The sequence below is a fragment of the Oryx dammah genome, unplaced genomic scaffold (assembly GCF_014754425.2).
Source record: "Oryx dammah isolate SB20612 unplaced genomic scaffold, SCBI_Odam_1.1 HiC_scaffold_28, whole genome shotgun sequence".
NCBI classification, from domain to species: Eukaryota; Metazoa; Chordata; class Mammalia; order Artiodactyla; family Bovidae; genus Oryx; species Oryx dammah.
In genome coordinates this window covers 107,709,556-107,777,569 of record NW_024070212.1, presented here as the reverse complement: position 1 = coordinate 107,777,569, position 68,014 = coordinate 107,709,556, and the positions used below count along the sequence as shown (strand labels likewise).

At 41.1% G+C, this 68,014-nt stretch overlaps 1 protein-coding gene and 1 non-coding gene across 2 annotated transcripts; one reads left to right on the top strand and one right to left on the bottom strand.

Annotated features, from left to right (window-relative positions):
• The first annotated feature begins 7,374 nt into the window (after window positions 1–7,374).
• On the top strand, window positions 7,375–44,359 carry LOC120856424 (protein argonaute-4). Its single transcript, XM_040231705.1, has 18 exons — window positions 7,375–7,604; window positions 13,632–13,797; window positions 19,475–19,595; window positions 21,987–22,168; window positions 22,343–22,479; window positions 22,570–22,704; window positions 23,692–23,779; window positions 26,342–26,489; window positions 26,735–26,854; window positions 26,979–27,107; window positions 27,299–27,432; window positions 28,550–28,734; window positions 29,965–30,124; window positions 31,351–31,666; window positions 31,959–32,093; window positions 37,899–38,000; window positions 38,236–38,435; window positions 40,519–44,359. Exons 1-18 carry the CDS (start codon window positions 7,586–7,588, stop codon window positions 40,625–40,627), a joined length of 2,586 nt encoding a protein of 861 aa, XP_040087639.1. The 5' UTR covers window positions 7,375–7,585; the 3' UTR covers window positions 40,628–44,359.
• On the bottom strand, window positions 13,470–13,542 carry TRNAD-GUC. Its single transcript has one exon. It is a non-coding gene; the product is annotated as a tRNA-Asp (tRNA).
• Window positions 44,360–68,014: the final 23,655 nt, after the last annotated feature.

Sequence of the window (68,014 nt, the reverse complement as noted above, 5' to 3'; positions counted from 1 at the left end):
TTCCAGACTGTGGACTCCATAAGGACAGGAATCCTGCTTCTCTGGCTCACCCCTGTATTCCCATGACCCAGAACAGGGTCTGACACATGGCAAGTATTCAATAAATAGTTACTGAGAAAATGAAATAACATCGGTTGATAAATATTTTCACAAAACTGAATAAACTCTTATCTTTTCATCATCTCAAACATGCTTGAACAAAGTGTGAACACGCTTGAACAAACACACTCCCCCAAAGCCTGGAGCTCACTATTTCATGAGAACCCTTCCTTCTTTTGGAGAAGACAATGGCACCCCACTCCAGTACTCTTGCCTGGAAAATCCCATAGATGGAGGAACCTGGTAGGCTGCAGTCCATGGAGTCGCTAAGAGTTGGACACGACTGAGCGACTTCACTTTCACTTTTCACTTTCATGCATTGGAGAAGGAAATGGCAACCCACTCCAGTGTTCTTGCCTGGAGAATCCCAGGGATGGGGGAGCCTGCTGGGCTGCCATCTATGGGGTCGCACAGGGTCGGACATGACTGAAGCGACTTAGCAGCAGCAGCAGCAGCTTCCTTCTTTGGACCACTCTGGGTATTAGAAAAAATCTGTTAAAAATTAGTTCTTTTCCCCAACCTATAGATGAAGGAGGCTTGTTCAGAAATCAAAGGGAATGGGCATTTTTTGAGCTAAGTGTCAGCAATATGCGAAGTGCTTTCCGCTCATTATCTTCTGTAATTCTCTCAATAACCCATAAAGCATCCACTTTACAGATGAGGAAAGCTGAAGTGCAGAGAGGTGAGGTGACTTACCAATGTCACATGGTCTACAGAACTGAATTTTGAGGATTACAATATAGAACTGGACTTTGAGTCCAAGTTTTTGAATTAGGGAATGCCCTAATTCATCCTCTTAACTTTGTCTGAAAGAGAAATAAAAATCAATCATCCTTGTTAAAAAGTATAGTAGAAATAAAGGCGGACAGAAAAACAGATGTGTTTGTCAAAGCCTCATGCATTACCTTCCTTGCTAACTAAGGCATCTCATTGACAGAGATGGGGAAATCAAATATAGTTGCCAACTCTCTCTATTCCTTGCCCTTAAACCATGAACAAATAGAAAGTTGTCTGTAAAACAGAACAAAAGGGTCATTTCTATTCGATATTGTACTGGAGGTTCTACTCAGGGCAATTAGGCAAGAATATAAAAAAAAAAAGCATGGGGACTTCCCTGGTGGTCCGGTTTTTAAGAATCCACCTTCCAATGCAGGGGGCATGGGTTCCATCCCTGATTGGGGAAATAAGTGTCACGTGCCACGGAGGCAACTAAGTCTTGAGTGCCACGACTACTAAAACCACATGCTCTGGGGCTCTTGTGCAGCAACAATAAAAAAAAGAAAAGAAAAAGCCTGCATATCGGAAAAGAAGTAAAACCAATCTCTATCTGCAGATAGCATGATTTATATGTAGAAAACAGTAAAACACACACACACACACAAGACTATTAGAAGTAATGAGCAAATTCAGTAAAGTTGTGGACACGATTAATATACAAAATCTTTTGTATTTCTATACATGAGCAATGAAAAACTGAAAAATGAAATTAAGAAAACAATTCCATTTACAATAGCACCCCCCCAAAATAAAATACTTAGCAACAAATTTAACCAAAGCAATGTAAGGTTTGTACCCTGAAAATTACAAAACATTGTTGAAAGAAATTAAAGACCTAAATAAACGGGAAGATAGCCTGTGTTCGTGGATTGAAATATTCAATACTGTTAAGACGGCACTACTCCTCAGATTGATTTACAGATTAAATGTAATCCCTATGAAAAGTCAACTGCCTTTTTTTTGTGCATGTGTGCAAATGGACAAGTTGATCCTAAAATTCATATGGAAATGCAAGAGGCTCAGAATAGCCAAAACAATCTTAAAAAAGAAAAACAAAGTTGAAGGACTTAGATGGGGTGCCAGTCTGAAGCAGTGGTTTCAAGAAGACTCAGAGACTTCCACTTGCTCTCTTGGAACTCTGTTTGGAAAAGGCTCCTTGAAAACACTGCCAGGCTAGGCTGCTGTATAATAAGAGGCCACACAGAGCAGAGACAAGTCAGCTGACTTCTCCCCACCAGGCCCCAGACGGTGAGAGAGATCACCAACATTAGCAAAACCACCCTGCTGGACTATAGTTGACCAGACCTGTAAGTGAGCTCCACTAAGCCCAGCCCAGATCTGCAGAGCCTGTAAGTCAATTCATAGACTCATGAGCAAAAAAAAAAGTTTATCTTAGAAAAAAAATAGGAAGGCTTATACTTTCTGATTTCAAAACTTATTACAAAGCTACAATCAAGAAAGTGTTACAATAGCATAACATAGACATAAGTTTTATGGAATGGAATTGACAGTCCAGAAACAAACCCTTACAGGCAATCAATTAATTTTGACAAGGATGCTAGACGACTCATTGGAAGAAAGAATAATCGTAAACAAATGGTGTTGGACAACTTGGTATCCACATACAAAGGAATGAATCTGAATCTCCACTTTGCATCCTATACATAAGTTAACTCAAAATAGATCAAAGAACTCTAAGAGCTAAAATAAAACTCTTAACAAGTTAGAAATAAGACTTCATAACCTTGAATTAGGTTTCTTAGAAGCACAAGCAATGAAAGGAAAATTGGACTTTTAAATTAAAACCTTTCGGGTTTCAAAGGACACCATAAAGAACGTGAAATGGGGAATTCCCTGGTGGTCCAGTGATTAGGCCTCCATGCTTTCACTGCCCAGGGCCTGAGTTCGATCCCTGGTAGGGTAACTAAAATCCCTCAAGTTGGATGGCATAGGCAAAAAAAAAAAAAAGTGAAATGACATCCTACAATATCGAAGAAAAGTTTTACAAGTCATATATTTGATAAGGGATGAACTTTGGAAACACTATGCTAAGTGAAAGAAACTAGCTATAAAAGACCACATATTGTATGATTCCATTTATATGAAATACTCAGAATAAGCAAATCCATAAGGGCAGAAAATAAATGAATGGTTGCCAGGGACTGAGGGGAGGGACTGCTAAAGCATTCTGTTGGGGTGATGAACATGTTCTGAAATTAGATGGTAGGGATGATGGCACAACTTTGAGAATACACTAAAAACCACTGAATTTTACACTTTAAAATGGTGAATTTTATACTATATGAACTATATCTCAATTTTTTTTAATGCAGAAGACCAAGGCTGCCAATGGAGTAGGAGCAGGTGAGCAGAAATTCTGTGGAGATACCAGGCAGTGTCTCTTGGCCAGCTAGCCTAGTTCAGTAATGTGCAACGCAGGTCTCCATCCTCAGATAGAGTGGTTATACTTCAGCTCCCTCTTAAGAATTTTGTTTGAACAAGCGGTCCCCAACTCAAGAAGAGTGAAAGCCCTTAGCCCAACTGATCGACTGCAAAGAAGTTCCTCCTCAACTTCTAAGCTCTAGACTTGTGGAAAGAGTGAATGAGGAGAGGCTAGGAAGCCAAAACACCACGGGAGACCAGCAGCCCAGACCAGGGCTGGAGCGTCACGAGCAGCACGGGTGGCTGGAGCCCTGCCATCTGGCACAGCGCGCCACCAGCAAGGCTCCCTCTGGCAGCATCCGGTCTCAGGGGGAGCACTGATACATTCGAGAAGTCCACTGCCATTCATAAACCTTGACTGAGCGAATTCTGGCTCTCACTCTCAGACAGGTTCGCCAAGTGCCTGTCCTCAGACAGCTCAGACATAGGATGTGTAAACATGCTCAGTCGCTGATGGCTCTGCTCCCCTCTCTAGGATGGAGCTGAGATCATAAGCTCACTGTCTCTCAGGGGACAGCAAGATAGCAGCCGGGGAGCAGGTTTTAGCTGTGGGAAAGGAGGGCAAGGAGGAGAATTGGTTACTATTGGGCACTCATTCTGTTCCAGACACCCAGGAACATGCACACCTATGGTTTAACTTCTTCCTCACAACATCCTTCAGCAGAAGGTGAAGGGGCTTGTCCCAGGTTCTTAGAGCTAGTATGCTGTGGAACTAGAATGTGAACCCAGATTGGAAAGTCTGCTTTCTGGAGAAGCTGGGAATTCACCCAGAGCTTTCCACCTAAGCCCCTCTGCTTAGCCCCTCTGTGGGACCATTTCTAGCTCCCACAGTTTACACATTACTTGTTCATTAATTTATTTATTCTATACATTTCCCCAAATAGGCATTTGGTGCCAAGTAACATGTTAGGTGGAGAAGGTGATGGCACCCCACTCCAGTACTCTTGCCTGGAAAATCCCATGGACAGAGGAGCCTGGTAGGCTGCAGTCCATGGGGTCAAGAAGAGTCAGACACGACTGAGGGACTTCACTTTCACTTTTCACTTTTATGCATTGGAGAAGGTAATGGCAACCCACTCCAGTGTTCTTGCCTGGAGAATCCCAGGGATGGTGGAGCCTGGTGGGCTGCCGTCTATGGAGTTGCACAGGGTCAGACACGACTGAAGCGACTTAGCAGCAGCAGCAGCATGTTAGGTGGTGTCTCAGACGGTAAAGAATCTGCCTGCAACGTGGGAGACTGGGTTCGATCTCTGGGTTGGGAAAATCCCCTAGAGAATGGAACAGCTACCCACTCCAGTATTCTGGCCTGGAGAATTTCATGGACAGAGGAGCCTAGCAGGCTACTGTCCATGGGGTCGCAAAGTCAGACACGACTGAGCAACTTTCACAACAACAACACAACAACATGTTAGGCGACAGAAACACAAACCCAAATACCCAAATAAGGCATAAGTCCTGCTCTCAAGGATTTATAATTTAATGGGAACCAGTCTTGAATTGAGACATAAAACCAAGAGCTGAGCTAATTATACTACCAAGGGACTGTAGTAGCAGTCTGTAGTAGCAGTCTGATATGATGGTAAATAGTTTTAACATGAGAATGAGAATTCAAGCTTTGGTGACATGCCGGGGGCAGGGGGTGGGGATAAGTGGGGACGTGGCAAATAGATTGTCAATTCTATACTCATCCCCCACCCTGTCCTATAAATGTGTGTGGTGTGGGAGAATGAGCAGGCACCATGAGAGAGCTGAGGGGGAAGTGGTATTCTGGGGCACAGCTTCTCAGCCACAGCAGGAAGTGGAAGGAGAGCTTGTCAAACATACTGAAGTTTAGGGGAGTTTATTGACTATAGAACTCTGGTTTTGGGGGTTCAGTCAGAAGGGTCTTCAGAAAAGGGGCAGTAGTTGCCTGAAAGGGAGTGAGTTTGGGAAGAATGTAGATCCTCACAGCAGTCAAGAATGACAGGGGTGAGAGACTGAGGGACCGAGACACTGTGGTCCAGACTATGGCCCAAGTACATGTCATACTCTGAGGTTTCTGAGGCTATTTAAAGCACAGGAAACAAGCTATGTTCTCTGCTCAGCATACGGGGAAATTTGTTAGGAAGTGAGAAGGGGAAAGTCGGTCTCAAACCAGGCTGGAAGCTACCAGCACTGTGTGAAAGGGAAGAATTTAGCCTGGAGTGGAGAAGGGAGGTGGCTATTAGATTTAACTCAAAACTTGACCTTTAGTCAGTTTTCCTTATCCTCTTAACTGTCTTACTCTGTTCATTTAGTGAGTACTTATTCCCCTTCAAACTTTCTGACCCCTATCATAGTTTTCAGTTAATACCTGGCTTAACAGAGAAGCAGCACGGTGCTATGGAAAGAACCTGGAGTATGGTTATCAACAGACTAGCGTCTAGTGACTTGATTTAAAGTCTCAGTTCTATAGCCAACCAGGGATGGAATCAGCCAGCACCAGAACTCAGGATTTAGAACTCCAATTTTTCCATGCTTCTCAGCTGTATCATGTATTGCAGAGCCTGACTTTCTTAGCTGCCCTGAGGTGCAGTTTCCCCATCCGTACAAATACTTTCCTTAATACCTACCTTACATGTGGTTGAGAAGACTAAATGACATGTGAACCCCGTAACACAGTGCCTGGCCATGGTGTGCCCTGAATATTTGTTTAAATCATTTTTATCATACAAAAATTTCTTGGCTTTGTGGCTGCACATTGTAGATGCTCAAATGACTTTCTCACTACACATGCTACTCGATGAATTGTGCCCCCAAAGAATTAGCACACCATTAAAATCCTAAGTCCCATTACTTCAGAATTCACTGTATTTGGAGAGAGGGTCTTTAGACAGGTAATTAAAGTAAAATGAAATCTGTAAGGTGTGCCTTAATCAGTGTGACTGACGTCCTTACAAGAAGAGGACATTTGGACATAGACTGTATACAGAGGAAAAACCATGAGAAAGCGCGGGGAGAAGACATCATCTATATGCAAAAGGGTGAGCTCTCAGAAGAAACCAATGGATCTTGGATGTTCAGCCTCTATAACTGTAATAAAATTGCTTTTGGTTGTTTAAAACACTCAGTCTTTGATACTTTGTAATGGCAGCTCTAGCAAAGGAGTACAAGATATACACATTGTACCTTTTTAACTGGTAGTCGGAGAGCTGCCTTATTCACAAAGAGTCGGACAGGACTGAGCGACTGAACTGAACTGGACTGAGAAACTGCTTTTGTCCTATGTTCTCTAACTCAAAGTCCAACTGAAAGTTCCAAGGATGCTGGGTCTACTGGGCTGACCATGGAGCTGGGAATTGCTCCTTTGACTCTTGGCTGCTACCGTGAAGTCATCCAAGAAAGCAAAACTTTTCTCTCTGAAGTGACTGGTGACTTGCTGAGCGGAGGGCATAGTCAACGAGAGAATGCATCCTTATCATAGTCCATTCCGGTGGTACTTTCGGCTACAAGGGTCGGGAAGGGCACCTAGGAGTACACTCTTGGACGAAGAAATGGGAGGGAAATGCTGCGTCCGCGTGACCCCGGTGTTCTCAGTCCCCGGACAGTGGAGAAAGAGGAGACAGAAGCGGTCTGAGGTGGGAGGAAGGAGGAGAGGTCCGACGTGAATCTCAAGGCACTTTCCACCGACGGAAGTGCAGAGCTGTGTCCTGATCAGCGGAGTCTGGAATGGCGACCTTTCTCCAGCCACCGGGTGTTGGGAGAGGCTGGGTGGATAGTGCGTTGGCACCCCCGGAGCCCCGCGGGAGAAGGCCGCCCCGGGGCCACCAGGCTGTGCGGGCGGGCGCGCGCGCCCCCGACAAGTCCTCGGGGCTCTGCCCTCCTCGGGCGCGCGCCCGCGCCCTCCCCACCCCGCCCCTGCCCCACGCCGGGCTGGGTGGACCCGGCGTCCCGGGCCGCGCACGCCCCCTCCGCGAGCCGGGACCCCGGGCCGCGCGCGCCCCGCGCCCCGTGCCCCCTCCCCGCCCGGCGGGCGCGCGCGCTGGCTCCCGCTCCCGCTCCCGCTGGCAGCCGCGGCTGCGGCGGGGATTGTTTTTGTTGTCGCTGAGGCCGGAAGAGCCTCGGGAGCCGGGTCCCTGTCCCCGGCCCGGGCGCCGCCGCCGCCCCTTGCCCAGTGCCCGCGTCTTCGCGGCGCACCCCGAGCGCCAATATTCCGGAGATCAAGCGTTACGCGGCGGCGGCGGCGGCGGCGGCGGGGCCCGGAGCGGGAGGCGCCGGGGACCGGGGCGAGGCGGCCCCCGCCGCCGCCATGGAAGCGCTGGGACCGGGTGAGGAGCGCGCTCGAGCCGGGACCCGGACCGGCCCCCGGGAAGCCTGGGTGGGCGGGAGGGCTGGCCGCTCCCGGTGGCCTGGATCGGCTCGTGCGTACCTGGGTTGGGCCGTCAGGCCTGGGGGAACGGGGCCGTGCCTCACTGCACGAGGCGGAGCGAGCTGACCCCGGCCTCGGGCGGCGGGCGGCGGGGGGACGGGTTCCGCGCCCCAGCCTGGAGAGACGAGCCAGTTCTCTAGGTCTAAGGAGGGCGAGGCCCGGGAAGGTGACCCACGTCCCTAGGTAGAGGGGAGAGCTGACCCAACCTCAGGGAGGTGGTTTGTGCTCCAGGGCGGAGGCGAGGCCAGTCTGGGTCACAGAAGGAACGACTGTGCCAGGTACGCAGCGGGCCCTGGCCCGGACCGGACCGAGAAGGACTCCACCACCAGGGATATTTTGGCTTGGGGCCGCACCCCTATTTTTCTTTGCCCTGGCAGACAGTCCAGAGCCGTCAGATAAGGAAGAAGAACTTCCCCTAAACACTTCTCCTTTGCCCTGAAGGCAAGGGGCAAAGTGCCCACCCTTTCTCAAAGGCCCTGAAGTCTCGAGGAATGTGTTCCTATGCCCGTGTCTACCTGTCATTCTGCGCAGCAGACCCGCAGTGGTCTGTCCTAGCGCCTCCGTGACAGGCGAGTTACCCACCGGCGACTCCAGCTCAAGTTTTAATGCCCTGAGTATCTTCTAATTGGGTTAGAAGTAGTTGTGAGGATCAAATGAAGGAGAAAGTGCTTTGGAAACTGTAATTCCTCATCGTTATGAATGGCCTCTGGTTATCTCCCCAACTTTGCCCAAACTAGAAGAACCATTCCAGGTTGTAACAAATGCCCTGCAGGGTGAAATCTGGCGCTCCCACTTGGAATCCCAAGTTTCTAATGTAGGTCAGGGTTTAGGGGGTCTGTGTTAGAATTAACTTTAATATTATGCCTTATCTACATAGTTGACTTAGTTGTAGAGCATTTCATTTTTTTAGTGCATAGAAAACTCAGTCTACCATTTGAGTTTGGAAACTTTGAAGGTGTAAAGTTTACCTAAAACTTGTTTGCATGGCTGAATGATCCAACTCCACCTTCATTTGCTACTTAGAGTATTTTTTAAAGGACTTCATAGTCAAATTTCATATGCCTCTTAAAGATAAATCGGTTTTGTCACATTAATATTATTTGATAAATCTCAATGTGAGTATTATACTGGGTTACTTCAGCTACATCCCCCAGCTAAAAGCAGGATCTGGTCTTTAGGAATGTAACAGACTTCTGTTCAAATCCAGTCTAGTAATTTAATAGTTGTATAACCTTGGGCAAATTATTTAATTCCTTTAAACTTTCATTTCCTCATCTATAAAATGAGGGTAGTAATAATTATGTCCTGCAAGATTGCTGTGAGAGTGAAATAAGGTAAAGTATGTGAGAAGTCTTGTTGTAGAGAGTAACACATTGAAAATACTCAACAAATGTTTCTTCCCTCCCTTCCCTGTTAGTAGGTCATAATTGAATCAACTGTTGGCTTTATGGGCTGATATTGAAAGAGGCTTTGTAACTGTATACAAACTAAATTTCACGGAAAAGATCAATCTGGTGGTGTTAGGAACATCCCAGGGACTTTTTTTTTTTTTTTAGCTTTTGCAGGTTTGAGGGCTTATCAGTTCACCCAGAATATGGAAAATTAATTCTCACTAACCACATTTACATGATACTGCTGAAAGAGCCAACACAGATCTTTTCTGTTGGTTGGAATGTTTTCTTGCCTGCTGTCTAGCAAACTCCATTTTTGGTGTCACAGTACCTTGGAAACCCAATAAATAACAAGAAGCTGCTTGTTGAGCATAGAATCAGAGCAAAGGGAGTTGCTAGTCTTGTGAGATATTTCATCCAGGCCAGGAACCTGGAGAAGCTTTCTTGCTTCTTTGTTGAAGTACATAGATCTATTGCACTGTTCCCTCCTCACTTGAACAATCACTGAGGCATGTTTAGTCTTGCTCTGCTCTCACCCAGTTTCAATTTCTAACAACAACTAGGAAGTTTTAGATTAGATTACCACTAATTTTGTTTATATTAATAGTAGGGCTTCCCTGGTGCCTCAGTGGTAAACAATCTGCCTGCAATGCAGGAGACCCATGTTCGATCCCTGGGTTGGGAAGATCCCCTGGAGGATGAAATGGCAACCCACTCTAGTATTCTTTCCTGGAGAATCCCATGGACAGAAGAGCCTGGCAGGCCACAGTCCATGGGGTCACAAAAGAGTTGGACATGATGAGTAACTAACATTGTCATATTAATAGCGCATGCGTGCTCAGTTGTGTCCAACTCTGCAGCACCATGGACTGTCCATGGAATTCTCTGCAGCACCATGGACTGTCCATGGAATTCTCTCGACAAAGATACTGAAATGGGTTGCCATTTCCTACTCTGGGGGATTTATCCCACCCAGGGATTGAACCCAGTGTGGAATTGAACGCACATTTCTCACGTCTCCTGCTTTGGCAGGTGGATTCTTTACCAGTGTGCTAACATTTATTTTTTACAGTGCTCTACAGTTTGGAAAGTGCTTTCTTAGCTGTTAGCTCATTTGATCCTCTGTGAGGTAGGTAAGGAAGGTATTATCCCCATTTTACAGATGAGGTTCAGAGAGCATAAATGACTATATCGCGGGCTCAAGGCTAAATGATGAGGATGAGTCTGGATCACCTGACTCCTAGTCTAATGCCCTCCTCTTCTGTTAAGCTGACTTCATCCAGTCTGTGCTGAGTCATAGTTGTTACCTTTTTGGAAGATGTAATTCTCAGACTTTGTCACTAAGTTCTTGAGATACTCCCAACATGAGGACCTTTGAGAAATAACTAATGTGCAATCATAATAGCTAACACTTATCGAGTGCTTACCATTATGAAGCACCGTGTTGAGCTTTTTTGGCTTCCCATGTGGCGCTCGGGGTAAAGAACCCATCTGCCAATGCAGGAGCCTAAAGAGATGTGGGTTCGATCCCTGGGTTGAAGATCCCCAGAGGAGGCCGTGGCAACCCACTCCAGTATTCTTGCCTGGAGAATCCCCTGCACAGAGGACCTGGCAGGCTACAGTCCGTGCAGCATGGTACATCAAGCCTTTTATATATATCACCTCATGAGATCCTCACAATAGCCTTAAGAGATAGGGGCTATTATTATCAAAACTCTTCCATTTTATAGATAAGGAAACTAATTGGCTAAGAAACTGGCCCTGGGTCATGCAGTTAGGGAGTGGTAAAACCAGGGTTGAAACCCAGGCAGTTTAGTTCCAGACTTTATTTCTTCTGAAGTTGCTTGATAAATTCAAAGAAACCAGCTTTGGGGATGGAAAAATTTAGAATATATTTTTCTAAATAAATCTTCTAAACTTATTAAAAGGAATGAGCACTCACTTTCTAACTTTTCTCTCTTGCCATGGAAAAGAAACCCACTATTTGCTTTTCTCAACTTCTTAATCCCTTTCCTTCATTTACTCTTGCCTCTGTCTCTTTAAAGAGCATCAAGTACTTCTGAGAGATATAGATGCCATAGGATTGTGAAATATACTGAAGAAGAAAAAGCCCTGAACTGAGAGTTAGGAGACCTAGATTCTAGTCATGATTTAAAATCGAAGTCATATGTCCTTGGGCAACTCATTTGATCCAGATTTTTGTTTGCAAATTTCTATTATAAAGCTGGATTTGTGATACAGTGATTGCTTAAGTGTATCTTGGAATATGCAAGGCTGACTTATCTGTATGATTTAGTTGGGTGAATTCAGTATTCCTGTCCACCTGTGATGTTATTTATTATCTACTTCTTACATTGTTTATAAATGCCTTATCACACCCAGAGTAGATTCCCTTGTTCACCAGAAATGGAACTCAACTCCAAGAAATATTTTTTAGTATAAATTATGTGCTTTTGTTTTAATAAAAAAAATCAATTCTTTAATTTTAGAAATGACTAGATTTCTGTTTAGTTTCTATCTGAAACTGCTACAGAGATTATTAGTACTGTTCCGTTCAGCATTTATTGAATTCCTACAATGTGCTCATCATTGAATTAGGTTTTAAGATAACTTTGAATTGGAAGTCTATTTCTTCTAAGAGTTTACAGTCTAGTGAAGGAAACAGTAATTTAACAAGTTGTTTCTAGATAACTTGTCTTACGTGTTCTCGATGCAAAAGATCTTGGGGACACAGAAGATGCATCCTCTAGCCTAGGAGAGTCTGGAAAAGCTTTTCAAGGAGGTTGCACTTGACCAGAGTTTTGAAGGACAAGTATAATTCAGGGGAAGAATGAACAGTGAATTTAATACACAAAAAGATTTTCAATATTTTAGGAATTAGTGTGTGGTGATCTGTCAACACAAATTTCACTGAAGTGTTTGCTTTGATTTTCCTAAGTGATATTGGACCAGAACAGCTTCTTACTTCAAAGTGTTCTCTCCTTGGTGAATTATATTTGTTCTTGGTGAAATATCATTGCAACAAGAGAACCTGTTGTAACTTTCCTTTGTAAATACAGCTCACTTTACTCAACACCTATTCAGAGCAGAAAAAATGTTTATTTTTTGGACCAGTGTCTATTTGAGAATATCATCATAAAGGAATAAGGTTTTCTGTAGACAAATATTTCCCAGACTGTTTCCTTAAACCCTAATTTACTCACTATTGATTTTAAAAACAGAGAAAGAGTTAGTGTGTGTGTGCATGTGTGTGTGTTCTGGGGAAAAATAAGTCAGGTAAATGATGAGTTAAACAAGCTTATTTATTACATGACTTGTTAGAGAATTTAATGTGATAATATATATATTGGAGTTTTAAGAAGGGAAGAGAATATGCAGGGTTTTTTTTAGCTTATGGAAACCTTTCTTTTTTATAGAATATCTTGTAAACCATCAATAGAATAATTTGAAATCACTGCTCTATCTAGACCAGGGTTTCTCAGCCTCAGTACTATTCGATACTTTGGACTGAATACTTCTATATTTGGGGGGGCTGTTGTGTGCATTGTCAGTATCACCCCCCAATTTGTGACAACCAAGAAGGTCTCCACATATTTGGCAAATGTTTACTGGAGGACAAAAGCTCCCCCAGGTTGAGAACTGCTGGTCTAGACTGTCAGTTCCTTGAAGGCAGAGGTTCTATCTTTTTCTTGAATCTAAAGTACAGCTTAGACATGGGATAAATGAATAAATGTTTGTTGAAGAAATAAACTAAATCTTATGGCCAGGAAATATCAGATTGTCCAGATTTTTAAAATATCAGGTTATAAGGAAGAAAGTCTAGCCTCATTGGTATTGTTTCACTATCTAAATTAGCAATTAAATTGATAAAGATAGCTACTATTTAATCTCTGACAGCTGTACAAAACTGTGATAATCAAGCTAATTTGTGGAGGATTAATGGATCATCTCCAGCCTGAACTGATGAGGGCCTCCAGAGTTTAGAGATGATTTTATTTTAAAATGCATACAATTTTATAAGCCTAGCTGTAGATCTACTGATACTGATAAAAGGTTTTAGACAGTAGAGTGCATCTGAGAGTTTATCATATTGTATCTACTGTTGAAGTGAAGTGAAGTCACTCAGTCGTGTCCGACTCTTTGTGACCCCATGGACTGTAGCCTACCAGGCTCCTCCCTCCTACTGTTGACATCCCCCATATTCAAAATAATAGCAGCATGGAAAAAATATTTAGAAATCTAGAGAATCTTAGGCCAAAAAGCTTTAGACATAACTTTTTATATCGGAGTATGTTCAGCAAATGATAAGATCACAATAATTGTGGCTGTTTTTGTTTTGTTTTGGCTAGGCTGCACAGCTTGTGGGAATTTAGTTCCCTGACCAGGGACTGAACCTGGGTCCTTGGCATTGACAGTGCAGAGTCCTAACCACTGGACTGCCAGGGAATTCCCAACTGTAGCTATCATCATCATCATGAAGGGAATATTATCCTTCACAAACAATAGCACATCAAATAATCTTTCAATCTCTTCAGGACCTCCAGCCAGCCTGTTTCAGCCACCTCGTCGTCCTGGCCTTGGAACTGTCGGAAAACCAATTCGACTGTTAGCCAACCATTTTCAGGTTCAGATTCCCAAAATAGATGTGTATCACTATGATGTGGATATTAAACCAGAAAAACGGCCTCGTAGAGTCAACAGGTAAGGATTAAAAAGAACAGACTTCTATATGTATTTAAATACACATAGTTTATTTATTATGAATCATCTTGTTCTCTAAACTCTTTTAACATGTAGGCTTTGTTTTTCTCTAAGATGGTGAGTTTCTTGATAGCAGATATGCTATCTCATACTTGGTTCTCCTTCAGAGATGCTAGCAGAGTACTGGCTACATCATCCTTCAGTCAGTAAATAATGAATGAAGAATGGTCCCTCTTTCACTGTCCAAAGGTAGCAGAAATTTATAAGAAATAGATGAAACCCTTGATATCTATGGAAAATAGAACTATCTGGAAATTCAAATTTTATTATTAAGTGTTGGTACTGGACATGAGAAAAACGTCAGTGTAAAGACAAGAATCATTTTGGGGTATTGAAGAAATTAAACTCAGAGAGAAGCTCTGTTTAATTCTAGCATTATCCAAGAGGGGTCTAGATAGGATGATTTAAGTATTGTGGTCTGTATAACGGAGAAGGCAATGGCACCCACTCCAGTACTCTTGCCTGGAAAATCCCATGGACGGAGGAGCCTGGTAGGCTGCAGTCCATGGGGTCGCTAAGAGTCGGGCACGACTGGAATTTACCAAGGGTGAAGATAGAGCCCTATAACAGATCTTCTTCTAGTGTGCTGAGATCACTCACTTTCCTTGTCTCTGTTTATTCACTGATATTCAGTCATTAATATTATAGTTCTTGCCTTTTCAAGAATACTTTTACTGTCAAGTGAAATTTTTTTTGTGGCTCGATTTTTTTCTCATTGTAGACCAATTTTTTGGCTTTCTGGTATAGTTCAGTCTCATGTAAGCCTTTAATTGTTTGTTGTGTAATGAAACCAACGGTAATAGAAGTGATGGTAATGGCTAATATTGATGCATTCAACATACAGTGCTCATTGTGTGTCAGGCATTGTTCTGTGTTCTGGGAATATAACATGAAAAACAGGCAAAAGTTCCTGCCCTTGAGGAACGTATGCTATAACGGGGGAAGAGCCCAAAAATAAATGAATAAACAAACAAAACATATTATTTGCTAGTTGATGATAACTTCTATGAAGGAAAATAAAACAAGGATGGAAGATACAGACTGAGGATGGGCCATTGACTTTATGTGTGTGTGTGTATGTATAGATACATACCTATGGTATATATGTATATTGTAAATATGTATCTCTTAAGACGGTAAAGAATCTGCCTGCAGTGCGGGAGACCTGGGTTCAATACCTGGGTCAGGAAGATCTCCTGGAGGCAGGCATGGCAACCTACTCCAGTATTCTTGCCTGGAGAATCCCCATGGCAGGGTACAGTCCATGGGGTCTCAAAGAGTTGGACATGACTGAGCGAGTAAGCATGTATATGTGTTGCACATATATTATGTAAGATGTGTGTATGCATGCATCTGTGTATATATGTGTGTGCATGTTATATGTACATGTAATATACACATAATATATGTGTGTGTGTGTGTGTGTGTGTGTGTGTGTTATAATAGCGTAGTTAAGGGAAGTCTCACTGGAAAGTGACATTTGAGGAGAAACCTGAAAGAGGTGAAGGATAGCTCCTTGAAGAGAATCCCAGGCAGAGGTAGCAGCTTACATGGTGTATTCAAGGAATAGCAGATAAAGCCTGTATTGCTGGAGTAAGTGAGGGGGAGAGTGATGGAGAAACTCCTGAGGGCCTTATCGAGCAGTCTTGTAGGTCGTCCTAGGACTTTAGTGCTTACTCTGATTAGATGGGTTTTGAGTAGACATTTGATATGACTAACTTAGACTTTGAATGGATCGTTCTGGCTGCTGTGTTGAAGATGAAGCCTGGCAGTTAAGGCTGAAAAGCCGAGAAATCAATTAGGAAGCTCTTGTAATGATTCAAGTGAAAAGGGATGGTGACTTGAACCTGGGTTGTAAAAGAGCTAGTGATAAGAAGTGGTCAGAGTCTACAAATATTTTAAAGGTGGTGTCAGCAAGATCTGTTGATGGATTAAAGGTGAAGTATGAAAGAAATGAATCATGGCTGATTCCAGGGTTTTTGTCCTGAGCAGAGGGAAAGATGGAGTTGCCATGTGTCGAAATGGAGAAAACTATGGGAGAGGCAACAGGGGTGGCAGGTCAGGAGAGCTGTAGTTTTTGAAATGCTATGATTGAGATGTCTGCTAGACATCCCAATGGAAACCTCAAGCAGGAAGTTGAATACATGAGGTTGGGCTCAGGGGCTAGGTTATAGGCTGGAGACAGACATTTGAGAGTCATCAGTATATTGATTGTAAAACCATGAGACTGGGTGAGATCATGTAGAAAGTGAGTGTGGTTAAAGAAAGTGAGACTCCCAGACTGAGTCTTGAGGTAACAGTGCCTGCAGATTGGGGAGATGAGGGAGAATCAGCAAGGAGACCGGTGGCATGGAGAGAGGCCACTGGGATGAAAGAAAACCAGAGCAGAGTGAGAAGGCAAGGGAAGAACCTATTTTAAGCTGAAAGAATTGATCATCTAATGTTCAAGGAGCATTGAATTTTGCAATGTGGGGCTCACTGGGGACCTTTATAAGAGTACTTTTGAAGGAGAAAAAGCCTCATGAGAGAAGATTGAAGGGAGAATGGAAAGGAGCAGTTAGAGACAACTTTGTTAAGAGATTGACACAGTGGTAAGCAGAGAAATGGACTGCTCAGATGAGGAGGAAGGGTCAAATTTCAGTGTTTTTAAGATGAGAGAAATTATAGGTATTTTTATGCTTAAGAGAATAAGTCAGTAGAGTGGAAAATTTTGATGATTCAAGAGAAATGAAGATTCCTGGAGTTATATCCTTGAGCATACCAGAGTAAATAGGCTGGTTAGCAGCCATTTAGTCTTTTTTTTTTTTTTTTTAAAGAAAATCCTTTTTAAAAAAAAATGTTTGTGTAGTTGCTCAGTTCAGTTGCTCAGTCGTGTCCGACTCTTTGCGACCCCATGAATTGCAGCACGCCTGTCCATCACCAACTTGTTGTGTCCAGTTCTTTTGTGACCCCGTGGACTGCAGCCTGTCAGGCTCCTCTGTCCATGGAATTGTCCAGGCAAGAATACTGGAGAGGGTTGCCATTTCCTTCTCCAGGGGATCTTCCCTGGCCCAGGGATCGAACCCAGGTCTCCCACATTGCAGGCAGATTCTTTACCAACTGAGCCACCAGGGAAGCCCCCCTTTAAAAAAAATACTTATTTTTATTTATTTATTTGGCTGCACCAGGTCGTAATTGTGGCACGTGAGATCTTTGTGGCAGCATGCTCACTCTTAGTTGTGCAAACTCTTAGTTGTGAATGTGGAATCTAGTTCCCTGACCACGGATTGAACCCAGGGCCCCTGCTTTGGGAACGCTAAGTCTTAGCCACTGGACCACCAGGGAAGTCCTGCAGCCATATAGTCTCGTCCAAAACATCTATAAGATATTTGGTCCATGTCAAAAGGTCCCTGAAATTTGGTCCTATTCAAAACGTCTGTGAACGTATTCAGCCCATGCCAGATTTTTGTTTCGGACAGAGCTGGATATCAAAGCCCTCTTGGTGTGGACCAGACGTTTCATGGATGTTTTGGACAGGACCAAATGTCCTGCCAGGACTAGGCTTATTGCATGACAGGCACTGTTCCAAATAGTCTGTGTGTACTTATTCACTTAATATGACGATTTTTGTGGTGGGTTTTATGATTGTAAAGCCCTACAAATGAAGAAATAGATGTGAGAGAGTACGTAACTTGTCCAAGGTCGTACAACTCTGCCATTTGATCTTTGTGTGACCAGGGGCAACTTACTTGCCATTCTGAATTTTTATTTTTTTCTCTTTGAGAAAAAGTATTGTGCTGCTTGTCTCACAGGTTGTTGTGAAGATTAAGTGAGAATACAGGTGAAAGTATGTTTTCTTACTGTAAAATTTTATGGTTGTATTTTAAGAATGTAAGATAAGAAATTACCCTCTTAGTCTGAAAATATACTATTCTTAAGTCAACTTTTTAAAACTGGGAATGTATGAAACTGTATTTCTCCATCAGTTTTTTGCAATTGCATGACTTAGTTTGAAAACATATGACTTTCCCACAGATTTCATTTGTGGTAGTGTTAATGCCTTAGCTTTTTGTGTGTTGTTGTTTAGTTGCTAAGTTGTGTCAGATTCTTAGTGACCACACAGACTGTAGCCTACCAGGCTCCTCTGTCCCTGGGATGTCCCAGGCGAGAATACTGGAGAGGGTTGCCATTTCCTTCTGCAGGGCCTCTTCTCCATCCCAGTGATCTAACCTGTGTCTCTTGCATTGGCAGGTGGATTCTTTACTGCTAGGCCACTAGGGAAGCCCCAGTGCCTTAGCTATTGTGATTTATTTTGACTTTTAAGATACAGTTCACACACATGGGCTCACTAATGTTGGTGAGACATACCACCTGATTTTTCATTGACTTCAGCATTCCAGAGTCTCACAGATTCAATTCTATCTATCTTAAACAGTAGATTCTAGTTTCCCCACATCTGCATTCATCTTAGATCCTGCATACAGTGTGATCTGGTGTATATGACAAACCACTGTTCATGTTTGATTGAGAGAAAGGCTTTCATTCTAAAAAGAAAGAAACTACACTAGTAATGGAATGGGGATATTTTATGGGAGGAGGAAATTTTATGATGCTCCCTTCTTTATACTACTTGGAAGCAGTTTGGCATATAATACGACATTAGAAGGACTAAAGCTGAAGCTCCACTACTTTGGCCACCTGATGCAAAGAGCCACCTCATTGGAAAAGACCCTGATGCCAGGAAAGACTGAGGGCAGGAGGAGAAGGGGACGACAGAGGATGAGATGGTTGGGTGGCATCACCGACTCAATGGACATGAGTTTGAGCAAGCTGCAGGAGATAGCAAAGGACAGGGAAGCCTAGTGTGCTGCAGTCATGGGGTCGCAAAGAGTCGGACATGACTGAGTGACTGAACAACAACAGGGCAGAATAATAAATTACTAGCATTAGTCAAAGGAGTTGCCTTAGTCTGTTGACTATGATGCATCTTAGATTTATTGATCCTCAGATGTCTGCCCACTCTCTTTTCCAAAACCTGTGTACTTGCATAAGGATGCATATTTGATAACAAACTTATTATCATTCAGTTATGAACATGCCAAATTTAGATACCTGAGATAGGCTACTCTTATAAAATTCTACTTATCATAAGAGAGGGTTTTCGAAAGCAAGAATTTGAGAAGGTGCTGCAAATTTTCTTCTCTTTCCTTTTATTCCCTCCTTTTTTGTTGTCATCCCATGATTGCTTTTGTTCACTTGCTGTTTTGTTTCAATTACTTGAATCTGTAACTTTAACTCTTGCTTTTTCCAAAGAATTTTGATCCTCATATTCCAGGCTGAACTGGCCTGGGTCATCTTTTTCTTTTTTTGCTCTGAGCCATTTTAAAACTCTTTATTGACTTTGTTACAATATTGCTGGCATCTTAGCTCCCCAACTATGAATCTAACCCATACCCTCTGGGTTGGGTTCTCCAGGAACCCAAGTCTCAAGACTTCTCCAGGAAGTCTTAACTGCTGGACTACCAGGGAGGTCCTCCAAGGAGTTTTGACCTGAATTTAGATTATTAAGTTATAGTGACAGTTTCCTGTTCACCACCATTTCTCAGAGCTAACCTCCACTGTCTCCATTACTGTTAAGGGAGGTAGTAGATACAATGGTGCGGCACTTCAAGATGCAAATATTTGGTGATCGGCAGCCCGGCTATGATGGCAAAAGAAACATGTACACAGCACATCCACTGCCAATTGGACGGGATAGGGTAAGTGTTAACAGCAAGAAACATTTATTAAACTTAGGTCATTTAGTAGTAATTACATAGGGCAAAGATGTTTCCCTTTCTAATGATAATTCAATTCTTAAAGCTGTTTCTCATGGTGATGATAGATTTGTTATTCTGTACATATTCTCTTGTTTTTAAATTAATCAATAATTGACTGTTAGAATTTAGGTTGGTTATTTCCATAAACTGTGGAAAATTCTTCAAGAGATGGGAATACCAGACCACCTGACCTGCCTCTTGAGAAATCTGTATACAGGTCAAGAAGCAACAGTTAGAACTAGACATAGAACAACAGACTGGTTCCAAATCAGGAAAGGAGTACATCAAGGCTGTATATTGTCACCCTGCTTATTTAACTTATATGCAGAGTACATCATGAGAAACACTGGGCTGGAAGAAGCACAAGCTGGAATCAAGATTGCCGGGAGAAATATCAATAACCTCAGATTTGCAGATGACACCACCCTTATGGCAGAAAGCGAAGAACTAAAGAGCCTCTTGATGAAAGTGAAAGAGGAGAGTGAAAAAGTTGGCTTAAAACTCAACATTCAGAAAACGAAGATCATGGCATCTGGTCCCATCACTCTATGGCAAATAGATGGAGAAACAATGGAAACAATAACCGACTTTGTTTTTTGGGTGGTGGGGGGTGGGCTCCAACATCACTGCAGATGGTGACTGCAGCCATGAAATTAAAAGATGCTTACTCCTTGGAAGAAACATTATGACCAACCTAGACAGCATATTAAAAAGCAGAGACATAACTTTGCCGACAAAGGTCCATCTAGTCAAAACTATGATTTTCCAGTAGTCATGTATGGATGTGAGAGTTGGACTATAAAGAAATCTGAGTGCCGAAGAACTGATGGTTTTGAACTGTGGTGTTGGAGAAGACTCTTGAGAGTTCCTTGGACTGCAAGGAGATCCAACCAGTCCATCCTAAAGGAAATCAGTCCTGGGTGTTCATTGGAAAGACTGATGTTGAAGGTGAAACTCCAATACTTTGGCCACCTGATGCGAAGAACCGACTCATTTGAAGAGACCCTGATGCTGGGAAAGATTGAAGGTGGGAGGAGAAGGGGACGACAGAGGGAGATAGTTGGATGGCATCACCGACTTGATGGACGTGAGTTTGAATAAGCTCCGGGAGCTGCTAATGGACAGGAAAGCCTGGCGTGCTGCAGTCCGTGGGGTCGCAAAGGGTCAGACACGACTGAGTGACTGAACTGAACTAATTTCATCTTTACACATGTTCCAACTTTCTCACAGTGTGAAAGTGCCACCTGAATCTGAACAGTAGAATTTTTATTACTTGTAAAATATTGTGTAACACTCACTTATGAAAATATTTATAATACCACATAAACTTTTAAGACATTTGCTCTTAAAATTTAAAAGCAATACATAATTATATGCTTGTTATAAACTTATTCAGACAATCTGGAAATGCTATGGTTTCCTGCTTCCCCACCTGCTCGCATCCTCAATCCCATTTTCATTTTCAAAGGAAACTACTATCATAGTCCAGTATGTGTCCTTTCGGGTATTTTTATGTGCATTAGCTATTTATACATGTTTGTTGTTGTTGTTTAGTCGCTAAGAGGTGTCTCACTCTTTTGCTACCGCAAGGGCTGTAGCCCGCCAGGCTCCTCTGTCCGTGGGATTTCCCACACAAGAATACTGGAGTAGGTTGCCATTTCCTTCTCCAGGGGATAGTCCCGGCCAGGGATCAGACATGTGTTTCCTGCATTGCAGGTGGATTCTTTACCACCGAGCCACCAGGGAAGCCCATTTCTGCATGTTTATATATATTATTATTTGTTTGCATATTGTTCTGTGATTTATTTTTTCATTTTTCACTTAACAATATATCTGGGAGATCTTTCCATCTCTGTACATTTACATCTACCATACTTAAAAAGATTTTTTTATTGTGGTTAAATAATATATAACATAAAATTTACTATTTTAACCATTCTTAAGTGTACAATTCAGTGGCATTAAATATATTCATATTGTTATGCAACCATGACCACTATCCACTCTGGTAACCACTGTTCTACTTCTAGTCTTTATGAATTTTTTCTAGGTACCTCATGTAAGAGGAATCATACAATGTTTGTCATTTTACGTCTGGCTATTTCACATAGCATAATGTTTTTAAGGTTCATCTATGTTATAGCATCTACTTTATTTTTAACTATTACATAATATTCAATATTAAATTATCCCCCTACTGATGGAGCATAGGTTGTTTCCAGTGTTTAGCAATTACAGAAAGTGTTAGATATTCTTATAGGTATACTATATTGACTATTCCTGGAGTCTCTCAGCCTTTGTAAATGTGTCTGTATATGTATTTTTCCTTAGGTTGATATGGAAGTGACCCTTCCAGGTGAGGGTAAAGACCAAACCTTTAAAGTGTCTGTTCAGTGGGTGTCAGTTGTGAGCCTTCAGTTACTCTTAGAAGCTTTGGCCGGACACTTGAATGAAGTCCCAGATGACTCAGTTCAAGCACTTGATGTTATCACAAGACACCTGCCCTCCATGAGGTGAGTTTGAATTCTTTGCCACAAATGTCAGACTTTTGTTGGTAGGTCACATTGGTGCCCATGACTTCTGCATAAATCACAGTTCAAACCTGAACATAGTTTACAAAGTTGAGAGTGAAATGAAAGATCCTTTCAAGTTTTTATTGTGAAACATGCAAATTCTTGTTTTTTCAGGTACACTCCAGTGGGTCGCTCCTTTTTCTCACCTCCTGAAGGTTACTACCACCCTCTGGGAGGGGGCAGGGAGGTTTGGTTTGGCTTTCATCAGTCTGTGAGACCCGCCATGTGGAATATGATGCTCAATATTGATGGTAGGATGGAACTCCGTTACCGTTTACTCTTTGGGCTGGTTTTTTGGTCTTTTCCCTTTCCCTGAAGCTAAGTATCCTTCTCTGTTTTAGTATCTGCAACTGCTTTCTACCGGGCTCAGCCTATCATTGAGTTCATGTGTGAAGTTTTAGACATTCAGAACATCAATGAACAAACCAAACCTCTAACAGACTCCCAGCGCGTCAAGTTTACCAAAGAAATCAGAGGTGGGTATTTGCATCATTGTGGTCTTGGTTAGGCAGCTCAGTGTGGTCCAAGGAGCACCGTCTTACAGTCAGATACCCAAGGGCTTCCATCCCATTCCTGCCAGTTCTATCACTGGGGCTTTGGGCAAGTTACTTAACCACTGTAAGCCTTAGTGTATGCGTGTCTAAGGTAAAAATAATGATATGAATCTTGTAAGGTTGCTGTGAGAATTAAATGCAACTGGGTATATAAACTTCTAGCACACGTCAGGCACTTAGTAACTGTTACTTTTATTCACTTGAAAACCTCCATTTTAACAAAATGGAAGGACTGAAATATCTCATGGGTGCCCACGCCTCCTGTGATGTTCCCCCAGTGTTCTCTGACTGGGGCAGAGATGGATACCCCTGGTGCTCGCCTGTATGTGTGGGAGTGTGTGTGTTTCCCTAGGGGTCTAACTTCACATGCTGTTCTTGCTTCCCCTCCCCCACCCCTCATCTCCCTGCATTCCCCTGTGTCTTCCTTCTGCCCTCTGGGGCTCAGGGTGGCCCTCCTCCTGGCTTCCTGGAGAAGCCGAGAGAAGGATCAGGATGAGTGAGTCTCAGATTTCTAAGATTTCTCAGATTAAAACAATAATACAAGTTTGTTTATTCTCAGAATTTCTTTGATTTACTTGTTAGCTATCTCCTCTCATGATGCCATAAGCTTCGTTAGGGCTACCTCTAGGTCTAAGACTAAGTAAGCACTAAACCATGATTGATGCATGATATGTATTTACTGAATGAAGTAATACACTAAAGTAGGTTGCTAGTCTTCAGTCATCTGGGCTCTAATGTTTTCTGCTCGGCTGAGGCTTTTTTGCATATGCATGATGACATTGTTTCCGTATGTTTGCAAACTTTGTCTTGTACAATGCCTTTCTGAAGAAAACCTTCAAATCTTTGTGTGTGTGTGTGGTCACTATGATTTTAATTAATACTGATGTTTTGACTTTTTTTTAACTTCAGGTCTGAAAGTTGAGGTGACCCATTGTGGACAGATGAAACGAAAATATCGAGTGTGTAATGTGACCAGACGGCCAGCCAGTCATCAAACGTATGTTAACCACATCTAAAATTGTACCATTATGTTTTTTGTATCGAAGGAAGCTACTATAATAATTTGAGAAATTGGTGTCCCATTTTAGCGCTAGTGGTAAAGAACCCACCTGCCAGTGCAGGAGATACAAGAGTCACGGGTTCGATCCCTGGGCCAGGAAGATCCCCTGAAGGAGGGCATGGCAGCCCACTCCAGAAGAATTCCATGGACAGAGGAGCCTGGAGGGCTACAACCCAAAGTGTCACAAAGAGTCGGACACAACTGAAGTGACTTAGCAGGCACGCACACATTATAATTAAAAAACTCACCCAGATCTTCATTTTAAACACCAAAGCTTTTAAAAAGCTTTTAAATGTTTTTGATAGAAATACTGGGCTCTTCCCTGGTGGCTCAGATGGTAAAGCGTCTGCCTACAATGTGGGAGACCTGCGTTCGATCCCTGGGTTGGGCAGATCTCCTAGAGAAGGAAATGGCAACCCACTCCAGTACTTTTGCCTGGAAAATCCTATGGAAAGAGGACCCTGGTAGGCTACTGTCCACGGGGTCACAAAGAGTCGGACACGACTTTTAAAAAGCTTTTAAATGTTTTTGATAGAAATACTAATAAAATGCATTTCTTGCCTTTAAAATATGCTGAACATAGATCAACTTTTCATATAACGGTGCAGAGTCATCGTTATAAACATCATTTATTCTAGTGTTGTAATTCTCGGTGCATGGCCCAAAAGGATCTATTAAGAGCTATATGTCATAAAAGCTGTCATGGGAAGATATACATTGCTTTGAGTTTGATGTGGATTTTTCTCCCCTCTTTCGTAGCTAACTGTCATTTCTTCCAGCTGTCAGTTTGTATGGCATGCCTCCAGCAGCAGATTCATTTATACTTCCTCAATTTCATTTTTCTAATCACCTAACTTCTAATCCACTGTGAACTGTGCCTAATGAGAAAATATATATGAAAGTGCTTTTTAAATTACCATATATGTAAGTTTTATTCTTGTAATCAAGATCATTAAACTCATGTCTGGCATAAATATAAATATTGGCTTTTCTAAGAGCATGAACTTAACTATATTAACATTACATTATTTTACATACTTACTAAGAAGACTTTTTCAAACAAGTGTAATCAAAATCACCTACATGACTTTGCTCTAGATAACTGAAATTTTAGAGTGGCCTCTGGATAAATGTAGTATATCAATTCAGTCTGATTTGAACACATTCTTCAGTATGAACTCATGTACACATCACATGAATTTCTTGTTATAAAGTGATATTCTATTTATTCTTTGTGTTATACCATTGAATGCATTCTCTAGGGAAAATAAAAGTCACTATAGCATTTGTTATAGTGAAAGATTTATAGCATTTGTTGTTGTTTTTTTTTAATCCTGTCTTTTTTCATTATTTAATTACTGCATGTTACCCTATAAGGATGGGCTTCCCTGGGGGCTCAGAGGTAAAGAATCTGGTTGCAATACAGGAGACCTGGGTTTGATCCCTGGGTTGGGAAGGTCCCCTGGAGGAGGGTTTGCCACCCACTCCAGTATTCTCGCCTGGAGAATTTCATGGACAGAGCAGCCTGCTGGGCTGCAGTCCATGTGGTCGCAAAGAGTCAGACACAACTGAGTGACTAAGCACAGCACAGCACACCCTCTAAGAATAATTAAACTTATAGAACTATATAATGTTTGCTTAAAAACTAAAAGCACATAGATTTAAATATCACATGGGTGATCCTCACTGCATTATTACTTTATGGGGCATTAACAGTTAAAAAACAAGATTAAAGTTGTTACTGTGCCAAGTTGTTTCAGATAATTTGTCTCCTGGAAGAGCCAAATAAGGAGTCTCTTAAATCACATTCTCCAGTTTGTATCAAGTATCTTGACATGGTCTCAAGTTCATGTATATGGTTTTGTGGACCCCAAATCCACATATATTTGTCCTGGTTTGGGGATCTAAAAATGTGGCCCCAGTAACTATGCTGCACTCATTTTAGCAGAAGTTCTCTTAAGCAATGAAAACTCATATGGGGATGGTCCAGGACTGTATTTGCATTTATTCATCTCTAAGAAGTCAGCAAGAGGGACTTGGCTGGTGGTCCAGTGGTTAAGACTCCATGCTCCCAATACAGGGGGCCCAGGTTTGATCCCTGGTCAGGGAATTGCAAGCTGCAACTAAGACCAGTGCAGCCAAAAAAAAAAAAAAAGCCAGCAAGAGATTGTATTTATATTGATAAGCGTTAACTGATCTTTAGTGAATCTGTGTATTTTCTGGTTCTGCAGCTTCTTAATTTAAGTTCTTTTTCCCTTTTAATTAAATTTTTTTCTCATCCTAGCTTCAACAAACAAACACGGAAAATTCCAACACAATCACTGTCTTGATTAAATACTAAGATGGCTTAAGTGAAAATGGCTAAATAAAGATTGACCTTTGTTTTTTAAGTGATTGGTCAAAGTAGACAATGTTAGTGGGCTTTTGTTTGCTTGCTTGTTTAAAAAAAAAAAAAAAAAGAGCTTGAAGAAATTTCTAAAAAGATATTCTCTCTTTTAGTTTTCCCTTACAGTTAGAAAATGGTCAAGCTATGGAATGTACAGTAGCTCAATATTTTAAGCAAAAGTACAATCTGCAGCTGAAATACCCCCATCTTCCCTGTCTCCAAGTGGGACAAGAACAAAAGCACACATACTTGCCACTTGAGGTAAGCTAAACTAAATTTTCTTTTTCAGTCTGCCAGTCTCTTGAATGTGTGTTTGTGTGTTTTAAAGTCATGTTCTAAACTAGTGATAGAATTTAATATTAACCTCTGAAATATTTTGGATGGGTAACTTCACCTTATAGCAGAATTTTCATTTGTTTGGAAAGGGAAGATGTAAGCTGCACTTCAGCAAATCTTAAGACACAGAAGCCCAAGACACAAACTAATTCCTCTTTGCCTCTTGATAGGTTTGTAATATAGTGGCAGGACAGCGATGTATAAAGAAGCTCACAGACAATCAGACTTCCACGATGATCAAGGCCACAGCAAGATCTGCTCCTGACCGACAGGAAGAAATCAGTAGACTGGTCAGTAAGGCATGGTCTTTAAGATAAACTAGCTTTCAGATTAAAAAAAAGAAACAATAGAAAATGCCGGATGGGACACAGTTACTCTTTGGTTTTTATATATGCAGGCTTTCCTGTTCTTTAGGTGAAGAGTAACAGCATGGTGGGTGGACCTGACCCATACCTTAAAGAATTTGGTATTGTTGTCCACAATGAAATGACAGAGCTCACAGGCAGGGTTCTTCCAGCACCAATGCTGCAGTATGGGGGCCGGGTAAGCCTTTTATTTTATTCAACAAGTTTCTTCCAACAATACCACACTGAATTTACCCATTGCTTTGCTCATTGTTGCTTTTTGTCTTTTGACTAATATCAAAGAGAGTTTTATGTATCCTCTCATCAACTTTAAAATGGACTTAGATTGTAATGTCTTTTCTCTGTTTCTTTTGTTTGTTTGTTTTAAAGAATAAAACAGTAGCCACACCCAACCAGGGTGTCTGGGACATGCGAGGAAAGCAGTTTTATGCTGGCATTGAAATTAAAGTTTGGGCAGTTGCTTGTTTTGCGCCTCAGAAACAATGTAGGGAAGATTTACTAAAGTAAGTATCTTCATATTTTCAACTTAGTAATATCCCTTGCAGATATGAAAATACCATCTTTATGTGAATGTGCTGTGTACACTGGCACTGAGTCCCTGACCCCTATAGTGACACCATCTGGCTATAGGACAAAGACCTTGTTCTTACAGTGAATTGCAAACCTGGGAATTACCTTAAGAATCTAACTCAGATTCCTACATTTTAGAGCAGAAATCTGTGACTAACAAGGTTGAAATGGTACTGATTAGCAATTTTTTGAGTTCTTAGTGAAGCGTCCTTTGGGATTAATTGTATCTCTCCAGCTAAGATAAAAACTAGTTCATTTTTAATTATTGTAATTAACTAAGGAGCTTGTCTTAACTGCAAGGTCACTGATTGAGATCTGTGGTTCGCATCTTACAGATGCAGTTCTCTATTTAAAGGAAGTTAGTGAGAAGGGTGGAAAAATTACCACAGGAAAAGGGAACTAGGGTGAAAGAAAGGAATCCTACAAAATATTGGCAAATGCACAAAAGAAATTATCCTGAAAACTTTATACATAGACTGGAGTAACTTCTCAAATCCAAATTTTAAAACTTGACTGTGAATTTTGCTTTCTCTTAAAATGATGTTTTCTTTGGCATTGTTATGGAATCAAATCTGTTATGAGTTTGAATATAATCCTAAATATGGTGATTTTGTGACAGTGTTTCAGTGTTCTCAACTGAACACACACTTACCCAACTATTCTCGTACCTGGCTTGCCAAAATACACGTTACCTGAAATTTTGACCTTGCTTTTATCTTCAGTCCTGAATCACTGACTTGAATGTTTAAAGAAAGTCTTTGAACAGGAATGCTATTCTAGGCCCTGAGGCCCAGCTGAGGCTTAATTTTTTTTTTTTAATTCCAAATTATAATCTGATAGTTTAGTAATACAGAATCTTCTGCATTATAATTGCAGTGATAGAACTTCTAGGCTGTTTTTGACAACCAGTTAAAGATGGGCTTTTTTTGTTTGTTTGTTAATAATTTTGGCTAAAAATGTACAGAACTGAAAGAAATATCTCAGAGGGAGCTAAATGCTAAGAATGTGCCCTGAAATGAGAGCACTGTGCCACCGATTCTATTTTAACAGGAGTTTCACGGACCAGCTCCGTAAAATCTCTAAGGATGCAGGAATGCCCATCCAGGGTCAGCCATGTTTCTGCAAGTACGCACAAGGTGCTGACAGCGTGGAGCCCATGTTTAAACACCTGAAAATGACATACGTGGGCCTGCAGCTTATAGTGGTTATCTTGCCTGGGAAGACGCCAGTATATGGTATGGACCCCATTCCTGTTGAATGAGGGATGATTTCAAGTAATTGGTGTAGCATTCAGGATAAACTAGCTTATGCTGCAGTCAAAAACAACCCGGAACTCTCAGTGGCTCAAAACAACAAAGGTTTTTTTTTTTGCTCTTGCTATGTGTCCATTGAAGGTAAATTGCAGCCTCTGCGCCATGTCATCATATCATTTTCACTCTGGAACCCAGTCACTGTTTGGAATGTTGCTGGCCCCAAGGCAGAGAGAAAAGAACTCTGGAGAGTTGCTTTTTTTTTTTTTTAACACAGAAAGCCTGGGGAGGTTTTTATTTATTTTGTGTGTTTTTTGTGGGAGAGTTGTTTTGGCCACACCCCGAGGCATTTGTGGTATTTGTTTGACCAGGGTTCAGACCCACACTCCCTGCATTGGAAGGGTGGAGTCAACCATTCAACCAACAGAGAAGTCTCTGGAGGGTTCTTAACTTCTGCAGTTTCTTGTTCACAGCCAACTATATGGCCCACCCAACCTGGGATGGGGCCAGGAGATGCAGTGGGAATAAGGGTAGTGCAATTCTACCATAGCCCCCAAAGTAGGGAGAACTAGAATGTCTGGTGAGAAGTACTTAGGAGTATCAGGATAGGGGAGCCTACCACTTCCAGAACAGGAACTGCTTAGTGTGTATCTCTTATAAGAGGAATGATACAAGTTTCTTTTGGCTATCATCTAAGCAAAGGCTTTGGAAACTACATAGACCAGCAATTTGAACTTTATAAAATGTCTTCAGCTCTCTGTATATTTGTATCTTTTGTTAGCTTCTCTTTTTCTGTCCTGTTTAGAGCAGGGAGGGGGTTGGAGGAAGGGAAAGAATCCTTTAAAATTCAAAGGGCTGGTATGTGTACTAAGGAAGGGAAGCTGGGGAGATTAATTTCTTTGCCCAGACCAGTCCTGTGAGAAAAGGAACCTCAAGACTTTTGAGTGAGTGGTGGCAGGCAGCATGGTGGACCAGAGGAAGTGGGCTGGCTTCCAGGCCTGCAGAAGAGAAGGGAAGGGGGAGGACCTTTCAAAAAAAAAATTGCCCTCAGTGTTTAGCAGATAAAAGAACCATGTATGAAAAGCTGGTAGCACAATGTACAATATATGGTAGGCATTCTGTGAAAGTTAACATGTAGGAGTTTTCCCCCTTTACTTCTAGTATTTTGGAGAATATATCAACATTTACAATGAATTAATAAACTTATTTTTGTAGCGGAGGTGAAGCGTGTTGGAGATACACTCCTAGGAATGGCTACACAATGTGTCCAGGTAAAAAATGTAGTGAAGACCTCACCTCAAACCCTTTCCAACCTTTGCCTGAAGATAAACGCCAAGCTTGGAGGAATTAACAACGTGCTTGTACCTCATCAAAGGTAAGATCCTGAACTCTGTGTTTTCCATTTATTTTTTAAAATCTAACTTACATAATTTACAATAAAACAGATCTCAAATATACCCCTTGGTTACTTTTTCTGATACACATATGCACTCCTGTAACCATCATCCAGGTTAAATATAGAACATGTCCAGCTCTTCATCAGGCTTCCTTGTGGCCCCTCTCAGTAGATAATCCCTGAAGGTACCACTGGACTTCCCTGATTGATGGCTCACAGGAGCCTGGCGGGCCTGGCCCACCGTGTGTGTGTGTGTGTGTGTGTGTATACACAATAAGTAAAATAAATGTAAATTATGTGGTCAAAGTGATAAATACTATGGAGAAAAACAGAATAGGGAAGGAGATGAACTTTATTCTCTTCCTTAAGTCTCACATCTTGGGGGTTTGGTCCTAGTTTCTTGTGCATTCTGCAATTCAGTCTCCATTGTAGAAACCCCAGGATCCTAAGAGAGACTGTTCAGGGAAAGTTCTTCCTTTGGTGGTGGTTTAGTTGATAAGTTGTGTCTGACTTTTGCAACCCCGTGGACTCTAGCCTGCCAGGCTCCTCTGCCCAGGGGATTCTCCAGGCAAGAATACTGCAAGTGGGTTGCCATTTCCTTCTCCAGGGGATCTTCCCAACCAGGAATTGAACCTGGATGTCCTGCATTGCAGGCAAATTCTTTACTGACTGAGCTATGAGGGAAACCCAAGTTTCTTCTTTACACATAGAGATTTTGTTAAATTTGGGTTAGGTTCTTTTCTTGACTCTTTCCTTCCTGCTATTGCAAAAGAACCATGTTGGGCTTCCCTGGTGGCTCAGCTGGTAAAGAATCTGCCTGCAATGCAGGAGACCTGGATTCTATCCCTGGGTTGGGAAGATCCCCTGGAGAAGGGAATGGCTAACCATTCCAGTATTCTGACCTGGAGAATTCCATGGACTATCCATGTGGTTGCAAAGAGTTGGACACGACTGAGCAACTTTCACTTTCACTTGACTCTTTCCTTCTTGCTATTATTGCAGGAGAACCATGTTGGCTGCTTTAGTCGATTCAGATTCGTGATACTGGGTGGCAGGCACTCGGTGGGCCTTAGAAGTCTCTCCCAGTGGGCACACCTTTATTCTCTCTTGTAAGATTGTGTCTGTGATTGTATCTGGTGAGCTTGCTAAATGAAAGCATTTTCATCCATATGTCTGAGTGGCAACGTCTCCTTAAATCTGAGCAGGCCCTCAGTGTTCCAGCAGCCTGTCATCTTCCTGGGAGCAGATGTCACGCACCCCCCAGCAGGCGATGGGAAGAAGCCATCCATTGCGGCTGTGGTTGGCAGTATGGATGGCCACCCCAGCCGGTACTGTGCCACAGTTCGCGTGCAGACCTCTCGCCAGGAGATCTCCCAGGAGCTCCTCTATAGTCAGGAGGTAATCCAGGATCTTACCAACATGGTTCGAGAGCTGCTGATCCAGTTCTACAAATCCACACGCTTCAAACCTACCCGGATCATCTATTACCGTGGAGGGGTATCCGAGGGACAGATGAAACAGGTAATCTCATTATCCTCTAGCTTCCCTTTGGGGCATCTATATTTTTTTTTTCGTTTTTGGTCACACCATGTGGCGTCTTGGATCTTAGTTCCCTGACCAGGGATGAAACCCATGCCCCCTGCATTAGAAGCATGGAGTCTGAACCAGTGGGCCACCAGGAAAGTTCCCTCTGGGGCTTCTCAGTGTCTGATGGAACTTCCTCCAATCTACCACTCTGGGTAAATCAGATCTGAGAGATACCTAAGAGATAGGCAAGTTCTCAATTAAACATCATTCCATTTCTAACTCCTAGGTAGCTTGGCCAGAACTAATAGCAATTCGAAAGGCATGTATTAGCTTGGAAGAAGATTACCGGCCAGGAATAACCTATATTGTGGTGCAGAAAAGACATCACACACGACTCTTCTGTGCAGATAAAACAGAAAGGGTAAGAACACATAGGATAAGCTTTATTACCTGATGCAAGTGAATGTGTTTTTGAGTAGGCATACATACAATTTTTTTCTAAAAGCAGAAGTGCCTAATAATAATTTAGTAAACATACTAAATCCAATTGAGATTAGATGGGCGATTCTGAATGACACACGTTTCAAGACTGAATATTTCTCTTATGTGACAGCAATACTGGTTTCTAGAGTTTTTAAAGGGGGAATAAAAAGCATGCCAGGTACACTATGGTGATATAGACAAGCTCCAAAGAGACGGGTTGTTTATTTGGACTTTATTGCCATTTGCTACTTTTTTGTTATCAATGTCTAAGGCATGGGTCTAGGGTATAAAGAAGCATTTCTTTTCCAAATAATTTTACATCAGTGCAGGGGATTTTTAGGGTATGCCCTTTGAATACTTATGATGTCACACTTACTAATCATAGGCAAGTTAAGTTCTCTAAGCTATAATGGTTCTAACTATAAAGTGTGGTAAATATAATACCTAGCTTCCATGGTTGTTAAGGCTTAATTTAGTAAATGAATGTTAATTTTGGGTACAATTTCCAGCATTCGATTAAAAAAACATTTTGTGTAACCTATGTATAATCTGATATTAATGTACAAACGGGTAAATTATAGGCACACAGTGTTGAGTGACTTTACTTCTGTGGTCTTTCCTGTGACATTACTTTATCTTTTTCAGGTCCCCTCTGACTGACTCCCAGAGAGGCTGGTTCTTTCCATTGCCTAATCTTGTGGTCTTGTGGGTGACTCTCACTGTTTTCTAGTGCTTGCTTAGTTTTTGTCTCTAATCCAAAACTGAGCCGTTTCTTCTCATTTTCTGAATCGTTAGAGAACTAAGGTTTTGTCCTTGGGCCATAGGTTCATCAATCAGCACAGATTCAAAATACTGTCTTCCAAATTGCCCAGACTCTGACTTGGTAGTCCTTCTTAGATTCTGCTGATTCACCTTCCCTGAACTCTTGCCTGAGCTCTAGGCACAAAGTATCCTGCCATTCCCTCCTTCATGGTCACTCTTGCATCCCTCTGTCAACTTGCTATTTCTGTAACTTAAGACCTGGATTATTTTTCTTAAATCCCAGTCTATCTCATAGCTTTATTTTTGACTGTCTAGTGTTACTCCTGGCTTTTGAAGACTGACAGTCCCAACCCTTGGTCTACTTTGCACCCCTAACACTTACCAGCATCTTCAGTTCTCTAAACATGCCTCTTGCCAGTCCCCAGCTCTGAATTAATGCACTTGCCTGTTTCCTTTGCTTCTACTCTTAGGCTGGTTGAAGTTGCTGAGGAAAAAAGTCATTTATTCGATAATGAACCATGTTACAAGTTCTTGATAGCAAGTCTCAGCCAGGCCTTTGATGCTGCAATTTTTTTTTTCCTATTCTCCATGGCATCTGTTCCAATCCTTTATACTCTTCTCAAGTCCCCAGCCCTAACCATGACACCTTCATTGCCAACAACTTACATTGCCAGCAATAGAGCAACCTTCTGTTTCCTCCAGAAAACAAAATTGTGAAGGCATGAATTTTCTCAGCTTCCTCTCTTCTGCTTTCAAATTTAGCTAAATCTTGTGTTTTCTTACCCTGTTCCTTGAATCTTGAACGCTAACCTCTCCCACTTATGCTTCCCCACTCCAGCCTGGGCTTTTGGTTTTAATCCTTTCTGCCTTCTCCAGAGCCTCACTTCATTAATTATCCATTATTTTTCAAAATTTCAATTTTCCCCATTCCATTGCCTCCTTCTCCTCATCCTCTACAGTTTCTTAACTTTTCCTCAGGCTTCTCTAAAACTTCCCTTCTCTCTCAGTCTACCTGCCTTTTTTTTCCTTTCCTCCCTTTAGTGACCAAACTTACAGTAAAAAAAAGACTTGACTTTCTTTCTGTACCTTCTCACATAACGTTTCAGTTCTCTGTTGCCTGACTTTGACTTCTTTGACTCCACCCAGCTTGTTCTCTCAATGACTTGCTCATCTTGAATCCAATGACAGCTTGTCAAATTCCCACACTGACCTCTCTGCAGCACTTATGGATGGCTGCCTTCTTTGGACTTGGCAATATGATTTTTCAGGTTCACTACCCACCTCTATAATTAGGCTTTCTTTGACTCTTCTTCCTCTCTCCATTAAACTCTAATGCTTCTTGGCATTTCATATCTCTCTCTTCTGAATTTCAACTCTCTTTTAGTCTCACCTACTTTTCTGGCTTCACTGATTTGCTTATTGATTACCAAATCTGTATTTCCAGCCCCAGATTTTCTGTGCAGCTCCTGATCTGTGCTTCTAATTGTCTATCAGTTTACTTAGATGCTCTGTAGGCATTGTGTCAGTCAAAAGAGGCTAGGCTGTGCTTGGTGACAGAAGATGCCAAAGTCTCAGTGGCTTACAAAGATGTATTTCTTGCTCACATTACACATTCACTGTGGCCCTCCTGCAGCTGTGACCTCGCTGTGCTCCCTTTGGAACCTAGGATGATGGAGAAGCATCTGTCTGGAACTTGGCCAGTTATTGTAGCAGAGGAGAAAAAAGATACATGACAAGCCATATGCTGGCTCTTAAAGCTTCTGCCGAGAAGTGGTGCATTTCAGGCCACATTTTATCAGTCAAAGGAAGTTACATGGCCACTTGTGAGTTAATTGGGTAGGGATGTATAATCTACCCCCCCCTGCCCCCCCCCCCACCTCCCTGCCAGAGGGTCTCTAGAATATTTGACCCCAGTGATCCAATCTACCGCAGGTGTTTCAAGCAAAACACATGTAAACCTTTTCCTGATTGTTTTGAAGTGAAGTGAAGTGAAGTGAAGTGAGCTCGCTCAGTCATGTCCGACTCTTTGCGACCCCATGGACTGTAGCCCACCAGGCTCTTCCATCCATGGGATTCTCCAAGCAAGAATACTGGAGTGGGTTGCCATTTCCTTCTCCAGGGGAACTTCGCGACCCAGGGATCGAATCCAGGTCTCCCGCATTGCAGGCAGGCGCTTTACCCTCTGAGCCACCGGGGAAGCCCTGATTGTTTTAGGATAATCCAAAACAATAGGATTCTCCTCATCCAAAAGCTCTTCGTCCCCTGATTCTCTGTTCTTCTGTTGCTTGGTATCACTGTGTTAGTTAGCCAAGCTCGACAATTCTTAAGCGTTGTCTTTAAGTTCTTCTCCTCTGTTCCCCTCCTCCCTTCCTGTGTTCAGTTGGTCAAACAGTCTTCTGTGTTCTGTCCTGAAATCTCTGGTCTCAACTCTTCCTCTTGTGTGCTCCATCTGCCCGAGGCAAAACTCTTTAGGGTTGCAGAAGGCTCGTAGAGGTCTCCTTGTCTCCATTCCTCTTTCACAGATGCATCCTCCACCTGTTGTCAGAGCTAGGTTTTTAAAATACAGATCTTATCCTGCCACTTCACTGCTCAAAAGTCCTCATGTTTCCCCCATTGCCTATGCTTGAGGGTGTGAAATGCTTTCTTATGGTGTTCAGTGTCTTCCCGAGGTAGCCAAAGCATAATATTTCAGTTTGCTTTTTCAACATGTACTCATACACCTTCTATTACCGACGTGACTATTTCCATTTCCTATGCACACTGTGTATTTTTATCCCTGCAATGACCACATCATCCCACCTGTTTCCCCCCTCATTTTTATAATAAGATATAATGTAGACACAGTAAAATTCACCATTTTTATTGTACTGTTGTACAAGTTTTGACAAATGTATATAGTTGTGTAACTACACCTTAATATGTAAAATGATCCTATCACACGCACTTGTCTTCTGCCCGTTTGTAGTTAACCTTTTCCCTCACCTATAGCTGCTGACAACCACTGATATATATTCTGTCCCTAGAGTTTTGTCTTTCTCAGGATGTCATATGAAAAGAAGTCATAGCCTTTGGTTTGGCTTCTTTTACTTAGCATAGTGCATTTGAGAGTCAACCAAGTTTTTATGTGTATCAACAGCTTGTTCCTTTTTATTGGTGGGGGTAGTATTTTGTGATACAGATGAACCACAGTTTGTTTACCCATTCCCGACTTTAAAGGATATTGGAATGTCTTCATTTCCATTCCATCCCCCCTCCATTCAATCTCTATGTATCCTATAAGGCAGGGGTCCCCAACCCATGGACCACAGACCAGTACCAGTCCCGAGGCCTGTTAGAAACTGGGCTGTATAGCAGATGAGCAGTGGGCAAGCAAGTGAAGCTCCATAGGCCACTCCCCATCACTCCCCATTGCTCACATAACTGCATGAACCATCTTCCTCCTCCTCCCAGTCTGTGGAAAAATTGTCTTCCACGAAACTACTCCCTGAGCTCCAAAAAGGCTGGGACCACTGCTATAAAGCATGGCTCAACCATTTCCTCCTACCAACTTTTCCCACTGCCTTCCATAAGGCCCTTACTACATTGCGTTGCTGTCCATTGCATATGACTTTGACGAAGAGTAGGAGGGCAGGGTTATTAGTTCTCTCTGTGCCTCTGTCTCCATCCGCAGCATCTGCTGCAGAGCCTTGCACATGGTGCTCAAGCAATAATTATTAAAATGAACATGACTGGACCCTTTTCCCCCAGAGCAGCACCTCTTTAGGTTCTCATCTGTAGATTCCAAGACATTTTTAAAAAGGGGATTCTATGGTCAAATAAGTTCAGGAAGTGCTGTTTACTCCTTCTCCCTCTTACGGGTTATGCATTACTAGATAAAGATTCTCAGAAGCCATGCAATAGAAAGGCCTTTTAACTTTGGTTTAAACCAGTGTCCCTCAGATTTCTTTGACCATAAAACACCTGAACACATCCTGCAGAACTAACATTCCTAAAGCATACAGTTTGGGGAAGGATACTAGAATGATTACAACTCAGTTACATTTCCTCTTGTCTAGATAGGTACCCAAGGTCACATATGAATTTGATGGAACGAGACTTTTCTATACTCATGTATTTTATTATATGAATAGCATATGATGTTCAACTGAAGTTAACAATAGTTAAAACGGAGTCAAATAAATTCCCATCAAATTTGTGCCACTATGCTAAATATACTTCCTATGTGGAATCTTTCTGTACAGCAGAAGTGGATGGAAATTGACCAAATAGCAAGATTTTTCTGTATTTCTGCTTTTCTGGAAGTTTGATTTTAGAGTTTGATTATAGAAGAACTTGAGAATTTTTAAAATGTAAGCAATCATCACCTAATTTTGTGGATGGTTAGATTGAGGCCCAAAGATACTATGCTTTGTTCAATGTATGTAGTTGCAAGGAAGGGCCTAGAACTGAAACTTTGGTTTTCCTAATTCTCATTTCAGTACACTCCTCCTGATAATGCATGTGCCAGTGAATTTTTTTATTGATCCTGTACAAGTATTAGTTTTGTTGAACCTGGTGAACCAGTTCGAAGATTCCTTCATCTTAACTTTTACTGGAAGTTGACTTTTTTTTTTTAACTCCAAATAAAGAATAAAACTGATTTTTTTCCCTCAGGAAACTTGTCCATCTTAAATGTCTTTTTTCCCCCTCTGTGCACATACCAATGTGTCATCTATAAAATTGATGACAATAATGCAGCCCAGAGCCACAGGTAGAATAATTCATTGTCTGCATTCCCTTAGTGAAACCGTGGAGTATATTTGTTTGTGAAAATATTTAAGGATAAAATAGTTGGGCCAAGGGAAATTTACAGAAAATTCAACATCTTGAGTTAAACTGATTTTCAAGAGTTCACTTAAGAGCAGTTTACTTACTTGTTACTAATGGCCTGAACCCAGTTTAGCTCTTTGATGACTAATTATACCCTTTTTTTTTTTGGTAGGTAGGGAAAAGTGGCAATGTACCAGCAGGCACTACTGTGGATAGCACCATCACACATCCATCCGAGTTTGACTTTTACCTCTGTAGTCATGCGGGAATTCAGGTAATTTGGAAGCTGGGAGGTGTTTGAAAATTCAGGAACTAGCTTAAGTAGACTTGTTATTAAATACTGTACATCACTTTGTTAATACTTGTGTCCTAAAACTATGATCTTTTGGTCTAAGTATCTCCTTGTAGGTGTGCTAGGCAGGACTATTTCTGAATTTAGGTAGGTTTCCATTCTCCTCTCAAGTAGTAAACCCACGTCAGAGACATTAATCATACAATTCTTTCTCCAGGGAACCAGCCGTCCTTCACATTACCAGGTCTTGTGGGATGACAACTGCTTCACCGCAGATGAGCTCCAGTTGTTGACTTACCAGCTATGTCACACCTATGTGCGGTGCACACGCTCAGTCTCTATTCCAGCCCCTGCCTATTATGCCCGGCTCGTAGCCTTCAGGGCAAGGTATCATCTGGTGGATAAGGATCATGACAGGCAAGTTTCTCAGGCAAATAAAATCTTTCTGTTTGTGTTGGCAGCATGTTTCTTTTTAAAAATGAGCTACCATTGAAAACTTTTAGGAAGAGCTAAACTTCCTTCTAGGGTTTACATTTCATGGAGCAAATAAAGTTACATGTTATGACTTTTGGTCCAAAAAGCTCATATTGTGACTTTTGGTCCAAAAAAGTGCCAAGGCTTGTTCACACTTGTATGGTATGTCTGTCCCCCTTAAAAAGGAATCCCATTTGGAACTGCCTGTGGTTTTCCCTTAGAGCCAAATGCATTTCAGTTCTGCTCAAGTACTAAGCAGCCTCGCAAGACGTCCAGCCCAGTGCCCTGCCCTGGCTCCAGTCAGAGCAATTACAGGCCTGTGGATTCCAGTTCATGCAAGGGGGAGGTCCTGACCAGGTCACTTTACTTTCAGTACAATCTTGGAGAATGCATCAGAAGGAACCTGGGTTTGTGTTGAGAAGAGGTGGGGTACCAGACCATTCTCACCCCTAAATAAAGATCCCAAAAGAATCAGACATATTGACCTGTTACTGAGCTACTATTGAGTAGCTAAAGAAGTTCTCTCCCTTAATTTTTCTTTTCAAATGACCATCTGTGAAGTGTAGCAGTTTCTGGGCTCTTCCCCAAGTCTGAATTCAGCTGATAAATAGTAGACATTCCACTGCAAGTCTATTTCTGTACGGGTTGAAAGTACACTATTATGGAAAATGCCCAGCTGTGGCTTTGTACCTTTCATTCTGTAATATACGTATTCATTCAACATATTTATTAGGTATTCACTGTGTACCCAGCACTGTGCTAGGTACTATAAACAGTAAGTTGAGGAAGACATGTCTCCTGGGATTTTATGTTTCAGTATGGTAGACAATACAGGCAAACATAAAACTGATGATTAGCTCAAGGCAGTAGAGGTGAAAGTGCAATTGAACATCAGAGGAAAGTCTGTTAGAGATTTTGTAGCTGGATGGGTAAGATTTGGCTCTATAAAGAAGAGAAAAGAGTTTTCCAGGCAGAGGGAATAACGGACACAAAGAAGACAAGACAAGTGACGTGTTTGGACAGTAGCAAGTTTTCTTTGACTGGAGCATTTGAATAGAGAATAGCAGGCATGAAGCTGGAAAAGTATGTTAGAGCAAGATTATCTTTGTTAAAAGTAAAAGGCTACTCATGGGATAAAATAGATATTATTCAACAGTCAGTTGGATATGCATGACAGAGAAGAGGATGAAGTAAAAGATGACCAAGATTTTGAGCCTAGATGATAGGGGGTTATAATAATTTAAGTACAGAACTCAGGAGGGATGATAATTTCCCATTTACTAAGCCCTTTGTATCACATGGTGCCCTTAAGAGGTATGTTCAGAAGTTATTGTTTTCCTAAAAGATCAAGTTCAGAGGGGTTGTTACTTGTCCAGGGTCCTATAGCTAGTAAGGGGAAGACAAGAAAGGCTGGTGGCATAATAACAATTGCTGAGTATCTATTATGTTCCAGCACTGTGCTCAGCACATTCACTGATTCATCAAATGGTTACTGAGACACTGTTACATGCCAGACACTAGGGATTTAGTGGTAAGACAGACAAATTTACTAGTTTCTTGGAGATTCTATCCTGGTGGAGGAATAAATAATTATCCAAATAATGATCTTTCAAGTGAAATAAAAGTAGAGGATTTCATGAAAGTATAGTTCATGTGGCTCTGACCTGAACTTCAGAATCAGGGAAGATTTCTTTGGGGGAAATGACATTTAACTGAAAACTAAAGAACAAGTGGGCATTAACCAGACATAAAAGACAGGGAAGTCCTTGCTTAGGCACTGATAAAGATCTGGGTCTTTGCAGACACTATTCTATTTAATTATTGCAACAGTCTAAATAAATTGTATTTTTCAATTGAGCAAACTGATGTTTAGAGAGACATTACAGATTATCTAAGAAGTCACAGTTTGACCTCAAGATCTTAAATCCAGTACTGTTCATGCTATTTGAAACCTGAAGTTTGAAGTGGTCTTTTGTTACACTGTTTTTTCCTTTTCTTTTTTTTTTTTACTTTCTTTTCTTTACAGTGCGGAAGGCAGTCATGTGTCAGGACAGAGCAATGGCCGAGATCCTCAGGCCTTGGCTAAAGCTGTGCAAATCCACCATGATACCCAGCACACCATGTATTTTGCCTGAGAGTCTCAGAAAAAGAACTCAACCAGTTTGTTATCCCACTCAGCCTCAAAATGTTTCAAATGCCTACTGCCTCTAGAGAGAGCCAAGTTGACTTCAGGTGGTCTTCTACCAGCAACTCGGATTAGCTGCACTGAATCTATACTTCACAGCACTGTCTGATGCATCAACAAAATTGAGCCATTTTTTAAAAGTAATAGATACTCATAGATTATCTTTTCTGATGCACTGGACTGAATTTTTACCTCATCATGCAAAGGCTAATCAGCCTGAACTTTCTAAAGGACTTTATGAGAAAGGTTTCTATGGACTATTTTGCTAGCTGTGGTGTTCACCGCATCCCTCTAGTCTTACCAGAGAAGATTTTTTTCCTTTTTTCTGTATTCATTGAGTGGGGCGTGTGCATAAATGGGAGAGAAAAACCAAACAATCTACTTTAGTTCAGCGTAACTATTTAATTGTGTGGGTCCATAGGCTTTTTAATGGAGATTTCTGACTTCACCACTGTAAATGCCTTGAACGAGCATTAATTTTTTTGTAAGTTTTACAGAATTTTATGAGTTTTTACTACTTTTCTCTGTTGATCTCTACAGACTGGTGCTGGTGCAAGTACAGGCTGCCAGGCAATTGCACTATATTTGGCTGCAGATTCAGACAGGCAGTTCTCTTATTTGGTTGACTTTTGTGAATGTGTAACACAGACAAATGCGATGCGTGCCGTGATGACAGATAACACTGCCATGGCAAAAGCACTCATGTTTCCCCCTCTTTGGAAAAAAAAAAAATTAGCTTTTAGTATTTTTCAGAGTTCTCAAAAGTGCCCATTTTATGCTGCTGTGTGGTTTGTTAGATCTAAATGATTTTTAAACTTTTCTCATAGAAAGTTATCTTTGGCAATAAACATTTTTTAAGGTTCCTCCTCTTCCTCCCCCTGACAATGTACTTTTTTAGACAAGATTTCAGTATGATTTTTATCAGCTGTTTCTTATAGATCATAATCTGGCAATTTCTGAAGCGGATCAGAAAAGACATATATTTCCATGCCTTTTTAAAGAATTATTTTTAATCTGTTTTATAGTCACAGTTGGTGTCCTATCACTTTGTTTTAAAATAAGCTAGAGCCAGGATGCTTCCTTATTGGATAGGCTTTGCCAATCCTTAGGGTACCTTGAGTGATGCTGCGTCTTGCAAAAATGTACCAGCATTTAAAACTTTTTTTCCCTGGGAATCAAGGTCACTCACAATTACTTGTAGCGCAAATGTTTTGCTTCTCTTTCAACCTGAAATACACTTGGTGGGGTTTCCTTCCTTTTATTAAACTAAAGCTGCATAGAAAAGGTCAATTTTTCTTAATAGATTCTGGATTCTGTTCACAGGGAGACAGGATTCCTTTCTTGTTCAGACAAAGGGAGTTGATCTAAAGCAAGCATCAGTTACAATGCGGGGAAAAATGTATTTTGTATTTAGTGTAGATAATACTTTGTGAATGGACAACAGTTACATAGAGTCTTGATAGTTCCAGGCAGTGTTTCCCAGCCCACCTTTTACTGACTTGTAATTCTCTGTCCTGGAACCTTGGGAGTGAGAGCTAGAAGGAGGGATAAAAGGCCCAGAGCCCCTCCATATGGTTGAGGAAGGTGCCGGGGGGAGGAGACAGATACAGTGTGGTAAAACAATTTTGCCACCTCTGTCTGGAAACTGTTGGTGGGGGAAACACTGGATTTAACGGTGAAGGATGTTGCTTGAACTCATTAGCTGATCCAAATCTCTTAAACTAGCCTTCTCAAAACCCCAGCAATATAAAGCACTGTTTTCCTTCAGTCTTTTAAACAAGCTTGTAAATACATTAAAGTTTACATTTCCATGTGCTGTTGATCAGCGATGCCACCAGTGTTTGCTGAGACTGGTCTCCGAGAGTTTTATAATGTATATCGAATCCTAAAAGCTCATTAAGATACGAGTGCAGACGTCCTTGTTCTCTGCATAGAGTGGGATGAAAGCAAGCTCTGTAATTGAGGCACAACATGGGCAGGAGTGAAGAAGATGGCAGATGTTAATTTCTTAAGATTTTCCTTTTTTGCAAATACCTCACTTGGGCACTACAAATCAGGACACGTTGGTGAGGCGCTGGCTGCTGCTTTTTATTCACACTTGTTCAGGGAAAGCACAGAAAATATCCTTCAGCTTGGCTACCCTTGACCCAAGAGGAGGAAAAACAAAAGTTTTCTTAGGAGATGGAGGACTTGCTGGTGTCCAGGATGTGAAGAACTCTTGGTGGCTGGCTGGCTGATGGGCACCACATCTGGACTTGAGTGCCTCAGACTTGCTTGTTAATAACACACAGAAGAAGCGTCCCTTCTCACCACCTCCTGGCATGTATGAAGCAGGGAGCGAGGCAGAGTGCCAGGAAGCCCTGACTCGCCTGCCTGCTGTTGGGCTATATGCTCGACCTTGAACTATAGTTCATAAGACCTCAGTCAGTCCTAGTACACTGGGGCAAATCAGTGTAGTGGTAGAGGAAAAGCCGGGAGGCCTATTTTTATAGGAAAACGGTACCTTGAAGGGTGCAATGCTATGGTTTTAGACAAAAGGAAGGACAGAAAATTGAGATTGCTGGGGAAAAAAACTTGCTGAGGGGTGAGTCTTTAAGAGGTAATCACTGCAGAATCAGAGTTGCAGCAATACTCTTGCATGCAGGTCTGAAAGCATAGTTTTAATTTGGCTTGACAGTTGGAACACAGTAAACCCCTGGGACTGACTGAATCATTATGCATGTGTCAATCAATGGGAAGTGTGCATTCTCTAGAAGTAGGTTTAGACTGTTTGGTTGTTGTTTTTTTTTTAATGCCGCCTGTTTAGGCACTGTCATGTGGTGTGAAAGATTTAAATATAGCAATGCTAAAGAGTAACGATTTGGGGAGAAGGCACAGGGACCTTCAAAGAGTGGTGAAGATCCAAATGGTGAACCCATGATGTTTTGTGGTGGTGGTTAGCTGCAAAGTGAACTCACTGGCTTAACACAGCCAGCACTCTGGCAGGCAGAACGTATTCACTCGTACTATAATTTCTATTCGCTGCTTCCAAAGGTGACAATTTACAAGCAGACATATTCTATACAGTCTGTGTTTTAGGATCTGGTGCCCAGTCTATATCAGAGCTTACCTAACTGGCTCAGCTACCTGTATGAAAAGGTAATCCACTGTTTAACCGGGCCCACCCTCTCCATCCTGCCCTAGCGACCCTTTGTGGATGTGCTGTAAGATTTTCTTGCTCAATAGCAAGGTGGTAGCTCTGCTTTCATTTTAAGAAAGTGGAGGCTGAGGGCATTGTATCAATACTGCTTCAACTCCAAGGACTTTTTCCTTGCAAAATTAAAGGGAAGATCTTGTTATTGATTAACCATTTTCTTATCCCTTGCTATTGACATATTCATGCTCTTTCTATGTCTAGTGACTGAAAAAAATGTTTGCATTTGTTCATTTGACTAATGGTGTCATTTTTGTTTCGATATTGTTAGACTTGTAATGTTTTAAAATGTATTTTTATTAAATTTGGACTGGATGTATGTCTCTAGCAATACGAGGTACTTTTTAAACTATTAAGGGAGGGGTGATATCCCCATGTTGAGATAAGATGATGGTTGTTTAAATTCGCAAATTTTTTTTTGGCCTGCAGGGATATTTTGTGTTCATGTGTCCAAAAATGAATAAATTGGCATTGTTTTGCCAAATGTTGTTTTGTTTTGTTTTTGTCAACTGCCTAATAAATATAGATTATACTATCATAGCAATACATATGGTTACTTTTTAAAAAGAAGTTTGAGAAAGAAGCACAATGGGAAACTTCATGTTTTTAATTCCTGGGTCTCCCTATTTTTAGAAATTGTTATTTGGGAAATTTAGAAGAGCTTCTCGGAACATTTCACGTGTGAAAATGGACAAGCTTCATCCGGGTTCTGGGTATAGCTCTTAACAGGAAGATCTATTTCAGTGATATTCTGAGAAAAATCTGCAGGCTCCAGAGGGCAGTATGGCCACGTACTTTATCAGACTGACTTCTTGAGTGGAGGAGCTGCCCGAATTCACCCATCCTGGGGCTATCCAATCTCCTGTCTTTTAATTTTTAACAGCAAAGCTCTTTTGTTAAGTTATGGCAAGGATAATGCAGAGATTTATACAATGTGGCACTTATACTCAGGTAATTTATAGTTTACCGAGGGACCAAGTCCTGCTCACAGCCAACTTTACTACAGGTAGTTATTTTTTTCCCATCAGTACAGTATCCTCTTCTCCATATTTGTTATCAATCATTTATCATGAGCCCAGAATATGCCAAGCTCTGCCTAGGTTGCAACACAGAAAAGTAAAAACTTAATTCTTCAAAGAATTCATTTTAATACAGCATAAGGTGGGGAGGAGGAGGCAGCAAGATTAACATTATCTGAGTGCCCAGTGTATGCAGTCACTTTATACTGACATCCCCAAAACAATCCTTTGAGGTCGATAGTGGTAGCCCCATTTTAAAGATGAGGAGTCAAAGCTAGAATCTGAATCCAGGCCTATCTAACTTCATTATACCTGCTACTGAGCATGAAGCTATAGTAACTTAAAAAGGGAAACAACTTTTTGTCATGGGACGTCAGGCAAGACTCTACAGAGTCGTGAATTTGGGGTAGTTCATGAAGCCTGAGACTTTGCCAGGTGGACAAGAAGGGAACCAGGGGATTCTAGACATTCTGTTTCCTTACAGTAGGTTATAGTAGCTATAATTTTTATCTACCCAAATTCTTTCACTTATTACTTCTTTAGGTAATAGAATCCCTCTTTCCTACGGGAACCCCATTATTCTGTGTGTTTCAAGTGAGTCCAAATGGCCTTCCTCCTGCTTCATCCCCTACCATTTGTGTTAACAGTCATCCATGGGCGATGTGTTACAACAGCTACAATGGACCGTGTGCCCACTGTTGTGGGGGGTGGGGTGCGGTGTGGCCAGCAAGCAGGGAAGTCACAACATCGTTACAAGGCACTTGCCTTTTCTGTCTCTTGGCTCAAAGCCGTTGTCTTTATTCTCCAGAAGCTATTGGCATGTTTTTAAGGAGAAGAAAAAAATCAGATGGGGAAACTAGCAACTATATTACAAGTTAACTGGAGAAGGAAAGAAATTATTTTAGTTTAACAAACATTTCTGAAGCTCCTATTTTGTGCCAGGGAATACAAGGATGAAAGGCAAAGTTCTGGTCATTGAAAAGTTCACTTGGGAGCCGTATATGTCACAAGGTAGCTTTGAGGGTTAAGTACTATGAGAAATATATACGCGGAACCATGGGACCCCTTCAGTCGCTAACCCAGTTTGCGAGATTAAGGAAGGCTTCTTAGATGACATGACTGAGCTGTCTTACAAATAATGCGTGTGTGCTCAGTCATATCTGATTCTTTGCAACCTTGTGGACTGTAGCTCGCCAAGCTCCCCTGTCTGTGGGATTTTCCAGGCATGACTACTGAAGTGAGCTGCCATTTCCTCTTCCTGACTGAGGGATCGAACCAGCGTCTCTTGGGTCTCCTGTGTTGCAGCTGGATTCTTTACCACTGAGTCTTATGAAGAATAAATGAGTTTTACAAGGTAGAAGTGGGAATTCTTGTCACGGGCAAAAACACAGAGGAAAAAACAAAGATCATGACTTGTTTGGATGAATTACAAGTAATTTCAATACTCTTAGATTGTAAGGGGTGTGTAGGGAGAAGTGAGGTGTTAGAACTGGATCACAGAGACAAGCACCAGTTCCTGACAGGCCAGGACTTGAATGGCATTCTAAGGAGTTTAGAGTTTGTCCACAGGTACAAGGGAATAGAACATTCTGATTTGTGTTACTTATGCTGTTGGTAGTGTAGTGGGTAGTTTGAAGCTGAAGTTCTGTTGAAGGGAAGTTAGAGTTTTATTGTGGTAACTCAGCTAAAGATGATAAGGCATGAACTTGAACAGTGATAGTGCAGTTGGAGAGAAGGAATGAACACAAGAGTTATTCAGAAGGTACAAGAAGCAGGGGGCTTCCCTGGTGGTCCAGTGGTTAAGAATCTGACTTCCAGCGCAGGGGTTGCAGGTTCAGTCCCTGGCTGGGGAACTAAGGTCCGTCATGCCCTGGAGCAACTAAGCCCGAGAGCCACAACTAGAGGAGCAGCTCCTTTGCTGCAACTAAGACCCAGGACAGCCAGAAAAGAAAGGAAGTAGAAGCAGCAGAACTTTGGGAAAGCGGATTTGGAGAGTAGGGAGGAGGAAGTAGACTCGTTAGAAAGGCTCCCAGTTTTCTGGCTTGGGTAACTGGGTAGATAATAGGGCCATTGAGAGAGTAAGCACAGAAGTAAATTTGTAGAAAGGAGACAGGCATGAGTATATCTATCTATATATCTGGCTATGCGTGTGTGCGTGCATGCTCCGTCGCTCAGTCATGTCTGACTCTGCGACCCTATGGACTATAGCCCACCAGGCTCCTGTGTCCATGGAATTATTTCGGCAAAAATACAAGAGTGGGTTGCTATTTCTTCCTCCAGGGAATCTTTCTGACCCAGGGATTGAACCGGAGTCTCCTGCATCTCCTTCTTCGGCAAGAGAATCCTTTACTACTGAACCACCTGGAACGCCCTTATCTATCTATATGCACATCCACACTCTACTGGTTCTGTTTCTCTAGGGAACACTGACTCGGATAGGCTGCTCTTGAACCAGGACGGGATCCTAGGTTCCTTGCACCACCCCTCCCCTTGCACCACCTATGTCCTCTGCCTGCCTTTTGCCTGTGGAAAACTTTAGTCAAAGAATAAGTTTAATCAGAGACATGAGAACATACAGAAACAAAGGAAAACAGTCAGAGGAGACCAAATAATAACAATGTAGTCATTAAGTGTAGTCAAAAGCCTTTAGTGGCTATAGATAATATTCTGAGCCATATCCTGTGAGCTGTCTTAAAGATATTGAAACCCTCACCAGGTGGAGAAGTTAACTGCATGATGGCCAGACTGTACCCACGACATGAGCAGCCACAATTCCCAGAATTGTCCTCAAAGAAATGGAAACACACCAACCCTGGAACTGAAGATTAACTGTACCTCAAACAATCAAGATGACACTGGTCAGACCACTGATGACCAATCTGAAGATGACTGTCAGAGCTTACGGGGCTGTTCCTGCATGTAGGCCCCTCTTTCTGTCTATAAAAGCTCTTGCCCCATTGGTTGCCAGTGCGAGTGGTGGTGGGAGACAGCCTCTGGATAGATGTCCAACATCCCTCCCTGCCCCAGTTGCCAGCATCCAAAATAAAGGAAACTTTCCTTTTCACCCCTAAAACCTGTGTGGCTCAGATGGTAAAGAATCTTCTTGCCAGTGCAGGAGATGAGGGTTCAGTTCCTGGGTCAGGAAGATCCCCTGGAGAAGGGAATGATAGTCCACTCCAGTATTCTTGGTTGGAGAATTCCATGGACAGAGGAGCCTGATGGGCTACAGTCCATGGGGTCACAAAGAGTTAGACACGACTGAGCAACTAACACTTTCCTTTTCACCAGTCTGGCCTGTTTATTGGATTTTGAGTGGCAAGCAGCCAGACCCCAAGCCTTTTGGTAACACTGTTAGTATCTTTTCTTTATTTTTTATTTTCTACACATTTACTTTAATAGGCCTAGGCACCTTTGTACTTATCCTGCTTAGAACTTTGTCTTATTCACCTTTGTGAAACCAGCATGCAGTGTCTGGCATATAGTAAATGCTCAACAAATGTTAGCTAATATTATTATTTGAGGAAATTTCCTCAACACAAAAGTCAGAAGACAAAAAGTAAAGGAAAATAGAGCCTGCAAAGGGAGCACAAGAAAGCTCCCCCCAATCCAAACTGTATTTTATATTCTCAGAAAGATAAAAGAAGATACCATATTCATTCAACAAGAAGAGACTGTAACAATAGGGACAACTTGAGGGAAAATAATAAAATAGCAAAAATTTGTAAATTCATTCATGAAACAAATGAAATTCATAGCCTCCCAAAAATATTTAAGAAAGTCATGCTTGAACTCCCCTCCATTCTAACCTTTGCTCACCAGTGATCTTTTCTTCTAATTCTGCAGTCCAATCTCTGTGATCTCTTTCCTTGCCCCTGCTCCTGGCCCCTGAACTTGATTGGCATTTGGACTTGGTTTGTCTTGGTTTTAATCCTGTTTTCTCCAACTTCCTTCACTTGGCTGCCCTTAGAGTCTCAGTGTCCCATGTGACATTAACTACCCTCCCACAACCCATATGCATGGGGGGAGAGGTGCTGGGGGGTAGGCGATTCAGACTTTAGCAGTAGTGAAAAGTTTAAAAAATTAATGTTAAAAAGATACCAAACACAGGGACTTCCCAGGTGGTCCAGTGGTTGAGAGTCCACCTGCCAATGCAAGGGACAGTTTCCACCCCTGGTCTAGGAAGATTCTGTATGTCACAGAGCAACTGAGCCCATGCACCACAATTACTGAGCCTAAATGCCTAGAGCCTGTGCTCCTCAAGAAGAGAAGCCAGCTCACTGCAAGGAAGAGTAACCTCCGCTTGCCACAGCTAGAGAAATCCCACACAGCGCAATGAAGACCCAGCATCAGTTCCGTTCAGTTCAGTCTCTCAGTCGTGTCTGACTCTTTGCGACCCCATGAATCGCAGCACACCAGGCCTCCCTGTCCATCCCCAACTCCCGGCGTTCACTCAGACTCACGTCCATCGAGTCGGTGATGCCATCTAGCCATCTCATCCTCTGTCGTCCCCTTCTCCTCCTGCCCCCAATCCCTCCCAGCATCAGAGTCTTTTCCAATGAGTCAACTCTTCGCATGAGGTGGCTAAAGTACTGGAGTTTCAGCTTTAGCATCATTCCCTCCAAAGAAATCCCAGGGCTGATCTCCTTCTGAATGGACTGATTTGATCTCCTTGCAGTCCCAGCATAGCCAAAAACAGTTTTTTTTAAAAAAGATACTAAACACAATGGCAATTTATTTTATATATCACCTTTCAATGAGCACTCATATACGTACAGGATTCTGCATTATGTTATTTCATTAACTATTACATAATGAACAGTTACCCTTTTTCAAGACTGAAGTCATGTCATTTTGTGGGTTAGGCAACCATTTATTGAATACCTATTGCCTGCTTGGCATTGTGCTAAGCACTGAGGCTACAAAGATCAGTAAAGTATGGTTTTTCTTCATGCTTTTGAGACTTTTACACATTTAAAGGGAGGAGGAGGAAGGAGAAGGCTATATCAATAAAGGAGAGCAGCTAAGTGTTACCACATGCACCACAGGAAGTGCAAGCAGGGACACGTGGGAGGGAACATCAGGAAGTTGTCATGAACACAGGAAGCCTTGAGCTGAGTTTTTACATACAAGTAGATTTCACCAGTCAGATGGAGTAGATGTTGAGGTTTTAGGCAGTTAATAAATCATACCCCTTCCCCTACAACAGTTCAGAACCAACTGAAAAATAGCCATAGAGATCAGATGGTGGGGCAAAGAGCCAGATGTCACCTTTATTGCTAATAAGACTTAGATAAGAGGACTTGCTTAGAAGTGAGGGCAAAAGAGAGTATAACATTCCCCTAATAGCTCAGATGCTAAAGAATCTGCCTGCAATGCAGGAAACCTGGCTTCAATCCCTGAGTTGGGAAGATTCCCTGGAGAAGAGAATGGCAACCCACTCCAGTAACTTTTGCCTGGGGAATTTCATGAACAAACCATGGGGTCCTAAAAAGTGGGGCAAGACAGAACTATTAACACACTTACTTAACATATTTGCCTTCCTAGTCACAGTGAGCACGGGAAAAGCTTGGTTTTCCACAAAGGGAAGAGTCTACTTTTCCAAATTTACTGATTAAGCAATTTAAAATAAAATGGAAAAATAATTAAATCCCATTTAAATAGCATCAAGAATAAAAGTGTTTAGGAACAAATTTGGAAAAAAATGTGCAAGATCTGTGCACTGAAAACTGTAGAAATTAAACACCTACATAAATGAAGCGATGTACTATGATCATGGATTAGAAGACTCGATAATAGGTGGCAGGTGGGAGGGAGGCTCAAGAGGGAGGGGACATACATATACTTATGGCTAATTCATGTTGCTATATGGCAGAAATTAAAGCAGTTATCCTCCAATTAAAAATAAAGAAATTTAAACTTTAAAAAAAGCCAAAAAAAGAAGACTCAATAGTGTTACTCAAATTGATCTATAGATGAATTCCAATAAAATCTTCAGCAGACGTTTTTCATGGAAATTTATTGCTAATTCTAAAATTTATACAGAAATTCAAAGGACCTAGAATAGACAAAAACAACTTTGAAAAGAAAAACACTTGGAACTTATCTGTGGAGGATGCAGTCTAAGATGGCCCCATGTCCCCACCTCCTGGTGTAAAGGGTCCTCCTAAGTGTGGACAGGGCCTATGACTTGGTTCTAACCAGTAAAGTCTGGCAAAAATGATGGGATGGGATTTTTGTGATTACATTATGTCTGATTCTGTTTGCTAGCAGACTCACTAGAAAGTCCTTCTCTCCCCTCCCCTCCCTTCTAACTGTGTGGGATGCCAAGGTGGCAAGGAACTGGGAGTGGCCTCTAGGCGCTGAGGGCAGTTGTCTGCTGCCAGCCAACAAAAACAGAAGCTCTTGGTTATACAGTTGCAGTGAACCAAATGACAAGCATAGGAGCTGGAAAATGGACTTTTTTTCCTAGTCAAGCCTCCAGATGTGAACCCAGCATGGCCTGTACTTTCAGATGCTAGGTAGATGATCTAACAAGCCATGCTTGGATCCTTAACCCACAGCAACTGTGAGATAATAAATGTATATTGCTTTAAGCCTCCAAATTTGTGGTAATTTGTTATGCAGCAGCATAAAAATATGCTTCCTCATTTCAAAATTTATTATAAAGCTAGAATAATCAAGACAGTGTGTTGTTGGCATAAAGATATACATATATGGAACAGAATAAAGAGTCAAGAAATAGACCCATATATAAATGGCTAGTTTATTTTCAATACAAGTGCCAGGGCACATTAATTGGAGGAATCTTTTCAACAATTGGATAGACTTGTGCAAAAAAAAAAAAGAACCTGACTTTTACCTCTCATCATATATAAAAAGTAGCTCAAAATGGATGCTAGAACTAAATATGAAAGCTAAAGCTATAAAACTTTTAGAAGAAAACATGGAAGAAAATCTTAGTGATCTTGAGTTTGTAAATATTTTTGAAACACAAAAGTCAACTACAAAGCAAAAATATCAATAAATTGGATTTCATGAAAATGAAAAATTTTACTCTTCATAACATACTGCGATGAAAAAGAAGAGGCAAGCCACAACCTGAAAGAAAATATTTGCAAAATGTATATTGGATAAAAGGCTTTATCTAGAATAAATGAGTTCCTACAACTTAAGAAGACAAGTAATCATATTGAAATGATTGACAAGGACGTCCTTGTCCGTCCAGGAGTTTAGACTCCACACTTCCATTGCAGAGGGTGTAGGTTCCATCCCTGCTTGGGGAAGTAAGGTCTCACATGGAGGTACTGCAGTCAAAAAAAGTTAAAAAAAGATTGGTAGATTCGAACAGACATTTCACCTAAGAAAATAGACAAATGGCAAATAAACACTTGAAAAGATACTTAACATAATTTGTCACTGTACATGCCAAGTCACTCTTTGCGACCCCGTGGACTGTAGCCCGTCAGGCTTCTCTGTCCATGGGGATTCTCTAGGCAAGAATACTGCAGTGGGTAGCCTTTCCCTTCTCCAGGGTATTTTCCCAACCAAGGGATGGAACCCAGGTCTCCTGCATTGCAGGCAGATTCTTTACCATCTGAGCCACTAGGGATACCTGAAATTCTCACACACTTCTGAGAATGTAAAATAAGGTAGTCACTTTGGAAAACAATTTGGCTACTTTAAAAAAATTATTTAAGTTCTTTTATTTATTTATTTATTTATGTGTGTGTGTGTGTTTTAATTATTTATTTCTTACTTTACAATATTGAATTGGTTTTGCCATACTAAGTTCTTTTAAAGTTACACATCTACCCTAAATCCTGGCCACTTGACTCCTAGGTGTTTACACAAACAACTGTCCCTAAGACTTGTAGATAAATATTCATGTTTTATTTGTAATGGCCTCAAATTGAAAACAACCCAAATGCCCATAAACATGTGAATGAATAAACAAATAGTCCTATATCCACATAATGGAGAACTATTCAGCATTGAAAAGTAATTGACTCATACACACAACTGATACACACAACATATACACACTCATACGCACTCATACACACAACTCATACACACAGCAAACCCTGTTGGCTTAGACGGTAAAGAATCTGCCCTCAATGCGAGAAACCTGGGTTTGATCCCTGGGTCGGGAAGATACCCTGGAGAAAGGAATGGCAACCCACTCCAGTATTCTTGCCTGGAGAATTCTACGGACAGAGGTGACTGGCTAACTATGGTCCATGACAGCATCACAAAGTGTCGGACGCCACTGAGCGACTAACACACACACACACACACACACACACAGAGCAACTTGGGTGGATCTCAAAATAATAGTGAGAGAAAGAAGCAGCTGAAAGAAGAATTTATTCTGGTTATATAAAATACTAGAAAATGAAAACTAATCTATTATGAAAGCAGACCAGTGGTTGCAGAGTGGAAGGCAAGAGATAAGAGGTAGGATTACCTGGGGTGGTAGGAAAGTTCTGAAGGTGATGGATATGTTCATTTTCTTAATTGTGGTGATGGGGTCATACGCGTATCAGTTCAGTTCAGTCGCTCAGTTGTGCCCGACTCTTTGCGACCCCGTGAATCAAAGCACGCCAGGCCTCCCGGTCCATCGCCAACTCCCGGAGTTCACTCAGACTCACGTCCATCGAGTCAGTGATGCCATCCAGCCATCTCATCCTCTGTCGTCCCCTTTTCCTCCTGCCCTCAATCCCTCCCAGCATCAGTCTTTTCCAATGAGTCAATTCTTCGCATGAGGTGGCCAAAGTACTGGAGTTTCAGCTTCAGCATCATTCCTTCCAAAGAAATCCCAGGGTTGATCTCCTTCAGAATGGACTGGTTGGATCTCTTTGTAGTTCAAGGGACTCTCAAGAGCCTTCTCCAACACCACAGTTCAAAAGCATCAATTCTTCAGCGCTCAGCTTTCTTCACAGTCCAACTCTCACACCCATACATGACCACTGGAAAAACCATAGTCTTGACTAGACGGACCTTTGTTGGCAAAGTAATGTCTCTGCTTTTTAATATGCTATCTAGGTTGGTCATAACTTTCCTTCCAAGGAGTAAGCATCTTTTAATTTCATGGCTGCAATCACCATCTGCAATGATCTTGGAGCCCCCCAAAAATAAAATCTGACATTGTTTCCCCATCTATTTCCCATGAAGTGATGGGACCAGATGCCATGATCTTCGTTTTCTGAATGATGAGCTTTAAGCCAACTTTTTCACTCTCCACTTTCACTTTCATCAAGAGGCTTTTTAGTTCCTCTTCACTTTCTGCCATAAGAGTGGTGTCATCTGCATATCTGAGGTTATTGATATTTCTCCTGGCAATCTGGATTCCAGCTTGTGCTTCTTCCAGCCCAGTGTTTCTCATGATGTACTCTGCATATACGTTAAATAAGCAGGGTGACAATATACAGCCTTGACGTACTCCTTTTCCTATTTGGAACCAGTCTGTTGTTCCATGTCCAGTTCTAACTGTTGCTTCCTGACCTGCATACTTTATGTCAAAACTCATCATATTGCCCATTTATTGAATGCCAATTAAGCATCAGTACAATGGAAAGGGAGCAGTTGCAAGACTGCAAGCTTTCTGCAGCCCAGAGACTGAAATTAGGGGTGATGTGAAGCACTCGGTTGCGCATGCTCAGTTCCTTCTTCGTGCTCACCAATCAGACCCCAGCTCGATGACCTGGCTCACTGAGGCCAGTGGACCTCAGAGGCCGCCATGATGAGATGGAGTTACTCAAGAAGCGCGTGGCAGGGCTGCCTGAGGCCTTCCAGAACTCGGTGGCTTTCTATCCTGAGCGTACAGAAGCGCCAGGGAAGGACTCTAAGCAGGTAAGTGGCTTAAACTGGTGTTCATTTTGAAACAGTATTTTGAAAGTGTATGGAAAATAGGCTCAAGATGGTAGGGAGTGAGCCGTCGAAAGGCTGTGGTAATTTTTTTCTCTCTCATTGGTTCCTCGTTCAACCGTGAATTCTTGGAGGGATAGGACTATTTCGTACTTATCACCAAAGTACTCTTGCCCAGTGGCTGGTGGTCAGAAAATTTTTGTTGAAGGGGTTGAGTAATCTCAGGTCACACAAGCTTGTACGTAAGTAAGAGCGGGATTCGTATTTAGCGCTTTTGACTCCAAACCCTGAGCTCGTCCCTTCCAAGCAAAATGAAAATGTAAAAAATATTGAACGTTCATTTTGGGATTCAGCAGTCTAATCAGTACAATGACTTTGCCAGCCTTGAAATGTCTGCCATCAGTAATAAGGGGTTTCCAAGGGTGAGTGGAGAGATTGGAGTATTTTTAAATATTAGGCAAGATTGATTTAATAAATGTTATGCACTTACTCTTCTCCAGGCAGCTCATTTGGCTCTGGATGTATCAGTGAGGAGGGTGGACATTGTCTTTGCCCCACATAAAACAGACAAGGCTGTGTATTGTCATCTTGTTCATTTAACTTATATGCAGAGTACATCATGAGAAACGCTGGGCTGGAAGAAGCACAAGCTGGAATCCAGATTGCCAGGAGAAATATCAATAACCTCAGATATGCAGATGACACCACCCTTATGGCAGAAAATGAAGAGGAACTAAAAAGCCTCTTGATGAAAGAGGAGAGTGAAAAAGTTGGCTTAAAGCTTAACATTCAGAAAACAAAGATCATGGCATCTGGTCCCATCACTTCATGGGAAATAGATGGGGAAAACAGTGAAAACAGTGTCAGACTTTATTTTGGGGGGCTTCAAAATCACTTCAGATGGTGATTGCAGCCATGAAATTAAAAGACGCTTACTCCTTGGAAGGAAAGTTATGACCAACCTAGACAGCATATTAAAAAGCAGAGACATTACTTTGCCAACAAAGGTCCGTCTAGTCAGTTCAGTTCAGTCAAGGCTATGGCTTTTCCAGTGGTCATGTATGGGTGTGAGAGTTGGACTGTGAAGAAAGCTGAGCGCCAAAGAATTGATGCTTTTGAACTGTGGTGTTGGAGAAGACTCTTGAGAGTCCCTTGGACTGCAAGGACATCCAACCAGTCCATTCTAAAGGAGATTGGTCCTGGGTGTTCTTTGGAAGGAAGGATGCTAAAGCTGAAACTCCAGTACCTTGGCCAGCTCATGAGTTGACTCATTGGAAAAGACTCTGATGCTGGGAAGGATTGGGGGCAGAAGGAGAAGGGGACAACAGAGGATGAGATGGTTGGATGGCATCACTGACTCGATAGACGTGAGTTTGAGTGAACTCTGGGAGTTGGTGATGGACAGGGAGGCCTGGTGTGCTGCAATTCATGGGGTCGCTAAGAGTTGGACACGACTGAGCGACTGAACGGAACTGAAAACAGACAAAATAATTAATAGGGAAATGTGCTAAGTGATCTAAGATCTCTTTTTATTTTCCCTCTGAAATTTGAAATTTTACTGTGATCTGCTCTTGTGTGAGTTTTTCACACCACCCCCCCTTTTCCCAGTGTGTTGAGCACAGAATGGTTCCCCATTGGGGAACTCAGCCTATTAGGTCTGAGAAAGTTTTTTTGTATGAGATCTTTGATAATTTGTTATTTTCCATTTTTTCCCCTTCTCTCTCCTGAATTGGAACTTCTGTTGTTCAGCTGTGGAAACTAATAGGTGGCACCTCTAATTTTATTTCATTTTCTCATCTGTTTTCCACCTCTGCTTTCTGTTTTACTTTCCTGGGATAATTTTCTCAACTGTGTTTTTCATGTATGAATTTACAGTGTTAGCTATTTTAATATTTTACTTCAAATTGTTCTTTTTGTTACAATTTCTTGTTTAGTTAGTGAAGGATCTTCTGTCTTTCTGAGAATGTAAAATGGTTTGGGGGAGGTTTTCTTGTGTTGCATTTGCATGTTCTCTATTTCCTTTCAGTTGTGTTTACAGTTTGTTTTGTTCTCTGACTTTCATGTTGGAGACTTTCCTCAAAAAATATTAGCTAACATTTATTGAGCACTTAGAGTGTTGTGGGCAAAGTTCTAAGCTCTGACAGATACTAATTTATTTAATCATCATAGTAACTAATGAAGTAGGTGCTACTACCTGCAGTTTATAAATGCTAAAAGGAAGAAAATGAGAGCTTGAGTAATTAAACAAAGCTGACATTGTTTAAAAGTGGTGGAGCCAAGATAATCAAGGTAGTCTAGGTTGTGTGTTCTTAAGCTCTATTCTACATTGCCTCCTTATTTATTTAATTGAAGTATAGTTGATTTACAGTGTTGTGTTTCTGGTATACAACAAAGTAATTCAGTTACATATATGTGTGTGTGTATATATATATATATAATTTTTTTCAAATTGTTTCTATTATAGGTTATTATAAGATGTTGAATATCGTTCCCTGTGCTATGTAGTAGAATCTTGTGTTTATCTATTTGATCTATATATAGTGTATCTGTTAATCCCAAACTCCTCATTTATCCCTCCTCCCCTTCCCCTTTGGTAACCATAGTTTGTTTTCTGTATCTCTGAGTCTGTTTGTAAATAAGTTCATTTGTATCTTTTTTTAGATTCATTATGTAAGTGATACTTTATCTGTCTTTATCTGACTTTCTTCAGTTAGTATGATAATATCTAGGTCCATCCATGCTGCTGCAAATGACATTCAGTTCAGTCGCTCAGTCGTGTCCAACCCTTTGCGACCCCATGAACTGCAGCACGCCAGGCCTCCCTGTCCATCGCCAGCTCCTGGAGTCCACCCAAACCCATGTCCATTGAATCAGTGATGCCATCCAACCATCTCATCCTCTGTCATCCCCTTCTTCTCCTGCCCTCAATCCCTCCCAGCATCAGAGTCTTTTCAAATGAATCAGCTCTTCGCATCAGGTGGCCAAAGTATTGAAGTTTCAGCTTCAACATCAGTCTTTCCAATGAATACCCAGGACTGATCTCCTTTAGGAAGGACTGGTTGGATCTCCTTGCAGTCCAAGGAACTCTCAAGAGTCTTTTCCAACACCACAGTTCAAAAGCATCAAATTTTCTGCACTCAGCTTTCTTTATAGTCCAACTCTCATATCCATACATGACCACTGGAAAAACCATAGCGTTGACTAGATGGACCTTTGTTGACAAAGTAATGTCTCTGCTTTTTAATATGCTATCTAGGTTGGTCATAACTTTCCTTCCAAGGAGTAAGTGTCTTTTAATTTCATGGCTCATCTGCAGTGATTTTGGAGCCCAGAAAAATAAAGTCAGCCACTGTTTCCATTGTTTCCCCATCTATTTGTCATGAAGTGATGGGACCGGATGCCATGATCTTTGTTTTCTGAATGTTAAGCTTTAAGCCAACTTTTTCACTCTCCTTTTTCACTTTCATCAAGAGGCTTTTTAGTTCCTCTTCACTTTCTGCCATAAGGGTGGTGTCATCTGCATATCTGAGGCAAATGACATTAGTCCATTCTTTTTTTGATGGCTGAGTAATATTCCATTTGGACTTCCCTGGTGGCTCACATGGTAAAAAATCTGCCTGCAATGCAGGTTCAATTCCTGGGTCAGGGAAGATTCCCTAGAGAGGGGAATGGCTGCCTGGTCCAGTATTCTTGCTTAGAGAATTCCATGGACAGAGGAACCTGGCGGGCTCCAGTCCATGGGCTTGCAAAGAGGCAGATATGACTGACTGACTTTAACTTTCAATATTCCATACACACACACACACACACACACACACACACACACACACACATATATGTATCACATCTTCTTTATCCATTCATCTGTTGATGGACACTTAGGTTGCTTCCGACTTGGCTATTGTAAATATTGCTTCTATGAACATTGGGGTGCATGTATCTTTTCAAATTAGAGTTTTCTTGGAATATGTGCCCAGAAGCAGGATTGCTAGGTACTGTTTTTAATTTTCCAAGGAATCTCCATACTGTGTTTCATGGTGGCTGCACCAGTTTATGTTCCCACCAACAGGTAGAAGAGTTCCCTTTTCTCCACACCCTCTGCAGCATTTATTATTTGTATACTTTTTGATGATGGCCATTCTCACTGGTATGAGGTGATAACCTCACTGTAGTTTTGATTTTCATTTCTCTGATAATTAGCAATGATGAGCATCTTTTCATGTGACTGTTGCCCATCTTTGTGTCTTCTTTGAAGAATGTGTATGTTGTCTGGCTATTTTTTAATTGAGTTGTTTGGTTTTGCTTTTTTTAAAACAAATATTGAGCTGTTGGAGCTGTTTGTTTCTGATTTCCTTTGCTTACACTGCCTCATATTTACGAATGAGAACTTGCTTCTGATTAAAGATGGTGGGTCACGCACCCATATGTACCTCTTTCTTCCACTAACCCCTCAAAACAAGAATAAATGAATAAAATAATAAGTAAATAAATAATACATTGAAAAAAGAGATACAAATCCATAATGACCGCATAGAAAAGGAAAAGAGAGAAAAAGAATAAAATTTTGGAAGTTAGAAATCCTGTGGACGAATGGTAGCTGAATTTGCATGTCCCAGAAAGCTAAATCTTAAAGTGATGTGGGTAGTGATGGTGGTTTAGTTGCTAAGTTGTGTCCAACTATTGCGACCCCATCAACTGTAGCCTGCCAGGTTTCTCTGTCCATGGGATTCTCCAGGCAAGAATACTGGAATGGGTTGCCATTTCCTTCTCCAGGGGATCTCCCCAACCCAGGAATCGAACTCGGGTCTTCTGTATTGCAGGCAGATCCTTTACCAACAGAGCTACGAGGGAAACCCTCGATGTGGGAGAAAACCAAAAGGCAAACTAGTTTTTCCTGCAGTCCACCTTCATTTTTCTCTCTCAAGCTTTCCCTCTCTCTCTCTCTCTCATACATGCACGCAGATACACACACACAGGTTATAAATTGGAGACAGCAGGAATCTCTGGACATGGGGATGAAGGTAGGGCAGAAAATAGGAAGGTAAGTTGAAAGAATATTAAAAATCTGTTAGGCTCCCAGAGCTTCTCTAACTTCACAGTCGTCAAATGATAGCCCATCTCTGCTATACTCAACCTGACAGAAGATTGAAAGTTTATCCTCTAGAGAGGATAAAACACTCTTAGTATATAAGAGTCTAGAGTACCACACTGAAAACAGAGAGTAAGTGAATGTTTACATAGTAAATTGAGGCACTTGAATATGTATTAAACAGTTAAATTCTCCCAACAGCTATGTAGGTGTGGGCATTACTGCTTTCCCCTGATTAAGACTAAATTAATTGTATAATATAGCATAGATATTTACAAAAGAATATAACATATATATATATAGTATAAAGAAGAATGCTGTAACGGATACCTATTAACCCAACATCCAACCATTCAGTTTACTAAAAAAGAGAGAGAATATTACTTTTATCATTGTAGGTTTTTGTGAAGGTTTACCTTTTGAATTGTATTCCTTTGAAATCCAGTTCCAATTTTTTCCTTCTCAGATGTAACTACCGTCTTGAAGTTTGGGTTTACTGTTCCCTTGCTTTTCTGTTTTGCCATATGTTTTCATCTTTAAACCATACATGTTACTTTTGTTTATTTTTGAATTTTATATAATTAGAGCTACGTTGTATGCAATCTTCTGCAGCTGGTTTTGTCACTCAGTGTCATATTTCTGAGCTCTGTGTGCCATAATTTATTTACCTATTCTGTTATTAATGGTGTTAGTATTTTTTTCAATATTTTGCTATTACAAACAGTGCTACTCAGAGCATTCTTATACATATCTCCTCTTAGCAAAAGCAGAAATTTCTCTGGACCACAGTTGCTGGATTGTAGGGTATGCACATTTTCAATTTTACAAAACAGTTTGTTCATTGGACCGATTTGCCCTCTCACCAACAGTATCTTAAAAGTTCTCATCATTCTACATCCTTAATTTTTATCAAATTTGGCAGATGAAATTGTCTCACTGTGATGTTACCTTTTATTTTCCTTATAAGTAATAAGACTGAACTTTCAAAAAAAGTATTTTATTGAAATACAGTTGATTTATAATGTATTAATTTCTGTGGTACAGCATAGTGATTCAGTTATATAAACTGAATCATATGTAAACATGAAACATATATAAACATTCTTTTTCATTATGGTTTATCACAGTATATTGAATGTAGTACTCTGTGCTATATACAGTAGACCCTTGTTGCATATCCATTCTATATGTTATAGTGAGATTGAACTTTTTAAATACCTTTTTTCATTCTTCATGTTCCCCCTTTTAAAAAATTGTCTTTTTCTTATGGATTTGTAGTTCTTTTTTTTTTTTTTTTTTTTTAAGCAATGCTGCCTGGATTATGAGATCTTAGTTCCTGGCCCAGGATTGAACCTAGGCCATGGCAGTGGAAGGGCTGAGTCCTAACAATTAGACTGCCAGGAACTTCCTGTAGGAGTTCTTAATATGTATTGGATACTATAATTTGCTGGTTATATATATTTGTTTTGCCTTGTATTCACTTTATTTATATGTGTTTTGATGAACTTCTTAATTTTCATCTAGATAAATTCATAGTCTTTTTTTTTAAATAGCTAGTATATTTTTGGTTAGTAGGTTATACTTAAGAAGTTCTTCCCCATCTTAGGACTTCTGTGGTGGTCCAGTGGTTAAGACTGTGGCTCCCAACGCAGGGGGTGGGGGTTTGATCCCAAGTCAGGGAACCAAGATCCCACATGCCATGCAGTGTGTGGCAAAAATTAAAAAAAAAATTTTTTTTATTAAGAAAAGAGAAGAAGTTCTTGTCAATCTCAGGTAGCTTATATTTTTTTCCTACACATTTCTCAAGACTTGCCTTTTCATAGGAGTTTATTTTTGTGTGTGGAGTGAGGTAGGTCTCCAGTTTTATATTTTTCCATGTAGATAATTTGTTGTCCCAGCTCCATTATTGATTAGTTTGTTCTTTGCTTAGTGGTTTGCAATGCCACCACTATCACACCTGCATTGCTTCCACACATGCGTGGGTTTGTTTCCAGACTCTGTAATCTGTTGCTCTGGTTGATTTGTTTAACCCAAGGCCACTACTTCACTGTCTTTATTACCACAGTTGAGTATAAGATTTTATATCTAGTAAGACAAATTCTTCCACTTTGTTTTTCTTTGTAAGTATCTTTGCTATTCTTTGGGTGGGTGTTCATCTATAAACACCTTAAACTAAGCTTATCTAGTTATATACACACAAACTCACACAAACCTGGTGGAACTTTTATTATGATTACACCGAATCTGTAGATGAATTTGGGAATACATCTAGGTCTGTTCCTGTCCAATACATCTGCTTCTATCTGGGAGCAGTTTCTCTCTCCTTTCTCTCCATTTTAAGTCTCTTAAAATATTTTTCAATAGAATTTTTATAACTTTTTTTATGTCTAGGCTTTTTCCAGATTTATTCTTCAGTGCTGTGTTATTTCTATTACTATTGTAAATTATCATCTTTTTAATACAGTAGATTTTAAAGAATATTAATCTCTTATTCATCAGTTTTCCTAAAAACTCTTATTTCTTATATAATAATTTTTCTATAGAGTATTTGGAGTTTTCATTTTTGACAGGTGTATTATATGAAAATAATAACCACTTTATTTCTTTCCTTCTAGTCTTTTTTCTTTTGGTCCTACTGTGTTGGCTGAACTTCCAGTATAGTGCTGAAAGAAGTAAGGGCCTGTTTGTTTTATTCTTGATTTTGAAGAGAATGCTTCTGATGTTTTATTATTAAGAATAAAGTTTGCATCTTATAATCCTGTTTTCTGGGGACTTCCCTGGTTAAGACTCTGAGCTTCCACTGCAGGGGGCATGAGTTTGATCCCTGATTGGGGAACTAAGATCCTATATGCTGCATGGCATGGCCAAAAAAAAAAAGTAAAATATCATTGTACATGGAAGTTCATTATGCCAATCACTCTAATTTTGTGTATGTTTGAACATTTTCACAATATAATAGTAATTAAAACAGTGTTTGTTACAGGGTTTTGGTAGATACTTTTTAATAGTTTGAGAAATTCCCTTTTTCTTAGTTTGCTAAGAGGTGTTTTTTTTTTTTCCCCAATCGTGAATGGGTGTTGTGTTTTAGTAAGTGATTTTTTTCCCTTCATCTGTTGGCTGGTCATATTGCTTTTCTTCTTTAATCTGACATTTACGTATTTTCAAATGTTAAACACCTTGCTTCCTAGAAATAAGTACAATATGGCCATGATACATATCTATGTATCTATATATAAATATAGAGCCTCCTTGGTGGTTCAGAGGTAAAAAATCCACCTGCAGTGTAGGAGCCACAGGAGATGCGAGTTCAATCCCTGGGACAAGAAGATCCCCTGGAGGAAGGCATGGCAACCCATTCCACTATTCTTGCCTGGAGAATCCCATGAACAGAGGATCCCAGCAGGCTACAGTCCATAGGGTTGCAAAGAGTCAGACATGACTGAAGAGACTTAGCATGTATGCACACATATATAAGATATTAAAAATACTAGATTTAGTTTCTGTTGTTTTATATTGTCTCTATTCTTTTAATAGCTTTTTGAAGTTTCATCATATATGCTTACCAAATTCTGAAATGAATCAACACCTTTATCCTTGTCCTAAACAATACAGGGACCTTTAGAACACTTTAACCCTGATCACTCCACCTCCCAAGTTATGTTGATGATCAGTATTTTAGTTCTGTCCTACTTGTGAAATATCTCCATCTTTATTGACAACTGATGTCAAATAGTTGCCATCTCTGATTATTTTCTTTTTCTGCCTTACATCAGTCTTTTGTTTTCCTTCCAAGTATTTATCTTGAAATAAATTTTATTTTTCTTACTTGTTGATTATCTGTGTCACTGTAACTTTGTGAGAACTGGGAACTACATGTCTGCTTTATTCACTGCTTTGGAGGCATTTAGTAAATGTTTACTGAATGACTGAGTATGTATTTTTATTTTTGAAAGATCACCCTATATGCAATTAGAGAATGGATCTGAGGGTGCAAGACTAGATGTAGAGAATTAAGAGTCTGTTGCACTGATCCAGGTAAGAGCTATGGTAACCTGGACATGGATAAATAGTGATAGGGATTAGAAAAACAGAGAGGACTGAAAGATATTAGGAGGTAAAATCTACTGGATTTTATTACCATTTTGATAGGAGGGCATGCATTCAGTGTTTTGTTTTATAGGGTTTTATCTTTGCTCTTTTCTGTCTTTGTGCAACATCCCGTCTTGAAAGTTCTTGTTGATGCTTGTGGCTTCAGATACTCTCTATATGCCTGTAACTTTCAAATATGGATCTTTAAGTGTGACATCATTTTGGGGTTCCACACCGTGTTTTTAACCATGAAGGATATCCTTCAGGCACTCAAACTTGTCAGACACTACACTCATTATCTTTCTTTCTAAACCTGCTTCTCTAGTGTTTTCAATCCTCTGGTGTTTTAGGATTCAGCACCACCAACCTTCTACTTGCTCACGCCAGACAACATTCTACTTGCTCAACCTGTAATAAGGGTTCTTTTGGAGCCCAACCTAGGAGGGAATAGGGATGTAAGAAACTGTCCTTTAAATGGTGTGATTAATTTTCTTTCCTCTTAATTTTCTGTTTTTATTTACTGTTTTTAAAAGAATAAAAGAAAGTAAAGCCATAAAAATGATTGTGATGAGGTAGAAAGGAAAGAAGTAAGGACCTGCCCCAGGAACAAAGCAGAGGGCCATGGGAATTATCAGGTATTCAGCATGTATGAATACTAAGCTCTCTGCTTAGCTTTTGACATTCATTAGTTAATTGAAGGCAAAGTGAAAGTGAAAGTCACTCAGTCATGTCTGACTCTTTGCGACCCCATGGACTGTACAGTCCATGGAATTCTCCAGGCCAGAATACTGGAGTGGGTAGCTGTTCCCTTGTCCAGGGGATCTCCCCAATTGAACCAAGGTCTCCTGCATTGCAGGCGGATTCTTGACCAACTGAGCTATCAGGGAAGCCCAAAGTGAAAGTGAAAGTTGCTTAGTCGTGTCTGACTCTTTGTGACCCCATGGGTCACAGATGAATTCAGTTCATTAATTAAATCCTCCCACAACTCTATGAAATTTTTACAGATGAGGAAATTACAGTTAATAATGGGACTATGCCTTTTTTTGAGGTCAGATGTTTACATGTGGTAGAGCTTTGACCCAGGTTTGTCTGATACTAAGTGTTTCAGTATGTAACTGGGTGGCATATTGTAAGTCACAGAGCAGAAACATTGTTATAGCTGTTGATAAATATTGCCACATTGCTTTCCAGAGGATCCTACTGGTGTAAAATGCCAGTGTACCAATTCCTTAACAGTATCTTGCTCAATGAGTATGTATAAAAAATTTTGGAATTAATGGATATAGGATTATTATTTTATATTGACTTTCTTATGAATGAAAATTATATAGTTGTGCTTGTGCAGACTGTCCTTTTCCTTGGCCCATTGATACACTGAGGCCATATTTATTATAAATACTTTTCCATTGAGCCCCCTCATACATTAATTAAGGTGAAGGAAGAAAACAAGAATTAGTTCTGCCCCTGTCCTTTCCATTAATCAGCAGCTTGGTAACTGATAGATTCCGAGAATCGGAACAGAACCAGATAGATTCTGAGTGGAATGTTGAGCTGTAGTTTACATTCACTAAGGGATTAAAATAAGACAACACAGGGTGACTGCCATCTTTGAAGTTCATTTGGTATAGTAGATCTGCATCTATTTTATTTTAAAGAGGATGCCTTTCTTGGACATACCTGACCCTAAACTTCAGTATCCCAGAGTTTTGTTCCTAGACTTGGATGTTCCTAAAATTCTCTAACCCACTACAAGCTAGCCTGTTCAAAGAACTCTCCTGTTCTACCAGGCCAGGTGTAGGGTTTGGGGGCTTCCATGCGTGCTTCAGAAGACCCAAAGAAATAGGCTTAATCTCTGTCAGTTCCAGCTTGGATGGCACTACACTGCAAATCTGCCTTGGATGTCAGAACCAGGGACAGCTCCTTCTATCCCTCCCCCAGCGGCCCCTCCCCTGGTTTAGGCTGGGGAGAGAATGGGCACATTCGGGAATGGTGAACTTCTCTAGCTTCTTCTCAGTGTTTCTTGCTTCCTTCTTTATGCTAGGATAGCAATATTGAGAGTTCCTGGTCTAAGTGCTGTTTCTCACCTTCATGCTTTCAGCTGATGCTGCTTAGAATGTCTTTCTCCCATCCTTCCTTTCCCTGGCTAATCCTCCTAGGCCTGTTTAAGTAGGTATATCTTCTAGGAAACCTACCCTGATTACCTGAGGCTGAGTTAGACTATCTCCTCTTAGTTCCCATGGCACCCATGCTTGCCTTTGTCATACTCAGAATTGCATTGAAATGACCATCTGTGCTGTCCAGTACAGTAGGCATTGGCCACATGTCTTAAGCACTTGAAATGCATGGCTAGTCTGACTTAAGATGTGTTCAGTTCAGTTCAGTCGCTCATTTGTGTCCAACTCTTTGCGACCCCTGGACTGCAGCATGCTGGGCCTCCCTGTCCATCACTAACTCCCAGAGTTTACTCAAACTCATGTCCATTGAGTTGGTGATGCCATCCAACCTTCTCATCCTCTATTGTCCCCTTCTCCTCCTGCCTTCAGTCTTTCCCAGTATCGGGGTCTTTTCAGATGAGTCAGTTCTTTGCATCAGGTGGCCAAAGTATTGGAGTTTCAACTTCAGCATCAGTCCTTCCAGTGAATATTTGGGACTGATTTCCTTTAGGATGTGCTATAAGTATAAAATGTGCAATAGATTTCAAAGACATATTTTTAAAATGTAAAATATTAATATTTTTACATTGGTGATATGTTGAAATGATATTTGGAAATTAAATAAAACATATTACTTTTTACTTTTTATAATGTGACCACTAGAAATCTAAAATTACATATGTATCTCACATGATATTTATATTGGCTAGCACTCATCTGTATGTTTGTCTCTTCTTAAGGGTAAGGACTGACTCAAATACATTCTTATCTCTTTGTATTTCTAAAGCACAATACATAGGGAATGATGGGAATATCTGATGCTAGTCCTCAGAACTTGGGCCTGAAATAGCAAGGGTCTGTCCAACAGACATCACATGGTTTGGTTTTTCCATCCAGGAACTTGGCCTTTCTCTCTACTTAACCCAGGCTTTTTTTCATATGTCTTCTTATTGATTCTTACAAATTTTCTCTTAGATCACAAGCATCTCTCATTAAATTTATTCTTAAGATTTTAAATTAGCTATTTTTCCATTACAGTTTCTAATTAATTAATACTTGTCCTAGGAGTGAATGCTGTAGATTTTTGTTATTTTCTCGAATCTTTCCACTTAGTCTTACTAATTTTAAAATCAGCGAGATTGCATATTTTCTTATTATATAATTGCAGCTAGAATAAAGATTTTTTTATTATGTGTTTATTTCTCTCTCTCTCTGTTCTGGCTAGAATATCCAAACCAGTATTAAAATAGTAGTAAAGAGTGACCTCATTTTATTTCTTAAAAACAGGAAAGCATCTCTGCTTCTCCACTAGCTAAAGATAGATATTCTATTATCTTGTTAAGGTGATTGATTTTAATTATTTTTATTAAGTTGGGATTGAAAGAAAGTGAAAGTCACTCAGTCGTGTCTGACTCTTTGTGACCCCATGGACTATAGAGTCCATGGAATTCTCCAGGCCAGAATACCGGAGTAGGTAGCCTTTCCCTTCTCCAGGGGGTCTTCCAACCCAGGGACTAAACCCAGGTCTTCTGCATTGCAGGAGGATTCTTTACCAGCTGAGCCACCAGGGAAGCCCAAGAATGGGATTAAAATTTATCAAATATTGTTCAGTTCAGTTCAGTCGCTCAGTCGTGTCCAACTCTTTGCCACCCCATGAATTGCAGCACGCCAGGCCTCCCTGTCTATCACCAACTCCCGGAGTTCACTCAGACTCACGTCCATCGAGTCCGTGATGCCATCCAGCCATCTCATCCTCTGTCGTCCCCTTCTCCTCCTGCCCCCAATCTCTCCCAGCATCAGAGTCTTTTCCAATGAGTCAACTCTTTGCATCAGGTGGCCAAAGTACTGGAGCTTCAGCTTTAGCATCATTCCTTCCAAAGAAATTCCAAGGTTGATCTCCTTCAGAATGGACTGGTTGGATCTCCTT

Coding starts and splice junctions, on each gene's coding strand:
- LOC120856424 (XM_040231705.1), top strand. Junction 19,596..21,986: donor TGCCAATTGGACGGGATAGG/GTAAGTGTTAAC, acceptor ATTTTTCCTTAG/GTTGATATGGAAGTGACCCT. Junction 22,169..22,342: donor AGACACCTGCCCTCCATGAG/GTGAGTTTGAAT, acceptor TTGTTTTTTCAG/GTACACTCCAGTGGGTCGCT.